A 72,089-nucleotide genomic window follows, 5' to 3' on the forward strand; every position below is an offset into this window, starting at 1 on the left:
TTTATAGATTGGCATTTTGACGTAGCACATTACATATGACCTCTTGTGATACTCTGATGTTTAAGGCAATTATCCATCAGCGCAAAGTAATTACATTTTCTCATTTGCAACATTAAAGTCATAATGTGTACATGATAAAACAGGTGAATCAAAGTATGATATTTAGGACACAAAGTGAAGTATTTCACAGATGTCTGTGCAAGGCCATGACAGCTATATGCAGAAATAATGCTGCAGAATTCTAAGACTTTTATGTATTTTCCCACAATTCTCTGGAAGGAGATTCAATTATCAATAACGCTAGGAGTCAGCTACATTAATTCACTCTGAGGTGTCCTTTCTTAAAGGAATTTTGAAGCTGGTTAATTTTTGTCCAAATAATTGGCTGAGAAGATTACTCTGTGATTCTGCTGTCCGATAATTATTTGATTCAACAGGCTTTATACCTTGCATCAATCTATGTTTTCTAATCGAACTGTTCACAGACTGAGCCCCTCCTTTTGAATAAAGTGGAGGTTTTGAGATTAACTCTTTCTTGTGCTTGAATTCCCCAATGAATGGTCGCATTTCTGGTTGCCTAAGTGGACAGAAATTCATTCCATTTTTTTTAGACTGTGAACTATTTGTCCACTGTTTGGTTCTGGATGCCAGATGGCTGCCTGTTGGCTCATCTCGAGGAGTAGCAATACCCTGATTATCTTGTGGGATGCAAGATTTTTTCACATAGTCAGTTTTTACCTGTTTTCTTTTTTTATTTCCCTCATCCGCAGTTAACTTGTAGCTGTTACTATATTTGACACATGCAGACCTTTGCTCCTTTCGTTTTTTCTGACTAACCTTTGGTTCCGAATCTTTGGCTAGTTTCTCTGAAGATCTGTATTCACTTAAGTTTTGTTTTGTCTTTTCAACAGCTGCTATTTTGATGTGGCTATTACAAGGTATTTTCTGGAGTTCATTTGTTTGTTTAGAGCTATCATATGACTCATCTTGTTTTATCTTTTTTGCTGAATGATTACTCTGTTCAACACTGTCATGTGGTTGAAATGTATAAGTATTAACTGAATTCACAGGTGATGTCATATTGTAAAGTTGACTGTGTGCATCTGGCATGGGTGGAACAGCTAAATCAACTAAATGCAGGTCATTAGATAATGGATGACAAACAACTGGGGAGAGACATGGTGGAGAACTAGCAATATCTGGTTGCGATTGCTCCAGTTCCACTAGAAGCTCAGAAAAGTCATCCACAATATCTGTACGAGTTGGTGTCAAAATAGTTACCTTTTCTGTTGTGTTATGTACTTCATGTGGTAAGAAATCTGGAGAACCTTGCAATGAGCTTTCACACATATTGTGCTCAAAATGAATAGAAGAAATAGTTGGAATATTATTTTCTGTATTACCCTCAGTCAGTTCATTGTGATTGGTCTTCTGTTTTTTATTGGGTGGTAAAGGTACACTTGAGTAGCTCTGAGCAAGATCGGCCTGTGGATCAAGATTTCGATCTTGCAGAGGAACATTTGGTCTCATTACTCCTCTGAATTTATGGGTCTTACTTCCCCCTGCCAGATGTTTTTCCATATGTCTATCGTACTGTTCCTTTTTTGAAAAGGTATAGTTACAAGTACTACAAATAAAAGACTTTTTTATGACATGCATAACATCAGCACAGAGCTCACAGGTATACAGTGTTGTATGTTTAACCTCAGGTTCTTCTATTACTCTGTGTTCACCTTTAAGATGGGCTCTCAGCTCCTGCATTTCCAAATAGAAAATGGGACACTTATAACACAAATAGATTTTCTGCAAACTGTGAACAACTAAATGTCGCTGAAGTTTAAATGGTTTGGGAAATTGTTTCCCACAATGATGGCAATCTCTTGAAGGGTCTTTGCAATCAGGATGGATGGCAACATTCTTCTGTATTGGTTCAGTCTTCTGTATAATCTCTGGATTCAAGGAAGCTGAGAGTTTAAGTGCACTTGTAAAATTCAACTTATTTTTAATACTTGTTTCACTTTGGTCTTTATTTTTCCCATTTTGTTTTTGGTTTTCTTTCAGAACTTTGGTTTCTTTAATAAGGGATCTTGCTACTGAATCAACTGTTTTTGATTTCCCATGCTTTTTATTTAGGAGTGTGCTGAAAAAATTTTTCATGGCACTATCTTCACTAAAACAATTGGACAATCCAATCACCGACTTTTGAGCTTGCCCTTTTCTGGCAAACTGGGTAGCATGCTCACGCAAATGCTCATTGTACATCCAGACATCTGAGATTTCTTTCAAACACATACCACATGTCCAAATGCCTGCTTTATTTTTGGCATGCTTTTCCTTTAGGTGATCTCTCAGCTGTTCTCTGGAACTAAACTTCCGTTGAACACACATGTAACATGTTGGCGGAGGGGAAGGATTGTGTGAGAGTTTGTGAAAGTCAAGTTCTCCCAGAGTGAGAAACCATTGAAAGCAAACTTTACACTTATACTGCTTATCTTTGGATTTGATACTGATGTCACCACGGTTCTTTGCCATTTTCCCTTCCTCTGTCCTAATCTTTGATAATTTTAAGTTCTGGCTTGTCTCCTCACTCATACCATTTGCAACATTCAGAATAGAAGACTTATTCCCAGGGGAATTATATGGATCCCCATTTGGAAGTTCATAGCTTTGGTTTAAGGCTTGTATATCACTGACATTTATACTCCTCGGAATGCACTGGTCAGAGGCTAAGCCATCAAAAGGCTCCAGCAGTTGGGAAGATGATGATTCTGTTGCCTCCTGTTGACTCTGGATGCTTGATATCTGATTTTGTGTGTTTGGCACATTTTCTGAAGTTGATTCAAATGAGGTAATGTTGCCATGTGCTGAGATGTCCACAACTTCTGGAGGATTGCTCCAAACTGTAGAATTTAGAACAGCATCAGACATTGTTTCTATTTTGCAGTTTTGATATAGTAACCCCATTAGGTTATTATTTGTATTTTCAGACAATCCAGTACCTTCTAAGACATCTTCACTACTATATTCACGTGCCACATCTCTACAGCTTTTAAATTCATCACAAGGAGAAATACTTCTATTTGCCACCGTTTTGTTGTCATTATTTGTATGCAACATGATGGTGTCATCTATTGAAATGGTGTCATACTGCTCTGTTCTTTTGTTGTGAAAATGATCTCTATAAGACCTAAGAATTTGTTCACCATCTTCCATCATGAAATCGGCAGAAAACATTTTAAAGGTACTTGATTCTGTGTCCATTTTACAGTTTTTGCTTCTATTTCCATAAACCCTTGGACACTTCTTTCTGACAACTGAGTTTTCTTCTGAAAATATTTGTGATATTGCATTATTCATAGTGGAAATATGTTGCAACTCTGAATTTGGAGTAATTACCTCTAAAACGGGTAGCTCTAGGTCAATAGAATATGATTCTTCCCAGGGTTTTGATGGTGTAAGGTCCTGCAATTTTTCAAAAGTGTTTTCATCATTTTTCTGACCTACTAATATTTGAGGGCCCATTTCTGTTATTTTAAGTGGAGAACCATTGATAAAGTTGGACATTGAACTGTTGAATACTGAAGGAATTGCATGATCAGAATGTTGGCATTCAGTATTTTTTTGCAGTAATTCCACTGCTTTTTCACTACTTTCTTGTTCTATTTTTATATGTTTGCTGTTCTGATTGCTTTCATTCGAGGAACACTTCCCAGTAAAATCAATCTGATATTCAAGTTCTCCATTCCATTCTTTCTTGTATTGTTCTTCTTTCAATAAAACATTAATTAGGTTACATGCTTTTTCTTCTACAATTATTGTTTCATTATTTGAAAATTTTTGTCGCGAGGTCCATTCTTTTGATGTAATACACATTTTAATTGTTTTGCTTGTTGATAATGTATTTTCTATCTGCTCTTGACATATAGTACTATCGCGTGATTCTGCCATTACCTGAAGCTGTAATAGAGGACAGGGCTCATCATCATTTTCTCCATAATTGACACTCATTTGCTTACTAGATTGTACAATTGCACCATTAAAAATTAATTCTGATTCATCTTTTCCAACACTTCTATGCTTTTCTTTTGTTAGATTAGACATCTTGTTATTTTGCTTCTTATGTTGTCTTGCAATATCTTTTGTGTCTATCGAATAAGGTATTTGTTTTTTACTCTCATCCCTTGAATATCCGAAGATTTTTTTAGATTTTGAAATGCTAACCTTAACAGGTTTCTTTGCATCAAATTGCCCATTGCATGACATTGATCCAATGTCCTGGTCAGATGGTATGGCACAAGACTTTGGTTCCTCTTTTGTGCTCCCATAGTGGATTTCAGTTTTGTCAATAGCTCCTTCAAGATGTTGAGTTTCATTGCAATGGAAAACAATTTCATTTCGCGTAACTGTGGAACTATTTCCTTCAATGTGCTTACCTTCATACAAGAAAACATGCTGGTCAGACTGAACAGTTTCCTTATTTACAGGATTATCCAAGGAATTGTCTTCTATGTGGGTTTTATTTTCTGATGCACAAAACAAGTTATTTTTTGTGTCTTGTTTCCAAACTATATTTGGTTCTGTTGTTGGAATGCAGTATGCTTGAATTCTGTTTCCTTTGTTTTGACTTGTTTTATCACCTTTTAAACGATGTTTGATGGCTTTATGTCTAACCAAGCCTTGTTTAGATCTGAATGATGCTGAACAAACATTGCACATTATGACAGTCTGTGGATTATGCTCTATTTGAGAAGTGGAAAGTTCAACTAATTTCTGTGAATCAGTCCTTGAAATATTTTCTGGAAATAAATTGTTAGCCACTAAATCCAAATGTTCACTGCCATGCAAATCATTCAATGTCTTAGGTAACATTAAACTGCTCTGTACAACGTCATCCCTGTTCATTCCATCATTTTCACCATTCTCACTCTTTCCTGAAATGTTAATTATTGGCTGTGACCTATCCTCACTCAAATGAAATAAGTCTCGTTTCCCACAGAATTCACTTTCACCTCGAATCTCCTCAGAAACTTCAGTAAATCGGTTAACATTCTTGTCATCAGAGCACTCATTTAATTGTTTATGAATATTTGCAATCTCAGATGCCTCATTTTTCTGTTCATGTATAGCCAAGGAATAGAGTTTATTGTCCTTGGTCACAGTTTCTGCATTGATAAGCCTGTCACTGCTCTCTATGAATAAATTATTTTCCATTTGCTTGATTCCATTGGGAAACGGTTCGTCTTGTACACGGATTTGTAAGTTTTCTTCAGATTTATCTTTCTCTGTAAGAAAATCTAATTGTGCAGTTGTTTTAGTACTTGATTTTCTTTTCACAGAACTGTTGCAATTGTCAGTGTTTGAATTTAAGGTTTTCATAGGAATTGAATCAACAAGGGGTGAATTATGCAAATTTAAATCTGTAACATTTTGGGGAGGTGATGGTAGTTCAACCAACTGCCCTTGAAGAGAAGGGTTAACATTTTCACTGTAATTTGAGCACAACACTTTAGTATAATCACACTTGGAATGTTCTTCATTTTCTACCAAGTCACCTGAATTACTCGAAGGGGTAGAGAAATTATTCATTTCTACACTTGCACTGCAGACTAGATGGGATATAGGAGGTTTAACCAACATTTCAGAAATAGTACAATCATCAGATTTTATTTCCAGGTAAATGGGTATATTGGTAAGCAATGATGCAGTTCGTTCAAAAAGTCTATTATCGATATCTATGGTATCTTTCCCCAAAAGTGATCTACGGTCATCTGTATTTTCATTGGAATCCTTTGCTACATTTCCACTGGTTGTTATATTGGTACACAATTCTTCACTTCTTTTAGACAACAGCGTATCAGGAATACTTTCGCCTGTAGAGACAGCTTTTAAAGCTGAGTGACCATCGTAAATTTGCTTCTCTGTTACTTTAAACTCCAAATCATGTTCGGTTGCATTTTCCTGAGGTTTAATTATACAGCCAAGGGATTTTTTCTTTGTATTTTGAGCACTGAAAGGCAGATGTAGAAATGACAATGATTCTTTACACCCATCACTTGTTGGAATAAAGTCATCTTTAGAACTGTTTGATAGTTCTTGCTGCTTGCATTTATCAATGTGCACAGGTGTGACATTGGAATAATTACCTGGAAAGATGAGAGGCAGTTTTTCTGAAATGCTTTCTCTGCAGGAACATACTGTCCCTATTTCAGAGGATGCCATACAACAACAATCTCCAGACATGTGGTCATTTCTGCTGGTATTTAAATTTTCATCAATGGCAGGCAATATGTCATTTGTACAGACCTCAAATTTTAGCTTTTGAATTGAGTCAGTAATATCTAATGAAGCTTTGCACTGAGAAATGTCATCTGTGGTTAAATGTTTGACCAGAGGTTTCTCATTACAGTTATTTTCATCAGAAAATGACTGTGACAAAGGACAATTTGATTGATCAGGCTGCAAGGTTTCTTCCAAATTATTCAAACACTGTTTGGCTTTTCTTTCTGTTTGCTGGTTAATGTCACTACTGAAACCACTAGAAGTTATTTCTTCTGCTTTCTCCTGTTGATTAAAAACCAATGACACAGAGCTTTGAGTGGCATTTTGAGAATTGTCTGTAATTTCAGTGAAATCCTTTGCCTCAATTGTTGCTGGATTTTCGTTCATCCCATTTAATGACAACAAGCTACACTGGTTCTTTGTGAACTCAGAACTGCCATCTTTGGATTGTGTAGTTTTCTTTAAATGGTTGGGTAAAGAGATCTGTGATGTTACAATCTGATCTGAAATCTCAAAGTGTTCTTCATTATTAGCACTTCCATTGCACATTTTTTCAGGTTCCCATGGGCTAGAATTTGCTTTAATATTTTCAGTCACAGTTTCAGCAATATCTTTAGGCACCCTTGACAAAATACCTTGACCCTGAGCACTTGCATCAGCATCCATGATTTGGCATTTATTTTTGCACATGCTTTGCAATGATGAAGTCTTGTCCATTGGATTAATGGTGGCTTCCACATTTTGAGTACTGTTGAAAACTTCTTCATTTTGCTCAGAATTGGCATTACAATTTGAAGAATGGTTTGTTGGAATGGTTGAGACAGGATAACAAGGGATCATCATTAATTCTTCATTGCATTGTGCTGTTCGAGCAACAAAGAGTTGAAGTTGCTGCAGGGGATTTGTAGTTGAATCCTGTGCAATGTTCTTTGTACTGCTATGTTGTTCAATAGAGCTTATTCCAACATATGAAGGACTGACGTTATCGTTTATCCTTTCTTTATATTTTGTCTCTGGAGATCTCTCAGAAGAAATAATTTGACTTGTTACGATAAGTGATTGATTGGTTTCTTCAGATTCTGATAGAAAGGCAGATATTTCAGTTTTTCTACTTGGTTGGTTGTCAGGTGTACTTGGCTGTTGATGCTTTACAAATTGTTCCTCTTGTGAATGATCAGCAGGAACAAAACCGAAATTATTTTCTGCATTGCAGGCAACTGCGTTCACACAAGATGAAGGTGCAATGTTTTCAAATGTGAACAAAACTGCATCACATTCATGCTCTGATTGTTTCTCGGTAACAGGACACTCAGAGGATCCATACTGGGGAGACAAGTTAAATGATTTCTCATGGTCTGTACTCTTGTTCAGAGTCTGACATCCCTGCTCTCTGTGTGAACTCTGTTGTAATGCATTTTTGCCTAATACAGTGCCTGACATTATTGCAAGATTTGCCATTAGATTTTCTGTGTAATACTGGTTCTCCAGTTTTTCCTCTGTTTTTCCTGAGTACCCCTCAGGGGAAACTCCACTTTCTTCTTGATTATCGTGTTTTTGCTCATTGTCTTTTCTGTTTTCTGAGTCCTTAAGATGAACTTGATAACGGGATTGATTGTCCTTGGGTGAAGAACTTGGATTTTCACAAACTTTTTCAGATGTTTGAAAATCTGGCTCAGCATCCAATGACACAAGCTGGAAGGGACAAGTCCACATACCTTCGTTTTCTCCAATACTCCCAGCAGTACTTGGATGTTCAACTTTAGGGCTATTCAGTATTATGCCCTTACTGTATTCTGATGTGTGTATATCAGTATTTCCATTGTTGTAGTGATTTGGAGTGTGTCCATTCTCCCTACAACCTTTATCTTGCTCAAGAGGCAGAGATGTAGGTGGACTAATTTGATTCTTTAAACTTACGTTCATATATTCTTCAGTACTTACTTGGGCAATAGTAGTTTCATTATTCCTTTGAGGTGCCTGAAGCTGATTTTCTAACTCTGTCACCAACCTTTTTATTTCAAGATCATCATCTGATAAGGTAGCTGTGAAGGAACCATTTTGTTCAGCAACCTTTTCAGGCAGAAGGGGTGGAGTTGCATCAGAAGATGGCCCTGTTGTATGGGCAAATTTCTTAATTTGTGCTGGTTGTATAGAGAGATCTTCAAAATGTGAAATCTCCTCTGGTAAAATTGTGGTCACGTCTGGCAACAAGTTCCAATCTTTGTGCTCCAGAAATGATGGATATTGCAGATGAAAAGCTGTCCCATTGCCTTCTTTATCACCATTGCAAGAAAATGCATAATAGTTTTCTTTGTTGACCAAAGTGTCTGTGTAAAGCTGACTATTAAAATTTGATGTTGGAATGTCTCCAAATATTCCTGCTGTATGAAAGGAAACTGGAGACTTAATTTTAGTTTGACATTTTTCTCTTGGATATGCATTTATGAATCTTTTGACATGATTCTTCTGTAAATAATTGTAACTGCTCTCATTTTGACAGAAAAAAATATCTTCCAGATGTGATGAACCACTAGGCAGAGATTCTGAGAAGGTATCCACATGATGATTTCCTAAATCTTTGTGCCCACTGTAAATCCTGTTCATGCTGTTCTGAGCTGTATCGTCATAAACTTGAATATTAAATGCAGATGAGTTATCATGAAAACATCCAGCATTTGGCTTATAGGCAACTGTCGATCCAACAAGACTGTCTTTCATTTTGTTGCTTGCATCTGTTAATTCATCTTTCATGTCTGTAGTCAGCTCTGTGGTATGTGGTGAATTGTTTTGACTTACACTGGCAGTAGGATATTCAGCAATGCTATTTTCACAAGAAGACAATTTTTCTATAACCCTTTGATCAAAAGTTAATTCAGTATTTGGTTCTACAGAATTATCACTTGTAGTTGCAACATCTTTCTCAAAGGACTCGCAGGTCTGTCGTCTCTTTTCACCATAATTAAGCTCAACATGACTTGGGTTAGAACCTACTGTGCACTGGTCCTCCATCTCCATTTTTTGTGACTCACTGTGGTAATCTAAATGCATTATGGTATGGCTGGAACTCTGAGACCCTCTTCCTGAAAATAAACATTTTGCTGAACTAAGTTCTTTTGTGGTTCTTGAAAAAACTGTTTGGTTAATAGAATTGTCTTTTGCAGTTCTTGCTGATTTACCAATCAGTGTATCTGGTCCTAAGCGCTCAGTATTAAATATATGATCATTAATTGAAATAAAAGTCGAATGTTTACTCTTGGTAGTGTTTTTGTCTTTCTCAGTATCTGAATCTGTTCGTTCTATACTAATTGGGCTGTTGGTATTTTCACTTGAACTACTGGTAATGTTGCTGTATTCACTGCTGGTAGAAGATTGGCTGCTTCTCCTTCTGAACCTACTGCTATGGTATCTCTTTGCTTGATTGCAGCCCTCTGTTTCCATGCTGCGTTCTGGAGTTTTCTTGATTTTTATATATCTCCAGGATTCTTCAGCCTCAACTCTTCCACATTTGGTTTTGTGTTCTCTTGTGATGCTATATTTCGCTAGTTGACTTAAGCATGGAGTTAGATATTTGCTGCTGAGAGGTTCCGTTTCTTGATCTGAATCTGAAACATAGTCATATTCTCCCAACTTACTGTTGTGTTGATGTGGCAGCAACTGCTCGCTCACTAGGGAAACCTGCAAATTCTTATTGCTTTTCACATGTAATTTGTGCAGTTTGTTCTTCTGCTGTACAATCTTATGAATCAATTCTTTGCTCCAAGTTCTGTTGCTTGATTTTTTTTTCTTAATATCTCTTAAAGCAGGTCTGTGTAGTTTGGAATTGCTGTTTACAGTTACAATTTTTAAAGGAGTTGAGTGAATAGTATCCCGGATTTCACTGTTACATTTGTGCTTGTCTCTTTCAGACTTCCTTCTCACATTTTGTGCTGGCTGAGATAAAACCTCACTTATTCTGCGATGAAGTGCAGTGTCAGTATCAAGCTTTCTTCCCCCTTTTAGCTTCATGAGTTTTGTACTAGGTTTGGTGTATTTAAGGGAGTTGAAAGAACCCTCATGAGAGAAATTTTTAACACTGAATTTATCCACCCGTTTGGAATATGACTTGGATAAGATGGCAGTTGTTGAATCTTTTTTCTCACTTTTCCTGTTATGTTGCTTGCTTCTTTCCTTTCTTTGTATATGTCTATCATTTTTTCTATTTTTGTATATAGTCTTTATCTGCAGAGCTTGTTTATCTTCTGTTTCTGTAAGTTTGGTAACAACTTTGTTTTCCAGTGGCATGCAGTCTTTCACCTTAAAAGCTGCCCCATTTCCTACAATTTTTGTTGTAGAAAGTTCATCATCTGCAAAAGCTTCAATGAAGCTGCTGTCAATTTCAGCATTATCAGATTGATAATCGAGACCATTCAGAGTCTCGTTGATTAAACTATCAAGTTTTGCGTCATCAATCTCTAAATCAGAAGCTGTTAGCGAAACTGAACCCGATCCTGTTCCACTGAAAATATTGAGTTTAAAGGGATCATCTTTTGGATCAACTGCACCCTCACTATCTAATAACAAGTCACAGGATTTGCTTAAGCAAAGTAAAGACTGATGTGGATCAGCACCACCTCGGGTTGAATGAAGAACTGTTCCTTTTGCTGATTCTGCATGGAGCCTTCTGGTTTCTGCAACTCTGGTTGAATCATGCAGCTCTGTGTGAGAACCTGAATGAAGCCCACAGTACTGGCGGTGATCAAGAAATGAAGCAACATTATTAAAATTTTGATCGCACTGCTTGCATGTAAGCAGCACATCTAGTTGGTCAAGATTTGCACTGCTAAGGGAATTAGCAAAAAACTGTTGTTCTGAGAAAGATTGTGATTCTGTATCAAAGCTATTTGTACATCCATTGATTTTAGTATTTTGTGAAAATGAGTTGTCCTGGATATATAATAAACTGTCTTTAGTTCCCCTGGCATGATCAGCTGAGGAATATGTGAATGCTCTGATGGGATCTTGATGATGGTGTAGAAGATTAGAATTGATCTGTTCAGATGAACTGAAGTTTTTCCCTTCCTTAGTGTGGGAGAGCTGATGATAGAAATTGGATGCTGTTGTTACAGTGGGCACATGACTTTCTTCTGAGTTGGTGTTAAGAGGGCTGTTGGCACTATACGCAGTAGATACTGGAGAAAGAGATGAGCATGTGCTGGTAGATCCAGTGTTTCGAGCTGGTGAAGGTGGTGGAGACTGATATGGAGAGCCTGGCATATTACTAACTTTGGGCATTGTAAGTGTTCCATGACTAGTGCTTCTTGTAGATGGTGAGACAATAGGGTTCAGGTCACAGAATGCGTTTGCATTTCTTGAATCACAGAGTGAAGTACTAGTATTGTTTAGACCACTTTGAAATGCAAAAGCAGTAGCTGTGTTACAGTTCTGGCCATTCCTATTACTTCTACTATTTTGAAGTTCCTCATTATTGACATGGTGTTTATTCCGAAAAACTGCTGGATTACAGACCGGTGCATTTTTCTGTGCTTTCTTATATTCTTGCCACTCTGAGGTTCCAAATGGAAAGGCAAGCTGTTGACTAGTAAGTTGTCTAGAAAGTTCAATTCTATTTTGGTTTGGCATTGCAGATGTAAGGTGAATTTGTTGCCACGGCAACCTGGAAGCACCATTTCTTGGAACATGCTGTTTTTGGTCAGCATGTGATAAATTAGTAACAGATTGACATGGATATGAAAATTGGTTTGCAAGTGAAGAAGAGTAAGGTGCAGAACTGTGGTCCTTTGTAGGAAATATTCTGTTTCCTTCCCAAACCTGTGGTACCCTGGGTTGACTATGAATTTTGTTTGAAATGTTTTTATCAAAAGGCACTAAACTATCAGGAACATTGCTGTTGGAAGAACCATCGTAAACTTTATCCTGAAAGTGCATTTGGGGTAAAGAACTCTGTGTTATGCTCCTTCTCAGGGATTTTCCCTGAGTGTCCATTCTTTCAGTGCCTCGGTCATCTTTTAAAGATGAGCACTTTTTGTTCATAGATACATATCCAACACCATTATTGTGCAAATTAAATGTGTCTGATGTACAAACAGTTTGGTTTTCTTGGAAAGTATTCTGATTCTGCTCGATAGCACCAACTGAAGATATAGCACCATTAGATGAAACAGCACCAGAGGAAGATACTGCACCAGTGGAAGATATAGCACCATTCATATCACTTGGATGATCTGCTCTTCCTTTGTAATGAGGTACACGATGTGAAGTACCTTGGCTGGATGGACGCAAAAACTGAGTTTGGTGGGAAGGCTGTGTGTAGCTTCTACCATCTGATGAAGTGCCATATTGTCCATTGCTTAAACTTTCCTCATGTCCATCAGCTGAAAGCTGGAAGACAAAACCATTATGTGCTACCTGGGTATTAGGCAGTGGAACATCTAAGTAATCTTGTTGAAAGTGGCATTGACTACTGTGTTCATTGTTAAATGGATCAGCAGCTACTTCATGCAATTGTGGGAGTGGATATGGAAATGGAGTTGATCTAAAGCCCTGTGTATTAGACTTGCTGCTTTCTGCCACTACAGGAAAAGTGCTCTGTTTCTGAGGGGGCATTCCATAGTTATTACCTGCAAATGTCTTGTCTGGAGAATGCCAATCCATTGAAAAGGGTGAAATGTTTGAATTATTCGTGTTTCCATGGAATTCTGGATATTGTAATTGGCCATTGAAGTTGGTGTTATCTCTAGAAATATTAACATTTACCTGTGAATGTGTTTTTGAGCCTTGGTTATGACTTGTAACCACTGTAGTATGTGAGGTATAACTTGTAGAAGTATGGCTTGCAGAGTCCTCCTGAAAGCGTCTGCTGTAGCTGAGATCCTCTTGTTGGAGCTCTGCCTCTCTTTCGGGTATACTGGGTACATTGAAACGATAGCTCCCTGTTACAAGTTCTCTGTTTCCTTCTAGTTTCTTTGCTGATGTAATCTTTTGTTGTGGGTAGGCAATTCCAATAGTGGGGTTGGATCGGGAGTTAATATTAAGTTTATAAAGATGATGTGGCCCTTTTCCATATCTTTTGTTTTTCTCTTTTCCTTTGCTTTTCCCAGTAGGTGACTGTGGACTACTTTTGCAACTTGAACTGTTAGATGAAGACCATGTTTGTTCACTTGAAAACTTTGGTTTGCTCTGAAGTGACTTAAAGTCAATTCTTCCAGCCTGCTGGGGCCTAATTACAGCCTCTCGCTGGTTATAGCTATCCTTGTTCTTTCTGTGGAGATGAGAAGTATTCAAGGAATCACTATTCAGCACAGTCTTGCAGCTTTCAGACCCACTGGTGTTGGTGCTGTGTAATTTTCCAGGATCTTTTTCACTGAAATGTTCAAAGCCACCCTCCTTTGGCTGCTGTTTGGGATCAGTGTCCGAATCTTTAATTGCATAAACATGCTGTGCACCTCCCGTCATGATATCAGAACCAAAAACAGGAGTTTGTTATCGTCTTGGTACTAAATTACTCTAGTTTCCTTCAGAGGCATGGCCAGTTATTCCTGATGAACTGTAACAACTTTTTGCAAGCCAAATATGACTGAATCAATTTAAAACTCATCATAAAAGGAGATGGATATCTCTTTGGGGCAAACTGCAGATCTTCCATCATTATTGCCACAGACATCTGAAAGAAAAAGGAAAAAAATGTATCATTTCAGTGCATAAAATGTATGATGCAGGGTTAAAGCTAACATGGTTAATGATGTATCATCTATAAAATTGTGCTCAGTTCTAGAATTGTTCTAATGATCACTGATAACACTGTCAATGTCACCATATCAAAATCTTGTTTTCATTAGACTACATTAAGTCAGAAATTATTATAGCAATGAACTATGCAAATAATAAATAACTGTGAGGTATTGGCCAAGAGTTATTGGGAAGTTTCAGAGCAATTAGGCCCAAACAGCAGAGTTCCACTTTTTTTTCAAGCAACTTTGCGTTTACCTGGGGTATAAAAATTTTTCTCAAAACGTTATTACACATTTTTTCAAATATTTCTGCAATGTTTTTAGATTTATGTCCACTAAAACTCTGTTGCCTGACTCCTTACATATTGGTTAGTTTCAGCATAAAGGCCAGAGCTGAGCAATTTCTGGGAATTATCGCTGGCACAGATTTATGCTATGCTCATTCAGGGTTGGTAAAACATAGTCTGAGATTGAGATTTTTTGTCTTTGAAAGCAATTTTTCTTTAAAAGGCCCCACTAAAGCATGCCTTACACAAAAATACTGTCTATCATAGCCAGCCTAAATTTTATCAGATCCCTAACCCACAACAACCCTATCTATGATTCAGCAGCTAGAATGAGCTTTCATTCCACATAATGCTGGAAAAAGAGAAGTTACCTAGCAAGAGGCAAGATGTTGTGCCAGGTGTCAGCAGACCAGAATATTTCTCCAATCCAGTCTATTTTTATGACACTTGCCAAGCAAATGAGCTCCTCATGGAATTTGGATGCAAGTTCCAGTTGGGAAGCTTGGCACAGATGTTTTTGCAAAGCAGCAATCCAGAAAATGTGAGCACATCTTATAAAAGCGTAATTATTGGGAAGGACTTTTTCTGTTTCTCATTGCCTGTCACTTTAATTCTCCACCCCACTTTGACTCTCAAGATTCTGTTCCTGGCTTCCTCCACCATTCCAAAGCAGCTCAAGTAAACACTCTGGAACAGTGCCCCATTTTCTGACGAGCCATGTTATAAACACAAAACAACTATTCCAGATAATGATTCTGCTATTTGAATTTATATTCATTTGAGACTCATCTTTTGTTTGTTTACTTGGTCTGTTAACCGACCTCTTGTCACAGACCACGTCTTTTATTTCTCTCCCCCTGCACCCCCCACAGTTGCCATGTCCATCTTTCTCTTTTGCTTTCCCTTCCCTGCTTCAATACTTGCACAAATCATATTTGTAGCCTAGGAATTGGATCTACTAGCAGGAAAGCAATTAACTCTGGTTAGATGGCACTAGTGACCATTCCTTGGTTAAACTGGGAGATTGAATCAGATACTTCTGATGGCTGATATTTTCCTGGCATCAGTTGCACAGCAAATAACATCACAATTTCTATACTTTATTTTTCTACTCTGCTTGGATAAATTGGAGCTTTCGAGTGTAACCTATGACCTTTGAACGTATAAATGTGTACTGAACTCAATAATTAAAGGGCGTGGCCCATGACACTGATGTCTTGCACACAGCTTGTGCCAACCTAATTTCCCAATTGTTTAAGATAAGAGAAATTGCATCATTGGTTTTCCCTTCTTTGATCACTGCCTTTTCATATAAATTACATTAGTGCTAAATGCTACATTCTCTGCCCTTTGACAATCAGTGGCATCAGTGTATTCACAATATTGGACTCGATCAAGGCAGACCCTAGCCTTGGGGGGTGGGGTGAGGGGCTAGGTACACAGGAAATAATTTTCTAGGAATATATTATGACTCTTTCTAGTTCTGATTTGTAAATCGAACTGAAATATGAACTATTATTTTTCATGAAGACTAGTGCCTAGAAATTTGACTTCACATATTTTTGGCTGTGCTAAAACACTGTGTTTAACTCTAAAACCAAACTGGATGCCTCTCAAAAAAAATTGGAATTGATCAAAAAGATCTTTGAAACAGTGTTGGGGCAGTTTACATCAGGCTGGAGGAAGCAATTCTCCTCCTCTTGGGGAAAGGAGCCCAAACCACCTCAGATGCAGAGATTATACTGAATCTGCTAGGTATCAGCATAAGCATTCCTTGATTGTGATGAGCCCATCCCGTTTGATTTGACGAACAACAGACACCTCATTGCATTGCCATGAAGCAAATTTATTCTGATTTAACTTTGCAGACTATTCCCTCTGCTTCCCCCTTCTTCAAATAAAAGGAAACAGAGCAGGAAGAAATACTGAGAAAAGTATTATGAAGATCACATTATGTCATTGTGCTTGAAACCAAATACTGCTATCTCAGGGACTGGCACCTGGAGGGATGTAGAGAATGACTGAGAGGTCTGTGGGGCAACAAGCAGGTGACAATCTGACATTGGAAATCTGCTGAAGTGATTCAGTGAAGGGTAGGTGCAAGCATCCGTTCTGAATTATAGGACACAGATGAGGACCGTAATTAGAATGCTTTCATGACAAGGTGGATGCACAATGATATGGTTAGTGAACTGCCAGGCCTGCCTCACCAAATGCAAATGCAAGGTCATCTCACAGTATGTTTGCACAGTAGGTTATATCCGAGAGACTATATCCTCCATACCAGAGGTCATGAGAACTTCTTTGCAAGGGCTCATAATTATACTGCCATACAGTGCCTCTGTTCAGGGGATAGCTGTAATGAAAGGACAGACAGTGGCCATACATTGCCTTTACGCAATCTCATTCTGATCCAGATAGGATTCAAGTCTCTGCAATACAAGAGTGACTTGAGACTGTAAAGGAAGACTGACATGCCACTAGGGAGCCATTTGATTTCCTCACTGGTAAAAGAGGTGTCACGCATAAGCAGCTTGTTGTTTTCACTGAGCATCGAAATGTAATTTGTGAGCAGATACTTCTTCCCAATGGACACATGAGCAGCTGGCGGTTCTGCAGTAGCAAAGGATAGTTCACGTGGGTAGCTCGGTGTTCTCCCAGAACTGAAAGATATAATTGCAAATCTGCAAAGTGCTCTCCTACATGAATAGAGAGAGATATACGTAAGCAGATCAGTTTCCTGCAGCTGCAGTTTTATGGTGTTGGGAATGTTCCTCTCTCCTTCAGGAGGAGCAATCTCCCCCACCCCCTCCCATCAACTCACACAATTCTTCATCCTGAGCAGAATCCTCAGACTGCGCAGAGCGCTGACTCAGAAAAAGACAACAGGGACCAGACATCTGTGATTCAGTGGCTGCCAGCCAAATCTATAGGGTGAAACAGTTCTCAAGACACTAGTACTATTCCAATGTGACCTCATTTAGGCCAAATTACAACTTTTGTTGTAGAGAGAGAAGTGATGTTGATAGGTAGCATCAGTTGTGCCAGCAGACCAGAATATTTCTCCAATGCAGCCTATTTTTATGAAGAAAACACTCACTATTGGATTAAGCAGACACGATGGACTTTGAAAGGTGTCTGAAAAACCCATTACGTGTTCTAAAGCTGACCAGTCAGGTCCTCCAATAGCAGGAGAGTGTCTGTTTAAAGAGGAAGCTTGGGGACTTGGGAGACAGGACATCAGGAAGGTAACAAATAATACAAGGTTCTCTTATTTGAATGAGATTTTCCTACAACAGTTGTGTGTGAAGCATTGAGATCCTATTTATGTCAGGTCTGGCCAAAATGGGCATTGCCAGTATGATCTGTTCCAGGTAAAATCAATTTTTATATGCTTAAGGCATAAATTTGAATACGGTATGATCAAATTTCTAGGCTAGTGTCCCTCTAAATGGAACAGGGTTTATTGAAGTGATAAGAATATTGCATACCATGAGATCAATAAAGCATTGTGTATTTGTAACAAAAAGGTAAAGTTAGGGGTTTCTAGTTACAAATCAAACTATCTGGCTTCATTGTCATAGTAATTCTTCTCTTCAATGAGAATTGATGCAAGTTATTGTCTTCTGTTTCTTTTGCCAATGAACAGTACAGTACATGTCAGTATTTAGTGATAAATGGTTAAATTATCAGAGATCACCAACTAGTCAGTTTTTGATCTCAGCTGGCTCATCAGGAAAAAGCTTTAAAAAAAACAAGAAACAAGGAAGAAAGAACAATCAAAGCAGCAGGTCAAAGCAGATCTTTATCTACCCTGAGAGGTAGCTGGTTATGAACTAGAATTGCTCAATATGTACAAAAGGAATATCTTTGTACGTCTTTGGTTATAGAAAGATGTTTGTGTGAGTGGCAAAGGCAGAGAGGAATAGGAAAAACATTGAATGGATATGTTGAACATTGTGGAGCAACTCTTTTCAAAATTGTATATTTTGCACCACTTTCCAACTGGGAACATCCTAAGGGCTGACAGCAAGAAATTAACACAGATAGCAGTGTATTTTTTCAGTCTCAGCTTCTGAAACCCATTATTTTCAGACTAGAATATAGGCAATGTCATAACCAGCTACCACACTAGGTTTGACTAATGCTTCCTCCTTCATTGTTTTTAAAGCTTTTCCTGATGAGCCAGCTGAGATCAGGAACTAACTAGTCAGTGATCTCTGAAATGGTCAGTATTTAGTGATAAATGGTTAAATTATCAGAGCTAAATCAAGTCACACTAGAAATTCAACTGTGTACTTTTGATACAATATACCCTAGTGCAGATAACATGGTTTCTGGATGAGGTTAATCCCTGTCCAAATGGGAAATTAGCTGCCTTGTTCGAAAGAGCACCTATTGTTGGCCACTTTTGGAACAGATATGCCTTCCTGCTGCCAAACTTGCAATATCTCTCTGATCAAGACCCAGCTCTCTGGGCACCATCTCTCATTTCAAGTCTTTGATCCTTGTCATTCTTACTACCCTAAGTCTTTGGCCATTCCCATCCACAGAACCCTTGGATCTGGTTCCATTCTATCTTCATTTTGTTTCATTCGTGATTGATTACTTTTATTAAAATGTTCACTTTTTAATCATTTTTATCCCTCTTGCTCTTCATTGTGAGATTAAAATCTCGTTAGGGAGGGAGACAGATACTAGGAGGGCAAAAGTGATCAAGGAGGTTGAGACTGAGGATGACTGGGATAGAGAAGAAGGGAACAAGTGGAAAAAGAAAGAAGGTAGTGATAAAAGGAAGTTCAGTGGGGTGGGGGAGGTGTGATGTGGAAGTAATGGCTAGCATGGCCTAGGTTTTAATGTGAGGTAGAGACAAGTTTCTCGGCTCCACCCATAACCGTGGCTCACTGTTGTTCCTTGAGAAAACACTGGGTAGATAATACATAGACCTGGTCTTTCTTTCTGAATGCTATTGGCCTGCCACAGGCTGCTGTCAGAGCCATCTGATTTTACAAAGTGGGGCTAAAGCAGCACTTTGATGCATGCGCAAAGGACATGGACAATTCTTTTAATATTTATACCATTACAATGGACTTTGCACACCAGCATGGAATCTGTGCATGCACACTGCTCTGCGCATTGGACAACTTGACACCCATTTCAATGCCTATAAACAGATGCAGCTTCATCTAATTTCCAGATCACCAAGATTGCTATATTTCTAAGTGCAGGATTTCATGTAAGTGAAATCCACTTTTGTGGGAAAACCCTTCTTCTATATTTACAGAGATAATTATAAAAGATTTAATATTCAAATGGATAAACTGTAAAATGCTCACATGAGTCAAAGTCTGGCCATTACTTCCCATCTACAAAATATGCAACATCTGAAAAGACAATTTGTGAAAGGGAAGGTTTGTGGTCAAACCTTGTTTTAGTGAAAAAGGGTAGACTGTAATGAGACATGTAAAACTGAATCTGTTTGCAAGATGTAATTAAACAATTGTTCCTGGTTGATTTCTAAAAAAGTAAATTGATACTAATGGGTTTGAGTGTCAAGCAGAACATTACAGATAATTTAGAAATCCTAATCCATGGATTCATGAAAAATTACAGCATTTTAGGCCATTCAGCCCATCAGTTCTTAGGCCAGATATACATTAAAATGTTTTAATAAATTTTGGAGAAAAAAGTGAGGGTAATAATTAGTGAAAATTGAAGAAAAGTCAGGGGTTAATTATACATTCATTTTTGAATGGGAGAGAGACAATAAGATACTGATTTAGTAGAGGCTGAGCATGAAATTACATTCTTCTGCTCAATACTAAATTGATTTCAAGTCTAGTATAATGTCAACTATAATTTAAAAGAGCTGAGGATACCTGGGACGTTTATTAAAAATAATTAGAAGCAAACCTTGGGGAATTGTTTTGAGATTCATCCCAATACATGTAGAATATACCAGTTAGAGAGACAGGCGCAGGTACTGCATATAAACAGTTTCAAATCTAATCTATGTAAAACACTTAGGAAACTATGCGTCACATCAGTTTATCATCTAAAATAAAAGTCCAGCAACATTTCCAGTAACTAAAGTTCATCAAAGTACATGATACGGCATTTATGAATTTGATTCTACAATAAGATGATTTCTTTATTAGTCACATGTATATCGATATGCAAAGATGAATTTCACTGTGTGTTGAGTGTTCGGGGGGCAGAAATAAATATATTTATGATTATTATAAAGTGTTGCAATTAAAAATCCAGATCTATTGGAAAATTTTGTTATTACTGCAGTTTTGCTGAAATTCAGGACAAATGTGTGAATTGTACACATCTAAGCCCTGTCATTATTTTCAATCATTTTATTTGAAGAGCTAAAAATAACGCTGTAATGCTGATAACCATCTCAAAGGTGATTGGACGAAAAGGAAATAAATAGGTATAGGTAGTTCAGGGGCTGACAAATTCGTAAAGTCAATACTAAAAAAATCACACATACTTTTGCTACTGTATCATTCATCTCCCCCTTTTAGTTTTACAATCAAGCACAATCCTTTCCTGTGGGATAACTAACTGATTCAATCCCACATTAGCGAGTATTTGCATTGAAAGTAATCCTCACTACTGAATGTAACAATAAAATTGTTTGGAATTTCATTACACATCAGAGTCACCAGCTTTTTTTCCTTTCAGGAATTTAACTCTGGCGTAAAACTTCAGGCATAAAACAAAATTCACTACTTTTTACTTCATTATACATAGCAATCTATATTCCCCTGAAATTTTTAAAAGTTCTAAGAATGAAAATGTTCTCAAAGAAGCTTTTATCCCTATAAAACATAAGCTTTTATCCCTATAAAACATGTCTTCTTAAAAGAGCATAGATTTGGTTAACTGATATTTAGAGCAATACCAAAAAGCAAGATAAAGAAGAAAAAACAAAAAGATTCTAAAATCACTCATTCAACTTTTGTGCATTAATTTCATGTTTACAATGTTTCACTAAGTGACTCTAACACCCACTGTTAACTTACCCCCCAAGAGCAACAGCAGCAAATGCGTTCCCATTGTCCAAACACTTTGTCTGAATACGTTAAGAGCACAGACGGCAAGTCTAACACAGCTGCATCCAATAACTAGTAACAGCAGCCTAACATTTTTGTACTTTTTTTAATTTAAAAAGGTTGCACATTCAATGGGTGAAGTATATATTTTATTATAAATTTTTAGGCCCTATTTGATTTGTGTTGTTTATTCAAAGAGGATTTCATATTTTGATCCTAAGACAGCCAGCACAAGATAAATCTAATATCAACTATCAACATTCAGATTAAATGTTATTTTCAAAAAATGGTCAGACAGGCCTGTTATTTGTTTGGGCTTCGTTCCCTGACATAATCTACAAACATTTACTTTTTCATTCATTTGATTTTGAGGCTCTGATGATGACTTTTGGTTGGTTCTACAATAAATATATTCATGATTTTCGGAAAAGATTAGGCTTGAGCAGTCTGAGTGTTCAAAAGTTCATTTGTTAACTTCTTTCCATGATGCCTCTGGTTTGTGGAGTGGGAATCCCACTGTGGAATAAGTGACACACCATCCATTTCATTACCAGACATAGCAACAGAAGTCAGCTGTACCTCAGCTGCCTTTTAACCAAAAAAAAAAGCAAATGATTCTTAATGTAGGCAATAGATAAAGTAATAAATTTACATTAAATAACTTGATTACTTCAGCTCTAGCAGTTATTTTGTGATATATCCAGGATAAATGAAAAAGAAAGATTTGATACTCTTCCATATTTAATTGCTAATAGCATTTCTCTAGAATTTCTTCTGGAATTGGTAAGGCAAACTGGTGGCAGCCTGGGGAATTTCAGCCTCAGAAGTTAACTAATTTTCTAAAACTTTTAACTCAAACATAATCATTGCTTCATACAACATGGAAACAGGCCCTTCAGCCCGTTGAGTCTACACTGACCATCAAGCACCCATTTACACTAATCCTATTTTACTCTCAATTCCACCATTTACCAACACAGAAGGAGCAATTTACAGTATCTAATTACTCAACCAACCTGCACATCTTTGGGATGTAGGAGGAAACCAGAACAACTGGAGGAATCCCACAGTCACAGGAAGAACTGTGAGGCAGCAGTTTTACTAAATGTATCACGTGTTATCCAAAATATGTTCCTTAATTATCTATGCTTCTTTGTTTTTGCCAATCTTCTCTTTTCCCCACCAAAAGATGATTATTTGCTGTGATCTGATTTCACTGTCATTAATTTTCCAACAATTTGCCAATAAGGCCCTTTATCATGTATTTAGCCATACAGAGCAGTAGAGTAAGCACTTACCTGGTCTCTGCTACTATCCATATGTGCACTATGTCATTAAATGATGAGGATTAGGAATAAAGATGATTTTCCCCTACATAACCTGAGTCCAATTCTTATTTGCCTCTTTTTATCCTGGGTGAAATCAGCTAACTTTCAGTTCAATCTTCAATGTTCTTGGATGGTTCAGATTCAGCTCTAGTCAACTGTGCCGCTGTGGAAATTTTTTTTACTTAATTGCATTTAGTCTGACACAAAATTAGTTTTCCACAATTTTGCAGCTGACTGGAATAAACATAGAAAAAATGGAGAATACTCAGCAGATTAGGCAGCATCAGTGGACAGAGAAACAAAGTTAATGGTCATTTGTCAAGAACTGGAAAAGTGAGAAATATAAGTCTGTTTTAAGTGGCAAGTTGGGTTGGCATGGAATGGAGAGAACAAAGTAATGTTTTGGTAGGGTGAAGTCTAGGGTTGTTGAATGACACAATTGTTTCTGGTGCTGTCCAAACAAGGGAAATGTATCTGCAGTTTTTACTTTTCAGTAGCTGACTGGATTAGTTTTCTTAACAATCTGTAACTTGCTCCTAGAACACCCTAATCATTCAACTGAATATATTCATTCATGAATACATAAGAAACATGTTGCATGGGTGATTATCTGTAAGATTTAGAACTGAAGTACTTCATAAACATATTTGTACATTCATCCAACTATAGCTAATCAATTTTTTAGGCCACAGCACTAGCACTTAATGCTAAAAAAAAATATCCTATAATCATCCAAGGAATATAACAAATAATAGTTTTATGAAGTACACAGTTCAAAAGGATGTCTGAAGCAAAAATATCAGCAGAAAAGGACATACTGAACAGGACTTGTTTTGATTAGCTCCTGAGGCTAAATCCATGTCAGTCAACACTGAATTTTCTACTTTATGGCAACATTCATAAAATCGTAGAGTTGTACAGCACAGAAACAGGCCCTTCAGCCCACCATGTCCATGCTGACCTTTTTGTCAATTTATATGAATCCCATTTGTCCTCATTAGGTCTGTATCCTTCTATGCCTTGTCTATTTAAGTGTTTTTCAAAATGCCTCTCAAACATACTGATTGTACTTGATTCCATCACCATTCTGGTAATGCATTCCAGAGAGCAACCACTCCCTCTGTGGGGGAAAAAACATACCCCTCAAATCCCCTTTAAAACTCCTTCCTCTCAGCTTAAATTTATGTCCTTTTGTTTTTAGTATCCCTATCATGGGGAAAATATTCTGACTATCTACCCTATCTAAGACTCTTATAATTTTATCAACCTCTGTCATGTCACCCCTCAGCCTCCTTTGTTCCAGGGAAAACAAGCACAGCCTATCCAATCTCCCTCCATAACAAAAGTCCTCCAATCCAGATAGCAACCTGGTGAATCTCCTCTGTACTCTCTCCAGTACAACCACATCGTTTCTACAATGTCACGACCAAACCTGCACACAATACTCCAAGTGCAGTCTAACCAGTGTTTTATCGAATTGCAACATAACATCCCAACTTTTATCTTCTATGCCTGACCTATGAAGGTAAGCATGCTATATGCCTTCTTCAATACTTTATATACCAGTATTGCCACTATAAGAGAACTACAGACATGAACCTCAAGGCCCCTCTGTTCATCAATATTCTTTAGCGTCCTACCACTTACAGTGCATGACCCACAACTTCGTGGGCTAAAGGGCCTATTCCTGTGCTGTACTGTTCTATGTCCTACCCCCATTTACTTCCCAAAATGAATCACTTCGGACTTGTCAGGATTAAACTCCATTTGGCAACACTTTGCCCGATTTTCCATCTGATCTATATCCTGCTGTAGCCTTAGACAACCTTCCTTGTTATCCACAGCCACACCAATTTTCACATCATCTGCAAACTTACCAATCATTTCTCCTTACGCTCCAACCAAGTCGTTAATATATATCACAAACAACAAGGGTCTCAGCACCGATCCCTGCAGTACACCATTGGTCACAGACTTTCAATCAGAAAAGCAACCTTCCACTACCACCCTCTGTCTCCTGTCACTGCACTAATTTTCGATCCCATTATTTAGTTTGCCTTGGATCCAATGTCCCATACACATGCACCTTCTGGACCAGCCTACCATGCAGGACTCTGTCAAATGCCTCACTAAAGTTCACACCGACTACATCTAGCTCCCTACCTTCATCAATCTCCTTAGTTACCTCCTCAAAAATACTCAGTCAAATGAGTTAGCCAGGATTTCCTTTGCACAAAGCCACATTGACTATCCCTGCTCAGTCCCTCCCTGCCAGATATACATAAATTCTATCATAAATTTATGTATACATAAATTATATACATAGTTTCTCCAATAATTTCCCTACCACTGATGTAAGGATCGCTGGCCTGTAGTTTGCTGGCTTATTGCTGCTGGCCTTCTTAAATAAAGGAACAAATTTACTGCAGTCCTCTGTACCTCACCCTTGACCAACGAAGGTGCAAAAATCTCCATGAGGGCCCCAGAGCTATCTCTTCCCTTGCTTCCCATAGAATTCTGGGATAGATCTCATCTGGCCCTGGGGATTTATCAACCTTATGCAACCCATGACATCTAACACCTCACTCTTCTTAAAACTGACATGCTCCAGACTATCAACATATCTTCCAAGTCATACTCCTTGGTGAATACAGATGAGAGGCATTCATTTAGGACCTTGCTCAGATACCCTGACTCCACACACTGATTACCACTTTGGTCCTTAAGGGGACCTACTCTTTCCCTTGCTACCCTCTTGGTCCTGATATACTTACAGAATATCTTGGGAATCTTACCTGCCAAAGATATTTCATTGTCCCTTCTTACCCTTGTAGTTCCTTCTTTAAGTTCTCTCTTACACCCTCTATATTCCTCAAGAGACTCACTTGCTTCTACTTGCCTATCCCCGTCACATACTTCCTTTTATTCCTGATCAAACCTTCAATATCCTTTGTCATCCAAGGTTCTCTTATCATACCATTTTCATTTTTCACCCTTACCAGAATGTGCTGGCCTTGAACTCTTACTAACTCTCTTTCAAAAGACTTCCATTTGTCAGGTGTCTGTTTTACCCACAAGCATTTTCTCCCAGTCTACTTTTACCAGGACCTCTTACGCTATTGAAATCAGCCTTCTCCCAATTTAGAATGTTAACTTGAGGACCAATCTATACCCTTTTCACAGGTACCTTGAAACTTGCAAAATGATGGTCACTGTTCCCAAAGTGTTCTCACACCAACATGTTCAACACTGGCCCAGTTTCATTTCCTAAGATAATGTTGAGTACTGCCTCATCTCTACTAGAACTACCTACATATTGTCTCAAAGTAGCTTAACCATGTGAAATGAACTAAACAACTTTCAAGCTATATCATTATTTCCAAATACCAACAAACTCATGATTTGTATAGGCTTTATATTGAAAAGCATAGGAAACATAGGGATTTTGAAAGAATAGCCAAGTCAAGAAAATAACCTTACTACTAAAATCACTGCAAAACAAAGTGGTAACTAGTCATAAATACTTGGACCTGACAGCATTTGTGGCGAGAGAGCAAGAGTTTATATTAATTCTGTTTCTCTCAGCAGAGATGCTGTCTGGCCTGCTTAGTGTTTCCAGGATGTTTGTTTTTATTTCAGGTTTATAGTGCCTGCAGATTTTTTGGCTTTTCAATTCTATTTCTAAAGTTTCACACTTCCTTCTAGCAGATTATATTATTTCCTTGTAAGGTGGAACTATGATAACGCAGTTATATAGTGGATCTAGCCTAATAAAATATGCCAAGGCACTTAAAAGGAGGAATTCCAAATGAAACAATGATAAGTCAATTAAGGAGGGATTGGGATAGTTTTTAAGGAGTATTTAAAGGGTGAGAAAGATGTACAGGGTATAGGAAGAAAATTCCAAATGCTACTCTAAACAGATAAATGAGTGATTGAAGTAAGAGCTGCACAAGTGATCTGCATTTGAAGAGTACTAAGATCTTGCAGAGTACTAAGGCTGGAGGAAGTTAGAGACGGAGTGAGAGAGGTCTTGGGTAATTTTGAAATAAGAAAGAATTTTAAACGAAGTGTTGTTGGACAAGATGGTAATGTTAAATTGCTAAAACAGGAGGAATGGGTGAAAAGAATTTGTTATAAATTAGAACACAGCTAGCCAAGTTTTGGATAAACTCACCAAGGGTTGAAATGTGAGAAGCCTGAGCCTGATGTAATAGCTATGACGAAACATGATTGCAGGGTGACCAGGTCTGGGTGTTCAATGTTCTAGGTTATATATTTGTTCCAAAAGAACAGGCCAAAGCAGAAAGGAGGTGGGGTGACATTGTTAATCATGGAAGGAATGACAGCAGTACTAAGTGATGATATAAAGGCAGTGGATAGTGATGTGGAATTGGTTTGGGTTGAAGGTAATAACAAAGAAATGGCAGATAAATTGAATAAATCTTTTGCATTGCTTTCAGGTTAACTTCAAGTAACATGGTAGAACTTACAAAAATCCCATTTGGGAGGAATAAAGTACTGGAGAAACTCGGGGGTTGGGGGCAGGGGCTAAAGGTGGATAAGTCACCAGGACTTGATGTGGCTGCAGAGATAGTTGATCCACTGGTTGAAAATTTTCATAACTCATTAAACTCCAGGAGATTGGAAAACAGCCAATAAGACTCTCCTGTTCAAAAAAGGAGGCCAGGAACTAAAGACCAGCCAGTTAAACATCTATTATTGGCAAGATACTAGTCAATAATCAAAGAAGAATAGCTAATCATTTAGGAAAGCTTAATGTAATTAAACCTAAATGTAAATCAGATTTAACAAATTAGCTTGAATTCTATGAGGATCTAACAGGGAGAGTTGATAGAAAGGAAACTGTAGACGTAGTGTATTTAAATTTCCAAAAGGCATTTAACGAAGTGTCACATTAGAGGCTGGTTTATAAATTAAAATCCCATGGTATTGGAGGACGTGTGTTAGAAGCATCTAAAAACTGGCTGTTTCATAGAAGAGAGAAAGAGTTGAAACAAATGGGTCCTTTTCAGACCAGAAGGAGATAACTGGTGGAGTACTGCAGGAATCAGTTCTTGGCCTGTAATTGTTCACTATTTAAATTAATGACCTGGAGAAAGAAACAGTATGTAAGATTTCCAAATTTGCTGATGATATGAAAATAGGTGGAAGGGCATGTTGTGATAAGGATACTGTGATTCTGCAAGAAGATATAGATAGAGTGAGTGAGCAAAAGATTGGCAAATGAAGTTTAATGTGGGGAAGTGTGAGGTCATGCACCTTGGTAAGAGAAATCAAAAGGCAGATTATTATCTAAATGGAGAGAGTCTGCAAGTGAGTGAAGTACAGAGGGATCTAGATGTTTCAGTACATGGATCACCAAAAGCTAGCAGGCAGGCCAACAAGTAGTCAAGAAGGCACATGGTATTTTGGCCTTCTCTGTAAAGGGGTTGCAATCTAAAAATAGGGAGCGTGTGTTGCAATTGTACAGGGTGCTGGTGAGGCCTCATCGGGAATACTGTATACAAGTTTGGTCTCTTTCCCTAAAAAAAAGATGTAGTAGTGTTGGAGGCAGTACAAAGGAGATTCACCAGGCTACTTCCTGGGATGAGAGGGTTGCCCTATCAAGAGAGAATAAATAGTTTGGACCTGTACGCCTTGGAGTTTAGACGAATGAGGGATGACGTTACTCAAACATACAAGATCCTAAGGGGGCTTGACAGGGTAGATGTTGGGATGTTTTCATTAGTGGGAGAGTCTCGAACGAGGGGACATAGCTACAAGATAAGTGGCTGGTCATTTAAAACTGAGGTATGTAGAAATTTCTTCTCCCAGAGGGTGGTGAATCGCTGGAATTCTCTGCCCCGGGGAGGGGTGGGGGGGAGCAGGGGTGGAAGTGGATCATCAAAGTGCAGGTGGATATATATTTGATAGATCGAGGAATAGAGGGATATGGGGAACTGGCACAGAAGAGGAGTTGAGGCAGCATAGAAGAGCTCGGATCACATTAAATGGTGGGACAGGCCTGATGGGCCTGGTGGCCTACTCCTGCTTCTATGTTCTTGTGTTCACTCTTTGACGAGAGCTATGGGTTGTAACATAACTATTGCAGGTTTCTGAAGACTTAAACCGGTATTAGACAGCAGCAGTGACTGAGTAATACAAAATTCAATTACATTTGAAATGTAAATTGCTTTTAGATAAGATTCTGTAAGAACCATAACATGAGTCTTTTTCTTCTTTTTGCAATAACCACATTCATACATTTTTCCCCATGAAATTGAAATGCATCTTTTAATGTACTGAAGAAAATATTAAGAATACACTTGATCAAGGATCACTTACACTGAGAAATACCTTGTTAACCAGATAAATATATTTCAGTTTAAACAATTACTAGTGTCAATGAACCTAAAAATAAAAATCAAACATTTACTTTAATTTTAGTTGGAAGTGGGTAAGTTTTTTGTCATTATCAATGTAATTCATGTTGTGGAAACTGGAGTACTTTCACTTTTCTAAGCCAAAAACTTCTCCTCTATCCAGACAGAGTTCTAATGCAATTAAAGTTTTCTACACTTCCCAACAATGTGTCTCCAATTCAACTTAAGAAAGCGAGTTTCCACTACAATGAGATAACATTTCCATTAGCCAAACAGTCATTCTCATGTTCTTTCCTATAAACAGGATTATCATCAACTTATGAGATATGAAAAGGAGATTTATGTATGTTCAAATCTTTCTCATTTACAATCATAGCTGAAAGGAGTGCATTATGACAAAAGAAATGCAGCAAATTAATATGGAAATGTTAACATTGAAAGGACACAGCTGTGTCCCACTGCTATTCCTGAATCAGCATACTCCCCCCAAAGAGGAAGGAAGGGTCAGCTTCAGAAGTATAGGTTGATTAGATACGAGTCCCATTGTCATCCTGTCTGTAAAAGCCAATTGTAGAAAATGCCAACTTGGTTTTCAGAAACAACGGTCTGTTGCACTGACCTTATTGCTACAGGAACATTGAGACAGGTCATTTGTAAAATATTTGTTTATGGGTTGTAGATGTCAAGGGCAAGATCATCATAAGTTGTCCATCCATAATTGTCCCGGAGCTTAGTGGCTTTCTAAGCTGTTGCAGAGGACAGTTTAATGTCCACCACATTGGTGGACCTGGAGTTGCACACAGACTGGAGTACGTAAGGATGGCAAATTTTCTTTGTTGAAATTCATTAGTGAAACAGATGTGTCTTTGTGACAATAGAGTAGTTTTTATAGTAATCATCACTTATACTGGCATTTATTTTTCTTCCATATTTATTTAATCACTTTAGTATACATTCCCCATCATGAGATTAGAAATCATGTCCACTGATCCTTTCTGCAGTCCATTTGACTAATCCAGTAATTCATCTGTACAGTAATCCATTTAGTTCCTTGAACCTGCCCTATCATTAAAACAAATGATGGCTAATCTGTGATCTAACTTCACATAACAGCCTTTTTCCAATATCCTTAATATCTTCTGTCATCAGAAATCTATCAATCTCAAATTTAAAATTAACCTGTGACCCTTTATGAAAAGCCACACGTGGAGGTTTCCTAATTTCACTCTTGTAAGGCCTGGCTCTAATTGTTGTAGTCCTATACTCACAGTAAAAATTTCTATTATTTTCATGACTATTGATCTGGATTTCCTGCTAGCAGTGAGCCGCCCATGCTCACTAGCCACACACCAAGTACACACTCATCTTGAATGAGACAACTACCTCAGTGAAGCAACCTCCAATTTGGTCCACAGCATACGGCCTTATAGACATAAATGCCATCATATAGTGGGGCTGAACAAGCCAAGCCTAAAAAATTGCTGAAAATTATACAGGCTGAGCTATATTGTAGGCTTAATCTTCTGTCAGAATGCCAAATAGGAAGAATATTTGAGAATGTCCCTGACATTCAAAAGCATACAAAATTGTAAAAAATTAATCACAATATTAAAAAAACATTTAAAAAAAACAATATTAATAAACACTTAAAACAATTAAATACAGTTAAGTAAAGCACAATTCATAAAAAATATAGGCTTCCTGAAATGTTCATGTCTCTTGCAGCCAAAATGGAGTTGCTGGAACTGTGCCAAGTCTAATCTAATACAGGTTTTGCAGGCTAATTATTAAAGAACTGCATGAAGATGCTCTGCCAGGAGTCCAACATAAGAATGCAGTTAAGGAACTGCTATTGGGCACTTCTCAGGAGGTTCGGTACTTCCATGTCTGTGCACACTTGTGCATGTCCTGAGCTTCCTGATACTTGTACATGAACTGCCAGAGGTTGCACACCGAAGTGCTGGCATTTATCAGGAAAATCTGGCCCATTGTTTCTCTTATAACAAGGAAATATAGATTTTTAGTTTTATTTTTTGGAAACTAAAAATGCCAAAAGTAGTTATATTTTGGCACATTTGGTGTTTTTTTTTAACTGTGATGTTTTTCAAGAGTTGCAAAAGATTTTAACCCTTTCTTTTCATTCTAAAAGTGTATCTATTACTGTTTTCACCTATAAAGAAAGAACTTACAGTTGTTTAGCATTATTCCCAACCTTAAGATGTCATAAAGCACTTTACAGACAATGAACTTTTGAAGTGGAATCACTATTCTAATTCTTATTTACATTGCAACATACAGGTCAAGCTGCAAAAATGTAGCATTTACCAATGACAACCAATTTCAATAGACTTTATCACTGTGTTTGGGTAAACCTGGTGAGAATATCAAATGACAATTTGTGACAAATTGATAGTGTCACTCCAGCTAGGCAAAATAGACTAGAATATTAAAGTTTTTCAGCAGATGTGGAACAGTAATATTCAGTATTAACCAAAATAAAGTCTAGTTGATATTATCTTCAAGCATGCATATTATCATAGCCATCATGATAATATCTCAAAAGTTATGATAGTCCATGGATTTCAATTTATAATAACACACTGCCTGTAATAAATCTACAACATAAAAGAATTTATACTGGTTACTGTATTTGCATTGGCTCAGTGCCAAACACAATTCTATTAGAGTTCTAAGATTAATGCTAGCTTATTGGACCCAACAATTCAAAATACATAAATAATCTAACAGAGAATATCTCATAAACTAATAGCATGTGGTATGATATATTACTCACAGTAGAAAGTCATTCTTGATTGCAAATGAAACAATGACTATATTAAAATCAAATCAGATCCTATTTTTTCCTGTTTCCTTAGATGAAAATTTCATTTAAATTTTTTTCTTTCAAAATGATTCCTCATTTTATTTTGCATGGCAAGAAATGAGAAATAGTCTCCCAGCAGAAGAATACTTCTCCAGAACTACTAACAGTCAGATTTTTTTAATGGGAGTCATAAGAATTACAGGTGTCTCTGTGTCACCATTGTTCTTCAAAAGATCACAGCTCACCAAGTACAATGAGTTTCACATTCTACATGTCTTTGACCTCGAGTTATTAACTAATTTTAGAGCAAATCAGCCATTAAAATATACAAGATAAGTTGGGAAGATTTTGGGCAATTATGACTATGGCTGAATAATTTGTGCAAGGATATGTATGTGAGCTTCCAAATGAAGCAGAAATACTTGAAACAAGTTATATTCAACACAGCTGCTGCCTTAGTGAATTTGATTGCTCTCTCCCCATTTCCAATGTTTTTATTTTGGATTTCCACTTTTCAAAGTAAGGCACTTGGAAAATTAGTATGAATTGACTAAAAATCAGATTCTATAATAAAGATGTGTGTTCCCTTTTGTTTCTCTATTTCTATAGCCTTCACAGCTCTGTATGCCTGTAAGAGCTCAGTGCTCTTCCATCCTTTCTTGTGCTTCACCATTTGTGGCTTGGCCATCAGATTTCTAGGCTATTAGCTCTGGAACTCTCATAGGTTGTTCTGTCTCTCTTCTTGAAGGTGCTCTGTAAAATCTCTCTCCTTTAGTTACATATCTTAATGTCTCTTTTGGCTCACTGTTATTTTTTTTCCTCAAGTTCATTGTTGTGAAGCTCCCTAGGATGTTTTACTGTCTTAAAGGTGGTTTATAAATGCACGTCATTGTTCATCTGTGCCCAGACCTTTGCCTGTATTGCCCTGAAACTATCTTCAAGAAGCTACATTATGTCAGCTTGCATTACTTAAACTTCAGTTTCTTCCATATCTTCCAGACAGCAAATTTTCAATGTGACCTGCAGTATGTGGATAACTAATCCACAAACTTAAAAGGCCACAACACAGAGCAATGGCAATATGAAAATAACACAATTAATATGCTAAATAAAATCATTTTTAGTAGTTACCAACCATGTTTGTTTCAAAAAATATCAATACCCAAATAGGTACAATCTGCCACTTCATTTCAAAAGTGCTTTAATTAATTGCAGATCACTGCTGTTGTGAACTGTTTGGACATTCTCCCTTTTTTTGTAAATCTGATTGTAAAAGAAATACTGTTATTCTTGCATGTTTGTGAAAAGTTTCCCAGATTTTTACTTACATTTCTTCCACAGATCAGAAAAAAAAATTGAATCAGGTATTTAAAGATGCAACAACTGGGACCAGAGATAAATAAGCTGAAGGAAATTAGAATAAGGCTTTAAAGGAGGGATGAGGATCAAAAGCCACTTTCAGGCTCCATCACTAACAGTGAGCTGTTCCGCCAGCTTATCTGCAGCCATGGGGAACACAGTGTAGAAATACTGGGACTCACAGAGGCATGCAAAACACATGCACTAAGAATGTGGACCAGGGTAATCTGTTGTAGTTTGTACGCTTTTCACTTTGGTTTTATTAATATGGTTTAGAGGATGGATTTAATTCGGCCTTGTTTCATCAATTAGACTTTAACGTAATCAAAAGCCAAGGGAAGCTGTGATAGGAACTGTGTGCATATGTAATTTTGCTAGCTCTTTGATTTTATTCACTCATGGGTTGTGGTCATTACTGAGAACAATGTTCACTAATCATCCTTAACTGCTCTTGAGAAAGTGTCGAGGATTCCACTGCAGTGCTTCTGTTGTTGAAGGTATTCTCACTGTACTGCTAACTGGATGTTCTCGAATTTTGGCCCATTAATAGTTATAAAATGTGATATATAAACATAGAACATAGAAGAGTACAGCACAGAACAGGCCCTTTGGCCCACAATGTTGTGCCGACACAGCTCATCCCTCCTACTTACAGAATGCCCATATCCCTCCATTTTCCTCTTATTCATGCGCCCATCCAAGCCTCTCTTAAAAGCCACCAATGAATTTGCCTCCACCACCCTATCAGGCAATGCATTCCAGGCATCCACCACTCTGAGTAAAAAAAAACTTACCCCTCTGTTCTGATCCTAACCCCTCTCACCTTAAATGCATGCCCCCTGGTCTTGGATCACTCAATAATGGGAAAAAGATAGTGCTTGTCCACCCTATCTATGCCCCTCATAATTTTATACGCTTCTAACTGATCACCCCTCAGCCTCCTCTGCTCCAGAGAAAAGAGCCCAAGTTTGTCCAGCCTCTCCTGATGGCACATGCCCTCTAATCCAGGCAGCACCTAGTAAACCTCCTCTGCACCCTCTCTAAAGCCTCGACATCCTTCCTATAGTGAGGTGACCAGAATTGCATGCAATACTGTAAATGCGGCCTAACCAGAGTTCTATAGACATGCATCACGACTTCTTGACTCCTATACTCAATACCTCGATTAATGAAAACAAGCATTCCATAAGCCTTCTTAACCACCCTGTCTACCTGTGTAGCCACTTTTAATGAGCCATGGATTTGCACCGCAAGGTCTCTCTGCTCTTCAACACTGTTAAGGGTCTTGCCCTTAAGAGTGTACTGTCTCTTGATATTAGTGATGATTTGGATGATGGAATAAATGGTTGTGTGGCTAAGTTTGCGGATGACACCAAGATAAGTGGAGGAGTAGGGAGCATAGAGGAAATAGAAAGAATGCAGAGGGACCTAGTCAGTTTAGGAGAATGGGCAAGGAAATGGCAGATGAGATTCAATGTTGAGAAATGTGCAGTTGTACACTTTGGAAGTAGAAATAAGCGGGTAGATTATTATCTAGAAGGAGAGAAGATTGATAGTGCGGTAGTACAAAGGGACTTGGGGGTACTCGTACAAGATACCTTAAAAGTTAACCACCAGGTTGGATCGGTGGTTAAGAAAGCGAATGCTATGTTGGCATTCATCTCGAGAGGTATAGTGTATAAAAGTAAGGACGTGTTGATGAGGCTCTACGCGGCGCTAGTGAGGCCTCATTTGGAATACTGTGCGCAGTTTTGGGCCCCGCATCTTAGGAAGGATGTGCTGACGTTGGAGAGGGTTCAGAGGAGATTTACGAGAATGATTCCAGGAATGAAAGGGCTTAAGTATGATGAGCGTTTGTCGGCTCTTGGACTGTACTCGCTGGAGTACAGAAGGATGAGAGGGGACCTCGTAGCGACATTTAAAATGTTGACAGGTAAGGATAGAGTAGATGTGGCTAGGCTGTTTCCCTTGGTGGGCGTGTCCAGGACCAGAGGGCACAATCTTAGAATTAGAGGGTACAGTTTCAAGACAGAGATGAGGAGAAGTTTCTTTACCCAGAGGGTGGTGAAATTGTGGAACTCCTTGCCACGCACAGCAGTGGAGGCCAGATCAGTGGGGGTATTCAAGGAGGAGATAGACAGATATCTAAATAGTCAGGGTATCAAGGGATATGGGGATAAGGCTGGCAAATGGGATTAGAATAGTTTTTTTTTTCTCTCTCTTTTTTCCCACCCCATTTCTTTTTCCCTTTTCCTTGGAGCAGACTCGATGGGCCGAATGGCCTGCTTCTGCTCCCTTATCTTGTGATCTTGTGATTATTTTTGCCCATCAAGTCAATGCCAGCTCCCAGAGAAACCTGATTTATCCTATTTGCCCACTTATTTCCTGTAACCTGTGCTCTCTCACATGCCTATCCAGCTACACTAAGGGTAGTTTGCAGTTGCCATCATTACTGTTGACGGTGACCACAGTGCACAGCAGAACTGGCAATGGCATGAATTTTCAGGATGGCTAATGAGAGTGCAAGTGAAGCAAGCAGCTTGACTTTAAGCTGTTTTGGAGTTTGTTGGGGCTGCTATGACCTGGACAAATAGAGGACAGTGTTCATGTAGTGGTGCTAAACTCATCCAAACAACTGGAAAACCTTCTATGTGTTTAGTTGGAGCTGCGCTCATCCATGTGGAGAGAAGACTCACTTCACTGCAGCAGAGGCTGCATTCATTCAAGAGATGGTATAGTTTTCAGTGCAATTGAAGCTATACTCATCCAGAATTGTAGAGAATGTTCCTTCACAACCCTGACTTATTCTTTGCAGATGGTGGAAAAGCTTTCCAAATTTGGGATTAATTGTTCATACCTGTGTATACCAAACCTCTGAGGTGGTCTTGTAGCCACAGAAATAATTGCCTGATTTGATCAGTTTCTGGTGAACAGTGATCAACAATACATTGATGGCGAAAATAGTAATCCTTGTGAATGTTAAGGGAGACATGATGGACTTTCTCTTGTTGGAAATTGCTGTTATCTTGTACTTGTGTGACATGAGTGTAACTAGCTTCATGAGCACACGCCAGCATATTGTCCACGTCTTGTCATTATGTAAGATAGGATCCTTGGCTGAAATAAAAGTGTGATCACCCATGTCCTGACAGCACATTCCAGGGGTTCTCCTGCTGCCATGTACCTTCTTCTCTCGGCTGCAGTCTTGCCAAAGCCCAGTAACAACACAAATATATTCTTCTCTTCAATACAATTCAGTAATTCAGTTCTACAAAAGAAACCTCACCTCTTAATCAGTCTCCAACAGTTCCACAAGACATTTAGCATCCCTTTAAGATTTGCTACAAAGGGGTCCTTCCTGCTGTTCAGACCAAACTTCCTGTGAGTGGTTCACATAATCAGTTCTGCATTGTCAAGGCCCAAGGTCAGCAACCTTCAAATCAGCATTACACAATGTCGGCAACAACCTTCTCTGTATAACTCCGGCATGCACACATGGAACCTCACCAATCAACTTGATAAGAAGCTTGAGGCTTACTGGAAAGTTCCACTTTCATGTACCAATCACAATCCTGACCAAAATGGTAGACTAAATGGTGGTAGCAATTCTGTTTCCTGGCCATTTACTCCTGTTCAAAAGCATCTTTGGAACTTGTAACAATCCCCTAAGTAAATGTCAGTGTGGTGATGCCAGGAAAGCTGAGCTCCATAACATCAAGATGTGGACCTCCTTCATAAACTAACAAGCAAAATGTAGGGATCTGGTAGGAGTCTGGGAGAACAGCAGTCACTGCCTGCACTAGCTTTCAGCAGCAGAGCTGCATGGCCAAACTAATGAAAAGGCACTGGGCATTCTGCGTTATAGAAAATCAAAAAGGGAAACAAATAATTAGGAAATAAAGGAGGTCAAATGCAAGAAAAATAAATCTATTTTAATTTTGTAGCATACTCTACATTTACCTGTATGTTCTTGAATGACATCTTGTATTATTATACAGTATTGTATAATACATCTTATATTATTAATGATTAATTACTTACATATGAATTACAATTTCAAGCATGCAAATAATATCACAACCCTATTGTGATTTCAAGAGAAAATCAAACCAGGCTGTGGAAAATTTATTTGGTTCCATATTCGTCAACAAGAAAAAGCTTGAACAAAAGTTATTTTGTTTTAAGGTATGATCTGGAATTCTAATCCATATCTTTCTCTATATAGATTGCAATAAAACTTTAACTAAATGTATTCTAATATGTAAGCTTTTATGGTTGTTTTGAAAAATTCATGATGAATCTCAATATGAGTATTGAAATACTGAATCCCAATAATAATGATTAATATTGGTTCTTTTTGCAATAGGAACTACATTTCACCAAATAAGGAATGGTTATGTAATAATTGCAGCAACATTCTTAAATATTTTGTCACAATTAAAAACGTAAGTGTGGGGCATATACATGCAATTCTGCTTAGTTCCAAAACTACATACTGGAATCAGGTTGTTAATATGAATGTTTCCTGTCCTAAATATTTAAGGAAAAATGCAGAAAATATTGTTCACCTTATAAAAAAAATTTAAGTCAAATAGCAACTCAACCACACTACCAAGAACGCATTAATGATTGGAATAAGACTTCCTGTAAATACTGTGTGCAAAACCAATACAAGTGTGATAAGGTCAGGTTCCACTAATGTTCACATCACAGTTAGGAATATTGGATCTATGTTACTGTATTTAACAATTTGCTAGATTGGTTGGAAAGTACTTGTTTATCTCGGATAAGTGGGTAATATATTTACAGATCCTTATATTTGCGAAAAAGTACAGGAGTTTAGATCTATGAAAACCACCTTTTCTTTGTGGGACTTGGGCAACTGAAAAATCCATTTCAAGTTTAAAATTGCTCCATTCACTATTCATCAGTAACTATTTTCAGGTGTATTTCCTAAGGAAGTTACTTTGGCACTGAGCTCTTTTGCTTATAATTAGCCAATTATCTCAGAAAGTCACAAAATGTGTTTTTGAAATTGATTTCAAGGAATGGCATATCTGATAGTGTTTGACCCTTAACTGCTAGGCCCAGCAATAGATATATTTCCAATATATTGGAAATCATCTTCTTTCCCCCATAGAGTCATCTGTTAACAAAATATACATATGTGAAGATGTTAAACAAAAGAACTTAAAAACTAAATGAACAACCTTTTAACAAAATGCTAAAACTTCTATTCTGAGCAACAGTCTAATTGTGATGAAAACTAATGGAAGGATTGGAATATGTATTTACCTTAGTATTCAAATTTAAAACAAAACCACAGATGTATTTACTAAATGTTTAAAGTAGCTATGGTATTGCTCGGCTGATTAACTGCATAACTAAGGTGCCAGGAGACACTTCCGCCAGCTAAACTTTGGCTCTACTGTGAAAAATAGCACAGTACCTCAAGTGTCATTTCAAAGCCAACTGTTAAAACTTCCCTTAATCACAGTGGCATTCAGTTAACTGTGAAACCATTCAGTACACACCACAGCTACAATTTCTGCTTGATGCGGAAATTAAGGTCAACAACCAGAAATATGCATCGGGGTGATGTAAATATAAGGGTTTGCAAGGAGCTAAAATTATAATGGGAAATCATATATTTGGAACTCAGAACAAAGAAGTTAGTGCAGACTCACAGATTAGTGTAGAAATAGCATCAAATTCCAAGCTGTCAAACCCTCAGTGATTAGAAATATTTAAGCCTTGCAGTGCATTCCTCATTTTTACCTTTGGGTTCCAGTGCACTCTAGCAGAGTCCATGTGAAATAAAGGTTTCAGTGTTAAAAGGAAGGAAAAATATGAATGATTGTTTATTGATTCATCTGAATGCTGTAAGGGTCCATTCATTCTAGAAAATCTATACTCATCACTTTGCAATGCATAAGTAATCAGATCTGCTGGTACTGACAGTGAATTTGTTAATTACTTGAAATTTTCTATGGGCTTTTATTGTGTTTGATAATAATCTTTAAAAAAATTCAAAAAAGGTGTTTGCAACTGGCTTTATAGTAATTCTATAATATATTTACTACAATTTCAGAAAGTGGTTACGTGTCATGTAAAACTAATTAATTATACAACGGAATCCACTTTTTATAAAAATATTTTCACAAAATAAGCTGAGGCACATACAGAAAACAGTAATATTTATAAATATTTCTAGTTAGCCAAAGATACTTTTAGAGAAACACCGACATGTTGCCTTAACACCTTGTGGTATAATGCTGCCACCCTAAAGTTGGCTCTCAAAGCAACTTACCTAATGTTTAAGATAAAAAAAATGGAAACAAAGTAAAAGGGACAATTTTCCGAAGTAATCATAGTTTTGTCACCTTGCTTCTAACATTTTCACAAGTCTGTTAATGTAAATGATTGACTGTGGAGAATTAATTATAGTTGGAATGTATTCATATTGTAGATTCTGCAGCAATGTAACAAACTACATTGAAAATAGCACAAGTCCTTTAAGGTTTCAAAAATGTACTTGGAATTTCCTTCGGCTAACTCTTTGAATTCGGTTCAGAATACATTATGACCAGAATTTGCCCAGGAAAGGCTTATTGACGATCAAAAGTCAGTTAAATGTTAAAGGTTTATTACATGGCTGATGGGGCAGTCAGTTCAAAAGTACCTTTTGAATCAGTTAAAAATTACATTTAAAACATTTTTGAATGCTCTAGTTTATTTTACACCAGTTGCAGTAATGTTGCCAAGTCTTTGAGATGCTTTTATATTACTTGCCTACATTCAATTTGGCCTACTTGGTTTAAGTTGAAATTGCTTCACAGTAACACAAAATGTGCAGTATTTAAAGTTTATCTCCATCTACGAACCCTGAATTGTTGCCACTAACCTGAAACCTCACATTTGCCATTATAAAGAAGTAACTGTAATTACCTATCTCAAGGTCAATTTTTTGGCAAATTTGAAAGTCAATTGGCTTTACAAAGGTTAAATTGGCTTAAAGTATTAAAATGCTTGGGTTCCTTATTCTGGTGTAATTTTAAAAAGCCCCAGTACAAGCTGTCTTAATAAGAGTTTTTCCTCAGTTGGGATTTTCATAGCTCGGAGTCATTTTCATTGCTATTTTTATAGCTGGTATTTAAAGAAATACTAACATAAAACTGCTGTCATGGGCTCTTCTATTCCCTGGAAAGTACTCAATATAGCACTAACTCTTGTTGAACATTGTGTGTAAATACTGAATACTGCATATAAAGAGATATTTGATGAAATGCACCAATTCTCTCTATGGTTCTTTCACAGTAGGTAGCCCACACACATCCTTTTACTGTTCGTTCACCGTAATGAACTGCAAATAGAATAGAGCTTTGCATTATTGAGCAGGAGGGCTTTTTTTCATAAAGCTAGTATCAACGTTGGCAGAGCAAATACTCCAACTCTAGATGAGAAATGCCTTCTCCGCCACCAAAAACAGATGACACATTTCTGAAACACTTCTGCAGCTAAAGGCCCATTGAATGTCTAAAAGAAAAACTCTTCTGTGAAGGCTAAGAAATGTTGGAATCATCACACATTAATAATACATTTATTCACATACTTTCCTTTACTACACAGAACAAACCTTGACATTCCTTAAATCTTATGAACACCAGCATTAAAATCACAGCAGCAAAGTTTTGACATTGTATTTGGTAATCCAGTGAAGGCTGAATATATTTTGTATATAAAGTCTCAATTTGTGGAGGAAACAGAGTCAAATATCCTTTTCAGATACAGAAACAGAAAATGTTGGAAAGACTCAGCAGGTTAGATAGGATCTCTGGAAAGAGAAACAAAGTTAACATTTCTCATTAAAACCGAGAAAGAAAGAAAACAAGCTGATTTTAAGTTGCAGATAAAGTGAGAGAGGTATGGATAGGGCAAGGGAATATCTCTGATAGGGTGAGGCCCAGGTTACAGTAGGAATAGGTTGTAGAGGTCATTTGGTCAATGGTTTAATGGGGCAATAGAGAGAGAAAACAAAGGCTATGAAATGAGGGCAGTTAGAGAGTGAAAATACAAACAAAGGAATATTAAAGTTGCAAAATGCAGAGCTGTAGAATATATCCATAGGTCAGGTTATGCTAATGTAGGGAGGAAAACTAGGTCAATGTCACAGATGGATGACTTGCAGAAGAAATGGCCCGTTCTGATAGAGACTGAGAAAGCAATTTATCTGCATTTGGAGAATTCAATATCGAATCTGGAAAGCTGTACAATTCTATGAACCTGAGAGAGACTAAATGGCTTGGGCCTGTATTCTTTGAAGTTTAGAAGAATGAGGGGTGACATTGAGATGTTTTCACTGGTGAGAGAATGAGTGGACATAGTTACAAGGGGATGGTCATTTAAAATGGAGGTGCATGGAAACTTCAGAGGGTAGTGAATCTCTGGAATTTACTACCCCAGAGGCTTGTGGAGGCCAGATCATTAGAAGTATTTAAGTGGAAGTAAATAAATTTTAAAAATATTAGGGAATTGAAGATGGCTATGGGGAACCAGCACAGATGAGGGGTTGAGGCCAGTGTAAATCAGTCATGATCATATTGAAAGCCAGGGCAGGCTTGAATTAAAATGGCCTACTCCTGCTCCTATTTTCTTGTGAAAGATGAGATGATCTTCAAGCTTTTTATAACAGTATAGGAGGCCACAGACAGGTCACAATGGGAGTGGGATGGAGAAATAAAATGGCAAGCAATAAGGAGAGCAGGGTCACCCTTGCAGAATGAATGCTGATGCTCTGTAAAGCAGTCATTCAGTCTGCATATGGTTTTGTCAATGTTGAGAAGACCACATTGGACAAAGCGCAAGTGAATCATTGCTTCACCTGGAAAGACTATTTGGGTCCCCGGAGTGTGGGAAGGGAAGAGGCAGAAGGACAGGCAGCTGCATGGGCAGGTGCCTTAAGACAGGGAGTGGTTGCCGGGGATGGAGGTGGACCAGAGAGTCGTGAAGGAAATGGTCCCTTCAGAACACTGAAAGAGAAGATACATCTGGTGATGGAATCTTGTAGAAGCTGGCAGAAACTGCCAAGATTGACTAGTTGAATGCAGCAGCTGTTAGGGCTTAAGGCTGACAATGAAGTTATTTCCAGATAGAAACTGCTGACCTACCAGGGTAATGGTGACATTCAAACAGTTTTTACTGCAGGGCCTCATTCACGTGTAGCTGGCCAACTTTCCCACCAAAATGTCTTGAAATTTGTTGGGAAGCAGCTGTTAGAATTGGGCAGCAGAGTGGATCGTCACTGGTACTAAGGTTGATGGAGAGAGGAAGAGCGACTCAAGTTTTCCTTGTAGGGCCCTGAAGAGTACTTATGGGCAGCAAGAGATCTTGAGAGCTGTCCTACATTTTAGGGATTCTTATGGCCTTGTGTGTATCTTTTGAAAGCTTGGGCTTGGTATGGAAACCACTCCATGCTCGGACTTCTGCTGTGTAACTATTGAAGTTCAACCCTAATGATAACACTTGAGCCCAGCCAAGTGTTATCAGCCCAAAGAAGGACCCATCAGCTGTGTGTGGATGGCCTTGCCACTTGAATTTTCTCCCCTTACTTTCTGCTGATGGGCAGTTTTGGATACTTTAAAAGATGAAAAGCCGAACAAGGACATGGAACTGCAGAACTTAATGCATTATATTGACAAAAGTGGCATAAATGAGATGGTAAAGCAGGACGATGAGTATCCTGCATTACAATGCAAATCTCTCCTTTGCTCGCATTGGTTCAGATGTAAATTGCACTATTTGCAGAAAAGCAGGCCCAGTGCCTTGGCAGTTGTCCCTACAAGCAGCAACAGTAAAAAGAAAATCAGCTAACCAGCCGATTGCTCTAATTTCAGAAGAAATTTATTTTCACATTTATCTACACATCAAAATAACACTTAAAAGTAACTCATTGCATACATAAGCACTTTTAGATACTGTTACCGTTTTAGAGACACTATGAAATGCAAGTTAAATCTGTGCATGTTTGCTTCTGTTTGGAATACTTCAAAGGGAGGAACCTTAATCCATTATCCATTCTTTAATCAATAAGTGGCATTGAACATTTTGTTCACATTTTCATTTTCTGTACACTTTATTCTCTTTATGTAATGAAGCAAACACATTTTTGTATCTGGAATTTTTGCACATATTAATAACAAAGAAAATTTAAGCTATGCAAATTCCTGAAACAGGATGAATGACACTGGCTGTGATTTATTATTTGATATGTGTTTTCGGTTTTCTATACCAAGCAAAAGTTCTAATTCGTTACAGCTATTGCTTATGAATGTTAACTTCTTGATCACCAATGAGATTACTCTCAACAATTCTCAAAATAAAGAGCTGCTGTCACAAGCAGGGGGTTGAGTTTGTGGACTATTTAGGTTCAATGCTCAAAGATGAGGACAACTAAATTCCCAAGATTGTGTGTGTTTGTGGTCAACTAAAATAAGTACCTCATTTCCTAGAAAGAGAACAAACATATATTTCTACCACCATACTGAGCACAATACTTTTTCATTTCTATAGTGCATGGGATCATCTGGGATCACTGAATTCTGGGAAAAAGTAGGATGACTATAGAATTTCCAATTATATTTCTTTTCTGATTGTATATTTGTACTTGTAGGAATGAGCTCCCTACACACAACCATTTCCCTTAATGACCATACAAGTGTACAGTGTGATCTGAATGTTATAATCTGAATTTAATTCAGATTGTGAACAGTCAAGCTAATATCTAAAAGGTAAGTTTTTATCTGATGCTCTATGTAATGAAGTAGAAATTCTAAATGAAAACATACAATTAATTGAAGTTTGAAGCAATTTCAATATTTCGTTGTCACCTTCTGTTGTCGTAATGATGCCGCACACGCACACACACTACTGTACTATGTCTTAAAGGGACATTCACCAAATAGCAACCTAATCCGTAACAAGGTTAGGACTTTATTACCTGGAGCTCAGGAGAATGAGGGGAAATCTTATAGAGGTATACAAAATTATGAGGGGTATAGATAAGATGAATGCATGCAGGCTTTTCCACCTAAGGTTGGGTAAGACTAGAACTGGAGGATATAGGTTTTGGGTGAAAGGTGAAATATTTAAGGGGAATCTGAGGGGAAACTTCTTCACTCAGAGGGTGGTGTGAGTGTGGAATGAGCTGCCAGCGGGTTCAATTGTAGCAATTAAGAGAAGTTTGGATAGGGTCCATGGATGGGAGGGGTTTGGAGGGATATGGTCTGAGTGCAGGTAAATGGGGCTAGGCAGAAGATCAGGTCAGCATGGACTAGATGGGCCGAAGGGCCTGTTTCTGTGCTGTAGTACTCTCTGACTCAAGTAATTAGTCATCTTAAAGTGCCCTTTAAAAGGTAAATCCAGTGTGTTTCCTGACAATGATTAGTGAAGAAAGTATTTTCTACAAAGAGTGTCAGTTCATAAATACTATAACTTATGTTTCACTGAAACATTAAAACCTAACAGCAAACACAACTCAATTTACTACCAGACAAAATGCATAAATGATAGGGAAAGTTAAAAAGACAACTTTGAAGCTATTCTCTTTTTGCTGGAGGAACCATAAAGTTCCCATAACAACTTTGAGCACACACCAACAGAGGATTCAGTCAGGCTTAATGCATTGAGATGACTGCCTATATTTGTGCAGCAATTCTGGCATTAAGTCATTCATTGTGTTCCAAGTCTGTGGTACAGAACTCCCACTTCTGCATTAAAAACAAATCACATCCTGTAAGTGTGGCTTAGAAGTTTTTAAAACCTTGTGTCAAAAAGATTGAAGAAATTCAAATGGTTTTGTGCAGAGCCTGATCATCTTTGATCTTTTATGCTGATTCCACAAAACATCTGAACTCCTTTAACATTCTTTGCATACAAATGAGAAATTCATTAAGATTTCATGCATCTTCACTGGTTTTCTACAGGAGTACATTTAAGCTGCAAAATGCAGGCACTGCAGGAATAGTTCATATTTATAAAGTTTTATAGTGAACTGTTTGGCATTTTTAAAAATAAAATGTTTAATCTGCTGCCTGTATTTTTCAATGTTTTAATGGCTTCAGAAAGCAGCACAGTAACTTGTGGCTTATACAAAAGCTTATACAGTTGTATTTTATTTCACAGTGGCACTATCTGATGTAGAGGTGATGACTTCAAAAACTAATGTTGATACATATCAAGGGGTTTACAGGATAGGTTTAGCATTTTCTTTTGGATTATTTTTCATACTAATTATGCTGGTTTACTATGTTTTTTTATTGATGTAAGCTAAAGTAACAGATAAAAAATTTTGCGGTAAATATTATTGGCATGACTGACAGAAATTAACAAAAATGTAGGATATCTTTTGACTGAATGCTGATGGAGGATATTCAAGCTTTGAGCAAGTTAACATTTTAATTTTCTTATTTATGTAGTTAGTCACAACTGGATCTTGTCTTCTTTCTGCAATTCTCTCTCTTTGGTGTTGAGGGGATGAGAAGGAAAAGAGACAATTTTCATGTGTTAGCATTAATCTTAATTATGTTATGCACTCCTGCATTTACTATTTAAGCATTGCCAGCCAAAATAAACCACAGTTATAAATTAATTCTGGCTTTAAGTGGAAAAGGTTGGGTAAAATAATTTGGTACATATGCTTGATGAAATGTAGGGGAAGGTTAGAGTGAAATAATTATTTATAATAGAAACATTTTTTCTAATTTGTAGCTGTCAGTACTATACTTTCATAGTTTGTCTTGATGCTATTAAGTTGCATTTATAAAGAAAAAAGTTGTCCTTCAGTGCAGAAAGGGGAACTTGGGACTTTACACCCTGCAGCAGTACTTACAGAAATTGTCCAGTAATGTCAAAGTATTTGTCCAAGCTTTGAATGGGAAATTGTTTAATAACTTAGACAAAAAACTAATATTCAAAGATAGTAAAAATTAACTGCATATGGTTTCAATTTTGTGAAATTTAAGATTTGTCTTTTATTCAGTGTACTTTTCCACAGATGATGTTACAGATAAATCTCGTTCACCTTCTTTCAGATTCTGTTAGTTATTAAATTATTTGGCAAAATAGTTATTTGAGAAGAGAGTGACAGAATATTAGTAAGATGTAGGGGGCAATAAAAATGTCTGGAATTAGAAGTCTGCTACTTAGCCTTGGTTAGCATTAATTACAAATGTCTCAATGAATGCTCCGGTGTTTGCTCTGACTGCATTCAAAAAGAATCCACAAATCTCCATGCACATTTTCTCAAGGGGCAACAGTTGCAGTTCATGGGCATTCTATTCACAGCAATCCTGGCACTATGGATTCCAGAACTGCATTTTAGGCATTATTTGTCTTAAGGGACAGGCTGTTATTACCAAACCTCTGCTTTTCAAAAATTAGAAGTGACTTTGCTGTATTTACATCTGTTTTATTATGCCATTGACCCTTGTTGCTTAGAGATAGACAGAGTTTATATACAGAGTTTCACTCCTCCCACACTTGGCAATATAGCTTACTTGGAGGCAGATGATGGCAAACAACTGCAAGCTACTTTATATTTTAGTCTGTGCTGCTTTCTTTCAGGACACCTTCACATTTTGGGAGGAGCATAACACTGCTCTCTTATGGTTAGAAGAATAACATACTGCTCTGTGTAACCTGAATTTAGCAACTACAATAAAACTCCAATAATCTGTTACCTCTTTGGTGGCAGATTTTCTGAATTACTGGATCTCTCTTCTCTTAATACCCAATGCATTTTTAATTCACTCCTTTAAAAAAAAATGTTACATGGTAGTATAACAAATTCTTCAACTAGTTTAATGGGAGCATGGGAAACAGAACCTCTGAATTTAAAAAGAATGTGGGAACAGAGTCTCAGTGAGTTAATATGAAGCATAGGAAATGGAGCTCCAGTGGGTTTAAAGTGAGTGTGGGAATAGGGCCCAAGTGATTTTAAAAGGAGTAAGGAAATGGAGTCCTGGTGTCGGTGCAGAGGGGACTCCAATGAGAAGCATGGGAATGGGCCCCAGTGAGTTCATTAGGAGTGCTGGTAAGAGGGCTGCAATATGTTGATAAGGGGCATAGGAACAGGGCCTCAATGAGTTTAAAAGGTGCATAGGAACCATCATTTGCTGAGCCATCAGGATTTCCAAACAATCATATAGTAGATTATAATAGTTTTACTGTATTGTGTACTCATTTAATACATTGCCAAATCCTGATAATTTGCAGGGGCTATGTGTGGGATAAGATTATGGATTCCCTCACTGAAATTTTTTTGGAGGATAATCTTGCCAGAGACTTGCTGAAGGTGGAACAAAAAATCTGGTTTTATTTCAAGACCTACAGAGCAGAGTGGAGCTTGGTACTGGACCAGGACAGGAGACCAATCAAAGACTATCCACATGGTCTAACTGCCATGCCCCTGGGAACGATTAGGGAGAGTATAGTCATAACTGAGCCATTTTTGCTGCACATGTGCAAAGATTAGAAATGTCTTCCACTGCAAACACCATTGTGGAGGTTCCCAATGATCCAGACCAAACCAGACGGTGTTGGAGGGAAAAAAAGGCAGTATTTTTTTTGAGCTGAAGCCAGGCCCTGAGATTTATAAAACCTTTTAAAAATGTGCTTGTTCCAGTAAAACCAAAGGATATATTACTGAAAGACATTCTTACAAAGATCCTGAACCATTGCTGAACGTTATTGTTTGGGGGAAAAAAAGGAATCAGCTCCAAAATTATGACACAAGTCTGTTTATCAGAATACTAAAAAAGTTCAATAGATTGTCATTTTGGAAATTTCCCAGGGAGAGCATCACATAACCATTTTGTGTGTGGGATGAAGATTGAAAGCATTCATAGTCATCTGTTGAAAATTCACAATTTGATATTTGATTTGGTATGTCAAACAACATTGCTCATGGACATGGCTAATAGTAAGCCATAAGAGTGTCACACCTAAAATGGTCAATAGACATCTGCAGAAGTGAATCAGCTGCAGAAGAGAAGGCAAACAGCCTCGAGGCTACATCTGGTGGTCATGAAGCGAAATTCATATTGCAAAACAACATGGTATAGGAGTATCCAAAGATTTTCAATAATTCAAAATAAAGTTACTTTAATTCAAGGATTGAAAGATTGTTTGAGAGTTAAGAGGAAAACAAGACCTATTAACTGCAAGTCACAACCAGTATCCTATATCTGAGAAGTAGAGCAAGAGCTGAACAGGCTCGAATCTGGGAACTTTTATTCTAAGGCTCAACAATGTGATTGGGGCACACCCCTAACTATCGTGGCAAAATCTGATGGTCATGTATGTATATAGTGAGTTGTTCTATATAGCAGGTCTTGAATGTAATGTTTCACTCATGGTTCTTCCATTTTATGATCCTAGTACTCTATAGATTTCTGAAGCATCTCACATTTGTGTGCTTTAACATTGACTCTGTGAGTGAGATGAAGAGTCCAAGCCATTTGTAACAAACAATACATACCCAGGTCTTTTTCAATTCAATAGGCTGCCATTTGAATTACCCCCAAGAATTTTTCAGTGCATAATGAACCAAATTTTACAAGGAATTAAAGTGATGTGATATTAGTTGGATGATATTCTCATCTCAAACTCAAAGAGGCAGATCCATGATCAAGTGTTCCAATGTGTAGAAAGGCATGGAGTAAGTGTTAAAGCACACAAATGTGAGATGTTTCAGAAATCTATAGAATATAGGGATTATAAAATGGAAGAACCATGAACAAAACACTGGATGGTTTGCTGAGTTGGTTCACCTGTTATGGACTTTAAGAGAGAACTGAGTTAGACAATAGACCTTGATTTTGGTCAGAAGAAATTACACGATGGATAGAAATTAGGTAAAGCATACTAGATTACCAAGTAACTCACTAACTAAACTGCACTCCTCCCTTGCCAGGTCTCAACCATTTTAGATATATCTGTGCTGGTGCTTGCCAATTTAAGAGTGGTTGATACACTGGGTATAGCTACCTGGTTGAAACTGGCACTGGATTCCACCGCTTCATGAAACCTGGGCACAGAACAAGCAGGCCAATTAACTGTAATCCAATTCATACATTCTGTCCTCCTATTACAATTACTATTGTTTTTGCAGTATGAGTAATCTACTGGCAAGGCTGCTCTAACAGCATCTCCCAAATCCATAATCTCTGTTATCAAGGACAACGGCAGAAGGTAAAGGGGAATACCACCACCAATGGCAGATTCCCCTTCAAGTCGTACACAATTATGACTGAGAAATATACCACAGCTCCTTCATTGTCACTGGGTCCATATCCTACAACTGTCCCCAACAACACTGTGCAAGTTTCTAGAACAAAAGGTCTCACCATCACTTGTTAAAGAGCAATTGGGGATAGGCAATAAATGTTGGCCTTTTTAGCAACACCCTCATCCCATAAATATAAACAATATCATTTATAATATTAGCAGCAAGATGTATTTTGAAACAGAGCTCAAGAATATAGGAAATTAACTGCAATGTATATTTGTATGCAAGGGAGGAAATCTGTGAGCAAATAAGATGGTGAATTCAAAACTAATCCAGTTCAGATTACCCTTATTCAGCAAACCTTCACGTCCAGAATCTATAGGGTCATTCCATAAAGAATCCGGAATCTTGGCTTAGGTAAGTCCCCATTCTGTCTAAATATATTTTCTGTATGGAATGGCAGAGTGGCACTGCTGCCTCACAGCTCCAGCGACCCAATGTTCACTCCTGACCTGCAATGACCTTCAGTGCTGTTTGTGTGGCGTTTGAATGTTCTGCTATGACTGCATGGGGTTCCTCTGGGTGCTCTGGTTTCTTCCTGCATCCCATAGATGCAGAGGTGGGTTGGTTGGCAACTGTAAATTACCACTAGTGCAGGTGGGTGGTAGAATCTGTGGAGAGTGGGGTGTTGTCAATGGGAATGTGCGGAAAATAGATTACAGGGAAAATTAGCAAAAGAATGGGATTGCACTGTAAACCAGCAAAGACCCAATGGGCTTAATTACCTCCTTCTATGCCATACATATGAAAGTGAAATATTTGTTTTTTTCTGCTAACTGGACAATAGGCTTGGTGTCTTTGCCTTCTCAAATTTTGAGCTATAGGACAAAACTATTTCTTGGCAGCAATGCACTATGTGCTGATCAAATATAAGCTTACCTTTTCATTTAGACAGTAAGTGAATGATTTATTGATGCTTCCTTTGTTATAGTAGATCTACATTGATCAGTCGTTAGGGCATTTTGCAAGTGACATTATTAAATTTTGTAAAATGTGAATATATCCAAGTTAGCAACTTGTCTCAAGATTTCAGCCAGTACAACTTCCCATTTCCCCAGAGATTCAAGCATTTTAAATTTCCTTTGGGCTTCTACTAAGCTTTTTCAGTAATTTTATGGAAAAGCTGGTAGAAACCCTATTTACACAAACAAGCATGAATTCAATATGGTATAAAATACCTAAAGGATTATTAAAAATGTCATTGCTTTCTCATGAATTTTTGTATGTATGAAAAGCCAAATCAAAATCTCTTTTAATTCATTGCATATGCATTACTTTAGTTGAAAATCCCACAAGTTACAATCAACTAAGAGATGTCTTATAAGAATATATGTTCCAAAGTACAAAATATGCAAATCATGTATCCTTATTTTATTCTGTAAAACTGACAATATCATGCGATTAGTAATATTATTAACTGAAAGGACAGTTCATTTTTTAAACCTCATTAGTACACTTGTGGAATCCAAAACTTTCATTTGATAATAATAATTACCAAGTAAACACTTCCATAAATATATGCTCCTGTCTTGAGGACATTAGTGTAAATAACAAAGTCCTTAACTATCTGGAGTGTTGGACAATAATGTCCTTTAAAATGACCTATTGGGATACCAGAGGTCTAAGCTATTTGTTGGTAATAGCAAGTGATCACACATAGTCTGCTCAAACAATTTGTCCAAATATGTGCAGGGTCATCCAAGTATAAATTAGAATTTACTGTAAATGCTAATAATCTGTTACTTGATGCCTCAGAAATCCCAGTCTTTCAGTATCTGTCTCGCAAGGTAATGCTCACCTTGCTCCCTTCGCACTCACCAAGGCCCTCGGTACCACACTCCAGTGAAACTTACCTGATTACACAATATTTATCATAATGCAGTGTAATATCAATTGAAAATGTGTTCAGTTATTAACAGAAATGACATGCAGTGATCAGAAAATCTGCTAGTCTGACACCACTGAAGTCCCAAGTGTGACAGATTATTGGAATTTTACTGTAATACGATATAACACCAAAATCAATACAGGAAATTGTTCAAAGGCAAATATTTAAAAATTGTGGGAATAAAAATAAAAAAATTCTGGAACTACTCAGACGATCAGGTGATACCTGTGGAAAAAGAAGCAGAGTTTCAGGGAAACAACTTGATGAGGGACTGGAACAAAAAAAATCATTGATCTGAAATGTTAATTCTGTTTCTCTCTCTATACAACTGGCCTAACTTGTTGAGCATTCTTTTCTTTGTTTTTCAGATTCACAGCTTCTGCAATTTATTGCTTTTCAGTTAAAAATTATGGAAATATTGTAAAATACTAGTCAAAGCATTTTAGTCACACAGCTGTCATAGGAAAACTATTTAATCATATAAAGAACAAATAAATTGATCGACGCACTTTTTTCTACTAAAAGCATTTTCTCTTGAATTGAGAGTTGTACCATACATTTAATGCAAGAAATATATTTCAATTTTGTCTGACCTTGACATATCTGCAGGTCCTGGTGACATCCTGTATTCTTACTCAGTTCAGTCACCTAAAATAAATAAATCCCATCAATATTTATTGAAGACTTCCTAAAGGTACAAAGCATTAAAGATATTTGTCATGTATAACTGAACCTGTAAGGTGTTTTTCTCTGTAGTTTTATCTACCTTTCCTTGTACTGTTGAAGAGATGTGTTCAGGTAGATAAAGCGTGGAAGTTTAGGTAGATAAAACTGCTCAAAGAAAAAAGGCCAATGGCATTAAATTTTAGATGTACCATAAAATTAAAGCAATGATACATTTAGGCAACATTTAATGTTCTATATGCACTACATTAATATAAACATTAATTTCCAGCACAAAAACGCCAGGATAATACAGTGGAAAGGCAAAAGTAAGAAAAATGTATTTAAAATACTGCCTTTCACAACCTCAGGGCAGTTCAAAATTATATACAAATGTCAGCAGAGAAACCTTCTACCACAGCAATGGGCTATTAATCATATTTCTTATTTTCACATATAGATTGAGGGTTAAATATTGGTAGGATGACCACAACATCATGTTTTTCTTTAAAACCATGGTATGGAATCCTTTATGTTCTCCTGAGAAAGCATTAAGAACCTCTTTATAACATCTCAATCTATGAATGAGAAATGACAGCAAAAAAGGAAAATCAAGATGTTAGGACTATTTCCTTTGGATTAGAGAAGACCAAAAGGAGGTTTAATAGATGTTATAAAACATGATTTTTGACAGATTTAACAAAAAGTCTAATTCCTCTGTTGAGTTTTCAATGAGATGTTCAGTTGAAAACAATCATTTAAAGTGATAACAGCATTTGAGTGAAATTACTTTGCCTGGAAGATTGTTGGACAATGGAATCACTTGCCCTAGGAAATGATTGAGACAGAGGCAACTTTTCCTTCTAAGGAAAATTTGCTTCTTTCCCCATTACAAAATTTATCCAAAGTTATGAGGAAAATGGGGCACCTTTTGGTTAGTCCTGTCAAAGAGTCAGTATCAACACAGGCATCTGAGATCCTTTGGTTTAAATTCTGTTGCAAATTAGATAATTTACATTGACTAAATTGTTCATTAAAACACCATTGCTTAGAAATTCATGCTAATGAATACACCACATGGTTGCTGGGTAGTGCACATTCACTGTTTCAGTTGTGTGCCCAAATTGAGAATGGGCGTTGCATTTTCTTATGAAGGAAAATGTACCAGACAGAAGTTGAGTGCATGGGAATTAGTTGGGGGAGCAAGGAGCAGTGGTTATTAGCTTGAATGTAGCCTGGGACCAGGCTGGGCCAAGGTGTGATGGGGATTTCAAGCAGGGAAGGAGTGCATGGCAGAATGGTGATTGAGCTCTCCATTGATGACCGAAGATTTGGAAAATTGGCAGGAGATTATGAATGAGACAGCAAACCCTGTGCCGATGATGGTGGGGGTAAGGGGTCAGGGTTTGGGTTGAGATAGAGTTTGGGACAGAGAGATTGCTGGATGGAAATGGGATAGAGATAAGGAGCCAGGGACGATCAGGAGGTTCACTGGGCAAGAGATAGGTGGATTGGGGGAGGGGAATGGGGAGAGGGAGCCAAAGGATAAAGATTAAGTACTGAATTTATCTTAGTGGGGCCCAATACGGTGATATGCTACATAGGCCTAGTTGTCTAGGGAATGCCCAATGTCAACTACTCCCAGGACAGAACGTACTAATTTCATGCACAATGTGAGCATGATCCAGAAATCCCTTACGATGGGCAAGCATGCCCTACGCAAGGAATCAGTTGGATTCCAAAGTGACACTAAATGGTCATTATTATTTTCTGTGGTTTCTCTCCATGGTAAGTGCACTTTGGATTGTACAATTGGGAAATAAACAGTGCTATGCATTCTAATGTCTAGAGCCATGTTTCATATTGCTAAACTCCAGAACAAATGTTCAGATTCCACAACACTATTTGAAAAAACAATTATGAACAATTACTCCAACATTTGACTCATAAGGAAGTTTGGTTGGACAAGATAGTTTTGGTCACCCTGTTACAGGAAAGACATTGTCAAGCTGGAGAGGGTGCAGAAGAGATTTACGAGGATGCTGCCTGGACTAGAAGGCCTGAGTTATAGGGAGAGGTTGGCCACGCTGGATCTTTATTCCTTGGAGCGTAGAAGAATGAGGGGTGATCTCACAGAAGTTTAAAAAATCATGAGGGGTATGGATAAGGTGGACGGTCATAGTCTTTTCCCTAGGGTTACGGAGTCCAAAACTAGAGGGCACAGATACAAGTTAAGAGGGGAGAGATTTAAAAGAGACCTAAGAGGTAACTTCTTAACACAGAGGGTAGTGAGTACCTGGAATGAGCTGCCAGAGGAAGTGGTCAAAGCGGGCACAATTGCAATATTTAAGAGGCATTTGGGTAGGTACATGGGGGGGGGGGGGGGGGGGGAGGGGCTTGGAGGGTTATGGTCTGAATGCAGGCAACTGGGACTAGCAGGGAGGATGCTGTGGCTGGCATGGACCAGTTGGGCCACAGGCCTGTTTCCATGTTGTGTGACTCTGACCCTAAGGGGAAAATAATCCTAAGTCATTTCTTCATCACAGATGTCCTTCTCTGCAAAAATGTAAATAGGCCCTAAAATTTTGCATGCCTCCTTTCCCTCTTAAATAAATTTAGTGCAAGCCCAATGGAAATCTTAAAGAGTATCTGATAAGTATGTCTTAATGCTAGTTTGCAGAGATCCCCAGCTGAATTATACTTTCAAAGGGGAACAGAACTTTGAATAATTTTGTATGATTATAAAGTTCGAGCTTATTGTGTAAGAAAATAAGCAAAATTCTCTAAGAATTTTATCAAGGTATGTTTGAGAAAATGAATCTTTCTCACCAAGACAATCTTGATGAGGGACAAAAATTAATATCTGTTATTATAGAAATCTAAAATACAGTTTAAGAAGTTTGAAACACCTGTGAATAACCACCAAATATGCTTTCAAAATTCAAATAAGTTAATATATTCATCAGTTGGGTGTTGTGCTTATTAAGTAACATGTTATCTAAACATCAATATCACATTTGAAGGCACAGAGTTTTTATTTTTGACTAAACTATCAGTTATACTTTTTCAGCATTAATGTTTCAAATAGTACAGTATAATCATTAGGTCATCTGCTGGAAGATCATACATTGAAACTTATAAAAGATATTAGGCTAAATCGCTGTGGCAGCTGTTCATCCTATTGGTATTTGTTTTGCTATTTCTGAAGAGAATTTCTCAGAATTAGAATCAAGTTTATTATCACTGACATATGTCGTGAAATTTGTTGTTTTGTGGCAGCAGTACACTGCAAGACATAAAGATGTAAAAATTACTGTAAGTTACAAAAATAAATAAATAGTGCAAAAGGAGAATAACGAAGTAGTGTTCATGGACCGTTCGGAAATCTGATTATGTACAAACCAAATATGCACAATCCACTTGGTTATTTTCTTTTGTACACATCAACTTAAATATGCCAAACTAAAGCAAAATATCAAGCAATTTTCAGAGTTACATCTGGTGCAAATCAGTTTTGTGTTAGTTTAAAAAGCATTGTGCTGAAAATTAGTCTTTCCCACTAAACTAGTCATGCCCCTGATCAAATTAATCACCTTTGAGTTTCTTCTAATTGTGGAGGCTTCTTAAACTTTAAAAAAAATTCAGAACAAGTTTACTAATAATAAGCTTGAAAACTGGAATCAATGTAATTAGTAAATGAGTCTGTTTTATCTTCGAAAGTCATTTAAATTTGGGTCATTCAATGCTTTGTTTTATGATAAATAAGTCTGAAAATACTTGTGTCCTAAATAAGGCAGGAATGATACTATGATGTAAACTTAAAGAAAAATTAGAGTATTGTCCAATTGAAGACAGATTTAGTGAGAATGATAGGGAAACAAATGACAAATATAAATTGGAAAGTGTAGAATACACACTGGGCTGGGATCTCAGTGTGAGCTGTAAATGAAAACTTCTGCCCAAGATGTGTGAGTAAAATTGTACGATAGGAATATTTCAGATGTGGCATCAGTTCAGTACACTCCAAAATAAATCAAAACACAATATCAAGCTTTTAAGATACCATTTCAATCCAAAGAATAGCAGTGGTGCTTATGGAAACATTATGTAATTTGTTATTTCGCTGATAAAATGTATCTTTAAAATACAGGGATCAAAACAATTTGCTCATTTTCAATGGTTAATGTTGTGGATTGGAATGTGTGATTCATGATGGTAGAGGAGAAGGGATGGGATTGTTCTCTCATTACAAACTATACTCAGGGGTTGTAATTTTCTGCATGGGAAAACTGATAGCTGCGTGCTGGTTCCATGATATGCAGGATGCCTGATTTTCCTTTCCGTGGAAGCTATTTCATCTCTTGTCCCTCAATTAGGAATGTTAAGAGCAATATTTTCCATAGACTAAAGGGGATAGGTCTTTTCTTTGCATTTCACTGCTTTTTGATGAACATTCTCAGACATCTTACTGTGCTGAGTGCCATTAATATTAATCACAGAAGGACACTGCCTTGGAGGATCAAACACCAAACAGCCTTTACAAACATTGTTAAGATCCAACTCCTGAGCTCAGTTTTATAATTTTGCACCTGGCTCATGCGACTATAAAATAGTTAATGCCAAATCTCCTAGCTATTTCATCAAAGAACTTGGCTTCAATTGAAGAAGAAAATTTATAGGCAACTAAAGTAGAGAATGGATTATATTAAGAAAACACATTGCATGTGTATATGTCATGATTTGTCTAATCATTAACCTTTTTGCAGTTTGCATGCAGTTAGCATAAAAATGATTGGACTGGAATATAGTAGGTATTACATAATTGGCATTATAATTATATAGTTGACTTCACAGTATATTCATTATCCAATTAGAAATTGCTAACAACCTATTAGTTTTGAATTTTACAAAGAGTAGCATACTGTATGTCAATGTTCTTGATAAAGATTTAAATATTCAGCTAGATCTTGCTGGATGAGCCTGGCTGCCTGGAGTCACAGGTGTGGCTCCTGCACTCACCTGGTGCAAAGGGCCAATAACATTAGTTATTCACGTCCTCCAGTTGGGTGACAAGATCTCACTGGCTACTAGCCCTTAAGAGGTGAAGCCCAGAGGCCACCGTCCAGAACACCCCAAACAAGCTTTGACAGAAGGCTAAGTTATCAATATGGGTACAATATAGTACAGAATATTGTAACGAAGTTCTAAAAGAGTGAACAGAAAGAGTTGCTGTCACAGCTGTCAAGGATTTTATTAACTTTAATATGTTTTGATTTTCAGATACTTAAAACTACTGAAACTGAACTAAATGATTTTTAAAAAATTAAAAGGAAATTAATGCGTTTTAAGAGCATTAAAGTAAAATAATTTGTTACAAACACTTAATTCCTTAGCATCCTAATTCAGAGTCATGGTTCCTCCACTGAAATAATTAGGGTCTCCAATCCCACAATAAGTTGGAACTGGCAAAGGCACAGAGGTGATTTCTGAATCCCAGGATGATTAGGCTCCTGTTGCTAGCCTCCAAATCACAGCACGTGCATGGAAATCCCAGACTTACTGGAGTTTCAGTGGATGAAAGCTGGTGGTTCCGACTGGAATGGCCAACTCCAGGCAGTTAGATTCGCCCCAGTGTTTAAACTGATCCATCTTAACCTGGCAATATGAAACTACTGAATCAAATATGGATTTTTAATAAGTTGCATAATTCAACCATAGAATAATTGTTAGACTGAGTTATTACTGCAAGTTGTCATTGTAGGTAAAATATTATGAAGGAGAACTCCTAATAGAGTGGACTGAATGTATGATAAAAGTCCATCTCTCTAAACATGTTTAACAGATCAAAGAAAGCAGTATGCGGGGGATAATCAATGAGGAGAAGCAGCTGATTACATAATTCTCTTTCAACTCCTGCTCCCAAAATCTCCTACTACAGTGTAACATACAGTAGAACACAGTCATTCGATACTAAAATATTAATAATATTAATGAAATACAATGTGGAATAGGACTAACTTCAATTTTGTAAGTTAAGGTGGTTGACATAATTGAGAAAAAGGAAAATCAGAATAGTAGGAACAGCCTTCTTTAATTTTATTGGAATGATATGTCTGCTGAAATAAACTGTTTTAGGGGCCAATGAATTATTAAAATAAGACTGGCTTAAGTTCACTAAAGTATGATTGAAGTATAAGATTGACAGACTGTTGGCAAGATAATGTTTATAAGAAAGATGGATTGTGTCAAAGCCAGGTAAATGATTGGGAGAACCCTTGAGGAAATTCCCAGCACAAATATTGTCAGTGGTTCTCTGCCCTTACTGGCAATGAATGCAACAGTTCTTTCATCTCATAGTGTTTAAATGAGACACTATAGAACATCATAATTATCACAGATTCACTTGAGGCTTTTCCAGTTGCTGGCTGGATTACCTATTATCTCTAATGTTGTTCTTAGTGGTTAACATTATATTTTTGCTTTAATAACTTCTTGGCTGACAGTCACAAAGTTAAATAAAAGCAGCTAATTTATTAGTTTGGGTTGGGACCACTTAGCTGAAAAGCACATGAAACTGTTGGAAGAGGCTTTTTCTGGCTTCAAATGTTCTCTCAGCAGAGGAAAAAAAATCTAATATCATCACCAGATGGCCAGGGAAAGCTGCCCCTTCACATCTCTCTGGATGTCAATGAAGCCTCTTCGCTGCTTCTCATGCCTCTGTAAGCCAGAACAAATCACTGCATTCCACCCTTACAACCTACCACTGGCTTCACAGTTGCCACCTTTCCTAGGTCACGTTACCTACAGGCTTACCATACTCATTTACCTCAAACAACTCAAAAAGCCCCTCAAGCAGGCTATATACTGAGATACTTTTCTTCTTCTTACATATAAAAATAAATAGTGGGTATATTGTCTTCTGCATGAATAGAAGAGGCAGCCATCCATTTCAATGACAGAAAGTGGGCATGCAATGTTGAATATGGCAAAGGAAGGTATTTGAGTAACTTTGTTTAATACTTTGTTTTAATATTTCTCATTCATGCACTCAGCATCTTCTACTTCTTTCTCAAGATCTATAAGAATCAGGAATCATTATAATAATTGAGACAGATACATAAATGGCATTGACATATTGGAAGCATAGTGGCTCAGCAACAGCAGTCCAGGTGCAATCCTGATCTCTGGTGCTGATCTTGTGGAGTCTGTACACTCTCAACGTGAGGAGTGGGTTTCCTTCCAAAGACTGATAGGTTAATTGGCCACTGAAAATTGTTCCTAGTGAGAGGTAGAATCTGGTGGGATTTGATGGGCATGTGAGGGGAGTAGGATGAATGGACATGGGTGCTTCAAGGCCAGCATGGACTTAGTGGGCCAAAAGACTTAATTCCATGCTGCATGATTCTATACCTCTCAATATTGTCAATTTTAATTGACCTGATTTTGATAAATAGATGATCTAAACATTTTATTTTATTGATGTTTATGTGAGTTTATTTTGCATGAATTGGCTGCCACATTTCCTGTAATTCAACGATCATTATCCTTCAAAAAATAGTTCGTCAGCTGTTAAATAATTTGGGATGCACTTAAAAATGTTTTTTTTTCTGCAGCTCATCTTAAGTTGAACTTCTGGCTGCTCAACTAACAGTCCACACAAAACTGGAACATGCAAACACTCAATATGTGCAGATCTCCTGTTTCACATCCAATTCTGAGCTTACCAGTCCATGTTTTTGTTTTGAACATACATAGTCTCAGAGCAGGGAGACAATATTCATCCCCACCATATCTGGGATTCTGGATTAGTACCAGAAACTTAAAATAGGCACTATCTTCCTTACACTGCAGCACCTGGTACAGCTTCACAGATGGATCTGCTCACAAAAACAACAAAGGTTCTTCCTCATTGGGTTACTGATGTCATTGCATGGCTACTCTCATCTATAGTTCCCTCATCTTTGTGTAGCCTTAAATGTGACTCCTTAAGCAAGCAAATCCACAGTATATTTCAGCATCACTGAATTGAAAATTCAATTGAAAGATCCTCCTCCACAAGACATTCAACCATGTACACAAGAGCCATCTGAGGAAGACATCGATGAAGGTTCAGGAAAAAAACCCAACATTCTCAGCAAGAATTCAGGCTCTATGTGGGCTGCTGATTCCCCAACCCTTAGGATTTCAGCCCCTACCACCTCGTACTTGAGGTAGGAATCTGGTCAGCACACACTAAACTTGTGCACGTGCAACTCATCATCACACAAATACTCTGACCAACTCCTCTTCCTTGGCTCAGAGTTTTGAACTGTATTGCTTCCCCTCACTTTAGAAGAGGGGCTGCAACACCCACAGTACTCGTGCCAAATTGAACTTAACTTTAGTCAATAACCTATTTAACCCACCAGCTGGTGTCTATTAAAACGATCACTTGTGATTGAAACTGCCATACCAGAGCATGACAGAGACCACCCAATGTAGAGATTCTGTACCAACCAAACCCCACTACTGGATCAGTAGGCTCTGAGGGCCTACATCATCCACAGGTCATTCTCAATCAATACAAGTCCTCTGTGCAAGAATTCAGCACTGTAGGGTCTTTGAGACAATTCAGCCGCAGTTGTGGTGGGTCCAAACATCAATGTGTATCATTGAGGAGTGCTGCTGAATAAATTCATTGGTGGGGTAAGGGAACTCCATTTGGCCACCTAGGCTGCCAGTGCTTGAGCTCAGCAAATATTAAAATGATAAATAAAAGCCAATTATATCAATATTCATTGTGGTTCAATCTTGTCTTCAGAGGAACACATTCCATTAGACCTGTGTGAATTGCTCACATCAGCCATCTTCATACCTTTGGAGCAACTTTCATTTGGTGTCATCAATTAGCAGGTATCACTAAGGCTGAGACACAAGACACTGCATTTTCTAGAACCTAGTGCAAAAAACAAACTGCTGGAGGAACTCAGTAGGTCAGGCAGCATCTGTAGAGGCAGAGGGATAGTCTCGGGCTGAGTTTTGATGCAGAGTGTCAACCCAAAACAGTGACTATCCCTCTGCCTCCACATATGCTGCCTGACTTGCTGGATCACAAAGGGTTTTTGTGATCCCTGGTTAATCTTAATGGTTTACTGATCACTGAAGCCTCAGCAAGCCAAGGTTCAGTTAAATGACTGAAGATTGAAATTTGGCTCAGGATTGATCTATTCAAACATCCATCTTGCAGACGTGTGCAGGGACAAAGGGCAGGAACTACTCCACCAATTGCTACATGCATCCGTTTTAATTATTTCTCCACCTGCTGTTAGGTTTTCAGGTGCCTGGAGCCTAAGGTCTGGAAATCCCTCTCCATCCTTGCAACTTCTGTATCTCTCCCTCCTCCTTTAAAGCATGCCTTGTAATCTAACTCTTTGGCTAGGATTTTGTTCACATTCAATAATATTATCTTTTGTGGCTTGGTGTTCAATTTTAATTGATTATCCTACTTACATTCAAGCGCTATGTAGATGCACGTTGTTATAAAAAATGCAGCATGATGTTTGCACCATAACAACAATGATGGACTATTATGTCTTGCCAATGATGAACTATTTTGACCTATATTCATTAAACCTGGAATTTGTTCAGAATGGTTTCTGATTTTCAAAAGGGAGCTTAGATTAAGAACTGCTTGTGAAAACTATTTTTGATTTGAGAGAAACCTGCAACATCTCAATGGAAGGTAAATATGTATTTTAAAAGGTTTTACTCGTATAATTTTCCAGCTTTTTATTGAAGCTGTAAATAGAGAAACTATATATTGTCATGGAGGAATTGACATATTTATATTGCCTGGTATAATTTCACATTATTCTCAGAAAGAATTTCTCTTGTGTAATATATAACCTCTAAATGTATCACCAGGTGGCGCTAAATAGCACATGCAGACAGATGACAATGAATTCAGATTAAAGCTCTCGTAGCATGTAACATTTTATGATGAATATTAAAAAAAAACTGAAGGAACACAAGAAGCCAAGGATACAACTGGACATTAAATCTGAACAACTGGAATCTGTGTATTTTAAGGTTAAAAAAACCATAGCATTTGAATCTTTTGGAATTTACCACAATTTTAATCAAATTCTAGGACTATGAATACTTTTAAAAATTTCCATCAATTAAAATATCTTTGAATTAGTTTCCAAACATTTAATGTTGAAAAATTCAGAAATAATTTACTTGCTAAATATGGTTCAAAACTTTTACTTTAAAGATACTTTTTAAAAACATGTATATAAAAATTTAACGGTGCCAGTAAAATGGCATTAAAAGGGTTGGTAGGTAGTTGGCCAATGAACATTTTGTTTTATATTCATGCTACAAAATTCAATGGTAGATGAGGCCTAAGGCAAGAGGGTTAGGTGAATTAGTAGTCCTAACACTTGTTGTGCTAAACCAATGTTGAACAGCATTCCAAGATACTCCAATGAGATTTGAGGTAAAGAGTAGAATACTAGTTTGATAGTCAAACTATATAATAATCTGATCAGGGCACACATTTAAATACATTCAAAAAAAAGTGATGAAAACTGATAATGCTGATCCTAACAAAAATGCATTTCATATTGGAATTAAACAGCTTTGACTATTACTGCAATTCAGAAGTAGTTTCTTGTTTGAAGGTATCTGCAAAATTTTAATGTGATGTGAAAAAGGAAAACTTAATTTATTATTTGTAAATAAACACTTTACTGGAATTTTGGATATAAACGCAAACACAATGTGCCAATATTGAATGAGAAAAAGTTACAGCTGTCACAAAATACAAGTAAACAGAAATAGAATTATTTATAGCAATATGAAGTTTGAACGGCGATCAGACAAAAATGGCAGAGAGAAACGGTTACACTTACTGTACCCAAAGAGTCAGCTTGAACATGTTCAACAACACCAACCTGCCACACCATAATGAGGAATGGGGGAAACTATTATTTTTAAAGCATTTTGCTCATTTAAAAAATACTTATCAGCAATTAAGTGGTGCTGTTTTTTTCAGTATATACAGTATTGTATAAACAGGTGGATTTTCCAAGACAGATCAGTAAACAAAAACTTCTTACAGTGACAACTATATGGTCACCACATTAAGTTTGTAGTTACCCCCAGTCTCAGTACCCCACACAAAATACCTGATAGGTAGTTCCTGACAAATCACACATTACAAATATTCAAGATATTTTGACAAGTAAACACCTTGTTTACATAATGACCTATCAACATCATTGTAGTTAAACTTATAAAAACAAAATTACAAGATCACCATTGAAATAAAGGGACTGATTATACAGTACATAAGACACTTAAATATTGAGCTATTCAGCCCCTCAAGGCTCCTCTGCTATTAAATAGATCATGGCTGACCTTATCATCATTTTCCTGCCCTATTGTCATATTCCCCAGATTCCACCAGTATCTGAAAATCTTTCCATCTTTGTTATGAATACAATCAAAGACCAGTAGCCCTGCTGGCTCCAGAATTCCAGTCATTCAGCACCATTTGAGTGAAGAAATCTCTCAAGACCTAACCACCTCAGCCAAAGGCAACAACCTCCCCACTTCTTTCCCATCAAATCTTCTAGGAACTTTGTGTTTCAATGAAGTCACCTCTCATTCTTTTGGACTCTAAAGAACTGAGACCTAGACGACTCAGTCTCTCCTCATGTGTCAGAACTGCCATCCCAAGAACCATCTGAATCATCACTGCAATCTCCCTGTAGCAAGTATATCCTTTTTTAAAAAAATAAAGAAATAAAAATTGCACACAATACTTCAAGTGCACTCTTGCCAAGGCTCTATGTAATTGTAGTAAGATATCTTTACTCTTGTACTCAAACCCTCCAGCAAGAAAGGTCAAGATATCATTTAGCTTCCTAACAGTATGAGTCACCTTCACACATAGTTTTGTGACAGTAACAAACCTTTAACGTTACATTTGGTCCCCTCACTGGAATCACTGATATAGATTCTGAGTGACTGGGGGGAGGCAGGCAAGCACCCTATTGTACCCCACCAGTCTGTGAATCCCAGAAGGAGCCATTTATTCATACTGTTTGTATTCTATCTGTTAACCAACTCTCAATCATAGCATTAATCACATTTCCTCATGCTCTAACTTTGGAAAGCCTCCAAAATCCAAATACACCACATCCACTGGATTCCCCCACCTACTCTAATCAAAACAGCCCCAAAGAACTTCAGAAGATTAGTCAAGTGTGATTTCTCTTTCATAGACGCATGTTTACTCTACTCTGTATATTATTATTTTCTAAGTGCCTTGATGTCACATCCCTTATTGTAGGTTCCCACGTTTTGCCAACTACCATTATCAAGATAACAAACTGGTATTCCTGCAGTCCTGATGAAAGGTCTCGACCCAAAACGTTGACTGTTTATTTCCCTCTGTAGATGCTGTCTGACCTGCTGAGTTCCTCCAGCATTTTGTGTATTGCTCTGGATTCCAGCATCTGTAGAATCTCTTGTCTCTCCAACAAACTGATATTTCTGTTTTTTTTCTCTCTCCTTTTTAAATAGTGGAGTCTCTACTATTGCTACTCTCCAATCTGCAGGTAGAATTTTGGAAGATGATAACCAGAGCATCTACTGGACACCTCTTTCAAAACTCTGGCATGTAGATCATTAGGTCCTTTCAGATTTATAAATGTTCATTATTAGTATTTTGTTACTATTACTAATTTCTTCTGTATCCTAGTTTATAGCAAAATGGAGTTTAAAAGTATTTTTGTGCTGTCTTTCATGAAGCATTTATTTAATTCCTCTGATGCTTTCATTTTCCCCATGATAAATTCTGCTGTCTTTGTCTGTTTGATCCACATTTGCCCTTGTTATTCTTTGCCTTTTTATGTACAAACAGAAGTTCTTGTAGTCTAATTTTATGTTCATTGTCAGTTTACTCAGAGTCATGGAGACATAGAAACAGAGTTATTCAGCACAGATTCAGGCCCTTTGGCCTACCAAATCCATGTAGACCATTAAGTCACCATTTATACTAATCCTATTTACCTGCATAGTACACAAACTCCTATACATTGGCAATTCAAGTGCAATTCAACTCTCATATTCTATTTTCACTCTCTTTATCAATTCCCTGGTTATCCAAAATTCTCAGACTTACTGTTTTTCTCCAGCAACTTTATAAGCCTTTTTCTTTGACTTCGTGCTAACTTTAATTTCTTCTGTCATCTATGGTGGGATCACTTTTCCTGCTATGTCTTTGTGCGTTATAGGAATGCATATTTATTGCAAATCATGTATTATTGCTTCAGATTATAATTTGTCCAATGTTACACCATTTAATGTAGTTTCCCAACTGACCACAGCCAACCTGCCCCTCAGACCTTCAATTGGATTGTAAAATCTGATTTCAGATCAAACTGCACAATTTTCAAACTTAACATAAAATTCAGTCATATTATGTTCACTCTGTCCTGGGTGCTCCTTAATGATATTATTAATGAACTACTTTTCCCTGCATAGTACTAGATCTAAACTAAACTGTCCCCAAGTCAGTTCCTCAAGACATTGATCAAGAAATCTATTGCAGGAATTCATCCTCTATACCATTAGTATTAATTTCCCCACTCTATATGCAAATTATAATCCCCATAATTACTGCACTATCCGTGTTACATGCACTTCTAATTTTCTCATTGATACTGTCCCCCACATCACTGTTACTATTCAGAGACCTACAGACAATTCCCATTTATGTTTTCTGCCCTCTGCTGCTTCTTAACTCCACCAATCCCAATTCTTTACCACCATCTGCCATTCCAGGACTCTTCCTAACTACTATATTATTTCAGTTCCTATCAACAGTACTACTCCACCTTTTTTTTCTTTAGTCTGTACTTCCTGAATGTCAAATACCCTGAAATATTTAGTTCCCAGCTTTGGTCATCTGGCAACCACGTTTCTGTAATGGAATTTAGATTACACCTATTTATAACTGTTTGTGCCATTATTTTGCTCACCTTTTTGCAGATGCAGTGTGCATTTCAATATGGTGCCTTTAAGTTTGGCTTTTCAACATTTTTTGTCTGTACTCTGGCCCTGTTTGATGCTTGCTTTTGTTTCTGCTGCCTACTTACTAAATTTCTAATCCACTTCCAGCTTTCTCTCCTGACTCTCCATTAAGGTTCCCATCCCTCCACATTGCTAGTTTAAACTAGCCCCAACAACACCTGTGAGGATATTGATCCCAATCCTGTAGAGGTATAACCCAGCAGACTTTTACTGCTGCCCCAGAGACTGTCCCCAAAGTCTCAGAAATCTAAAGGCCTTCCATCATGTAGCCTTCTCTCTAGCATGTGGCAGTGGTAGTAACCCTCAGGTTACTAGCTTTGATGTCATACTTTTCAATCTTTTACCAACCTCCCTAAAATCTCTTTCCAGAATCCCATCCCTCCTTCAACCTACATCACTGGCACCAATGCGGATCACAGCTTCTGGTTCTCCACCCACTCCTTTCAGGATGTTCTCTAGCCACTCACTGACATCCTCGACCCTGGCATCAGAGTTGCAATGATTATGACAACAGAAACACCTGTCTACCTCCCTTTCTAGTGAATCCCCTACAACTACTGCTCTCTCATATCTCTTCCTTCCTGCTTGTGCACCTAAGCCATGTGGCAGCACATTCCGGGCAATGGTTGTGCTCCTCAGGGAATAATGTGAAATTATACCAGGCAATATAAATATGTCAATTCCTCCATGACAGCATATTACATTATTGCATCACACTGCATATGTTACATAAAATGTTCTCAAAATGACTGACCCCAGTTTTATACAAATTCTTTCTCTTCTGACTCTATGAAACTATTAAGCTAGTCACATGAAAAGCAGCTGAGCTCAGTTTGAGAAGACATTTTCATTTACAGCAAATAATATCTTGGGTCTACCTCTTTAAAAGATGATGATGTAATTGGAAAAATCTTTTAAACAGCATTCATTTGATATTTAGCATGATTCCAAATTGGGATTCATATTTCATCCTCGTACACACAAATAAGGATTGCTATATGCAAGTCAGATTTTGGTTCAGTTAATTCACTTCCTAACATCCTGAAAGTCAGATGATATAACAATAATGGTGCTGCTGGCTGATCACGACAATCAATCTCTTTCAACTGGTCTGAAAGTGAGGAAAACCCAGTGGTGGAAAATTTGGGAATTAATATTCCAAAGCCACCTTTTCCCTCATGGATACTTATCAAATGTCATATCCTGAATTACTCATATACTGTAAACCAAAATATAGTTTTTGTAAGAAACATGTCTAACTTGCATATGAATGATTCCACACTACCAGATTCTTTCATCTCCCCATACAGCTGTTCCATGCATTTACCTTCTGCTCATTGAAGTAATGTTTTCACAGATTTATAATGAATTTACTTCCTTTGCGAGCACAGGCCATTCCCTCAGGTTCTACTATTTCAACTGGTAAAACAGCTTACTGTGGTCCTCCTTCAGAATCAGAAGAAAAGCAATCATCTTGCCACTCAACCATCTCTTTTCTAATGTGCCCAATTTACATAATTACTCCTTCATCCCCCTTGGCATTCTGAGAGCTCTTTGTATCCATTCAACAGCTGCAACTTCCTTTCTATATGTGACAATTTAAACCAAACACAGTATACTTATGTGATTGCAGAAATGATTTATTAAGTCAGGGGATTAGCATAATATTTCAGGTTAATATTGATCTTTGAACATGTCCATACAACAAGGTTTTATCTTACAGGAGCCAACTTGGTTTTTATTTATACTCCATACCATTTAGTAATCTTGGAAAGAAGTTCATTGTAGTAACTTATGAACTAGAAGCAGGAATAAACTACTTCAGCCCTTCTAGCCTATTCTGCCATTCAACAAGATCAAGCTGATTATCTTGAATACCATTTTCTCCTTCTCTATTCCCTATCTCTTGATTCTTTTAACATTCAGAAAGTTATCTTTCTCTGTTTTGAATACAATTGTCCATAGCTCTCCAAGACTCACCACCTGTTGAATGAAGGAATTTTTCCACATTTAATTCCCAAATAGCCTTCTGAGATAGTGATGCCTGGAATTAGACTCCCCAACAGGTAAAACCTCCTCCCCTGCATCTAACCTTACAAGCTCCAAACAAATTTTGTTTATTTAAGTGAGGTTACTTTTCATTCTTCCAAACTATTGTGAATAAAGGGCTGGCCTACTTGATCTTTCCTCATATCACTGACCTGCCAACTGAGGAAACAGTATGATAAATCATCGCCGCACTCCTTCTATAACAACTGTAATCTTTTTTTTAGGTAGGGAAACCAAATTCTGCAAAGTATTCCAGGTATAGTCTCAACAAAGCCTTATATAATCAAAGAAAGACATCTTTACTCTTGCATTCAAATTCTCCAGCAATAAAGGCCAATGTACCATTTGACTACCTAAAAGCCTGTGCACCTGCAAATTGGTTTTCACTGACTTGTGAACAAGAATACCCAAGTCCACGTGAACATAAACACTTCCTAATCTCTCACAATTAAAAAACAACTCAGCATTTTTGCTTTTTTCCTACTTTTCTGGTTTAATTGGCTTCACATTTTCCACATTGTACTCCATCTGCCATATTGTAGCCCAGTCACTTGTTTATATTCCCTTTCAGCCTTTTTTCTTCATCACTATACACGTTCTCACTTAGTGTTGTGCCATCAGTGAAACTGGAAATATTGGTTCCCTCAGCCAAATCATTGATATAAATTGGGCACAGTTGGGGTCCAAGCACCAATCCCTGTTGTGCCCCTGACCTGAGAAGGACCCATTTTTTCCTACTCTTTAGATTCTATCCATTAATTGACTTTAAATCCACAGTAGTATATTACCTCCAATTCCATATGTTCTAAATTTGTTCACAAGCTCCTCCGTAGGACCTGATCAAAACCTGCCTGAAATCCTAATACACCACATGCTCTGGTTCCCATCTACTGCACTAGACTCTATGGGATATAAGCCAAAATGGGCATCTTGATTGGAATAGACAAATTGGGCCAAAGGGCCTGTTTCCGTGCTGTATTACTGTAAGATTCTACCTGCATTTTCAAGGAACTCCAATTAAATGTGATTCATAAATCTGTGATGATTGTTCAAGCATTTTATTATTTTTGAAGTTCTTGATATCAGATCATTTATTACAGTTTCCAGTAATTTACCAACTACTGATGTCAGACTGACAGGTCGGTAGTTTTTTCCCTCCCTTTTTTAAATAGTGGGGTCCTATTTGGTACCCTCCAGTCAGCAGGTCCATTCCAGAACCTATCAAATTTTGGATGATATTAACCAGAGTATTCATCATCCCTACAGCTACCTCTTTCAAAACTCCTGGGATTGATCAGTTTTCAGAATCATTAACATCTCCGTTACCAGTTCTTTACTGTACTTGTTTCTTTCATTTCCTTATGTGCATAGGACCCCTGTTTCTCCTTTCCACCCAGAATGTTTTTTGTTTTGAAGACATTATAGTATCTGTTTAATTTCTCTGCCATTTTCTTATTTCCCATTATAAATTCTTCTAACTTTGTCTGCAAGGGACCCACATATGCCTTGCTAGGCTGTTCATTTTTACAGATATTTAGAAGCTCCAATAGTTCATTTTATATCTCTTGCTAGTTTAATATAATCTCCAGTTTTCCCTTTCTCAATGTCTTGCTCATCTTCATATGAATTTAAAAACATTCCCACTCCTCAGGCTTACTACAATTTCTGGCAACTTTATAAGTCTTTTCCTTAAATTTAATACAACCTTTTACTTCTTCTGTATGGTTGGGCTACTTTTCCTGTTTGTCACTATACACCAAACGAACTTAGAGATGTTGCAAATGATGTAATTTTGCTTTCAATACTAGCGATTGCCTGTCCATGGTCATACCTTCAATACAATTTCCCAATCTGGGACAGGCAACCTTCCCCTCATAACTTCATTGTTTCCTTTGTTTAAATTGAAAATCCTGGTTCCAGACTGAACTACATCACTTTCAAACTTCTATCATATTATACTCAGTCTTTGGGCCTCCTTTACAACAAGGTTACTAACTGATCTTTTCTTGTTGCACAGCACTCAATCTAAAATAGCCTATTTCCTAGCCAGTTCCTCAACATACTAATTAACTAACAATTAAGTTAATTTCCATTTTTGTTTCTGCATATTTAGTGAAAATAGTATGTTTGATCCTTAAGGTTTCCTGGACTGAATTTTCTGGATCATGTGATGACAAAGCAGAACCTGCTTAATAAATTTCAAATAAAAACTGTGTGCTTCCCTTTAATAGCAGCAACATTTCCCTCGCATTCTACTGTGGTGATCCAGCTGGTGAAAAGGGCCAAAGCTAGCAGCTCATATGTCACAAAATGGTTTGTTTCCCTTTTATGGCCATTGTCCAAGGAATTGTTCCACCAGAATCTCAAGTATTTCCATCGAGGTTCTAATATTAATGTCTAGCCAGTGTATTTGGTTAGGCCATTCACCTCAGGGGTGAACTGGCTGGAAACTGGCACCAAGTTCAGTTCTACCCTCAACTACTTTCACACACTTCCAGTATTGGATAGCAAACAGGATTAAGAAACTTGGATGACATTTTCTTGATGCTTGCTGTCCAAAAAATACTGGGGTCCTAGCTATTATGCACTTGAGATCAGCTAACTCAACAAAACTGAAGGTTGTTAATGACCAGCAATTCAACTTGCAGATGATATTTTTGATTGAGGTACAACCATCATGAAGATAAGTTCGAAAACAAGTAATAAATGAATGAAGAAAATATTTGAAAATGCCTTATCAAATTTTCAGGCTTTTCTGTCTCCACAAGAGATTCTGCAGATGCTAGAATCCAGAGCAACACATACAAAATGCTGGAGGAACTCAGCAGGTCAGGCAGCATCTACGGAGGGAAATAAACAGTCGACGTTTCAGATCGAGACCCTTCACCAGTCCTGATGAAGGGTCTCAACTCGAAACGTCGACTGTTTATTTCCCTCCATAGATGCTGCCTGACCTGCTGAGTTCCTCCAGCATTTTGTGTGTGTTGCTCTGTCTCCACTAGTATTTTTCTAACCCATTACCATAAAATAATTGGAAATTAAAAATGAGTTATACAATTAAAGTTCAGAGAACTACCAGTTCTCCTACGTTCAACAGGAACTCCAATACCTTCCTCAGCAATAATTTACACTGCTTCTGCAGGTACCATTTCAGTTGTGTACTGAAGACTTCACCATGCCTCCTTATCATATGCTGCCGATTTGAAATCTTACAGGGGACAACAGGTAATGTAGATTTTCCATTCAATAAAATCTGACTATCAAGAGAGAGGTCCCTACAGAGTAAATACATAGTATTGCTGCAACTCATGTTTCCTGGAGTGCTGTGATCACCACCACTGCATCCCAATCCCCATTTTTCCTTCACTCTTTCTGTTTAGATCTACCACTTTGATGGCCTGCTCAGCCTGTGGATTGCCTAGTACTACACCAGGCTGGGGTCAGCCTGATAGAGCAAGATGCTTTCCTTAAAATCAGATTCAACACTGTACCCTCCATTGGTTCAGAACCTCATTTAAGATATTTGACCCTCAAATCCTGCTATATTCTCAACATTTGTTGATAATTTTGATAATCACAATTGATTTATCAAAATTACTATTTCATAAATATCCAGACTTTCGACAGCTGGGCCTGGATCATCTCCAAAAACAACTGATATGCCTTGCACAATGCTCATCAATATGCATTATTTTTGTTTGTTTGGATATAACTGAAAACAACTAAAATTTCTATTAATTCAATTTCTAAAAGACAAAATGATGAAAACTTTACAGGCAAATGGGGCAGCACATTTATTGAT

General features: G+C 37.5%; 1 protein-coding gene across 1 annotated transcript; it reads right to left on the minus strand.

Moving 5' to 3' along the window:
• Positions 1-300: 300 nt before the first annotated feature.
• Positions 301-13,731, minus strand: LOC127577475 (uncharacterized). Its single transcript, XM_052028700.1, is given in 1 exon segment — positions 301-13,731. A coding segment is annotated over 1 exon segment (13,431 nt).
• Between the last annotated feature and the right edge of the window lie 58,358 nt (positions 13,732-72,089).

The sequence above is a fragment of the Pristis pectinata genome, chromosome 13 (genome assembly GCF_009764475.1).
Source record: "Pristis pectinata isolate sPriPec2 chromosome 13, sPriPec2.1.pri, whole genome shotgun sequence".
In the NCBI taxonomy this organism is placed as follows: domain Eukaryota; kingdom Metazoa; phylum Chordata; class Chondrichthyes; order Rhinopristiformes; family Pristidae; genus Pristis; species Pristis pectinata.